Here is a 72089-nt window from a genome sequence, read left to right as displayed (position 1 = left end):
TGACCATGAGCTGTTTGCGGACCTATAAGGATATCAAAGAGAAAGGAATGATCCTTGAGCAAGGACTCATCAAAGATGGTGTAGTCAAGATTTACAAAGAGGCCAACCAAAATCAATCACATTCCAATGACAAGTCTAGGTATTGGAACAAAAACAAGCATGTTGCGACAGATGGGGTTACTGACACCAGACATGTGAATATTGTTGGTCGTTCTCAAAACCAGTCTAACCCACCATATTAAAAAAACAATCAACAAGCTATCAACTACCAACAATGGAATAACCAAAGCTATCAAAACCACAATACAAGACCCAACTTTCAAGGGTCTAACAATCAAGCTAATGCCATCAATGTAGCTGCAGGGCAAAAGCTCGGATTCCAACCTACACCTAGAAACTATACACCCCTTGGTGAGCCATAGGATGTTATTTTTGAGAAATTGGCTAAGGAAAACCTCATCAAATTTCCTCCTACCTAGCAAATTGATCCAAGCCAATCCAAAGTTGCATGGTACAAGGATAACGAGTATTGCAAGTTCCATAGGGTAAATGGTCACACCACCCTCAGATGCATGAAACTGAAAGATTATGTGCAGGACCTCATTGATCAGAAAGAAATCACTGTTGGTGCCCAAACCTCTCCCAATGTAGGCTTACAGATTTATCAAAATGCTTTTCCTCTACACAACAACCAAAATCTTGGAAAAGAACCTATCCAAAACAACACCAACAACCGCTAGCCAAACCAACAGCATGGGAAGAACAATGAGCACACTTCATCCTATATAGACTATGGTAGTCTTATAGGTTATATATCTGAGAAAGAGCCTTTTGTCAATGTTATCAATATTCAAGGACCAGACAATGAGTGTGCAGTCACCACTCGAAGAGCGCAATTTAACATCACAGACCCACCAATTTCACCAGCACCATCAGCTCCATCAAAAAGCTAGTACAATATCTTGGAACACCTTGGGAACATGCCAGCCCAAATCTTGGAAAAGCACCTATCCAAAACAACACCAACAACTGCCAGCCAAACTAATAGAATGGGAAGAACAATGACAACACTTCATCCTATATAGACTATGGTAGCCTTATAGGTTGTATATCAGAGAAAGAGCCTTCTGTCAATGTTATCAATATCTGAGGACCAGATAATGAGTGTGCAGTTTCCACTTGAAGAGCACAATTTAACATCGCAGGCCCACCAGTTTCATCAGCACCATTAGCTCCATCAAAAAGATGGTACAATATCTTGGAACACCTTGGGAACATGCTATCCCAAATCTCCATTTTAGACCTTCTCCACACTAGTCCTGTGTACAAAGACATCCTTGACAGTGCTCTCATAGAATCCTATGTCCCTTCTAATATCAACGCTACTGACTTTCGTAATCTCATCGGAGACCTATCCTCCTCATGTGCCCTATCATTCAAACCCACTGACATACTCGCGGTCGAGCTAGATCACACCCTTCCGCTTCGCATAGCCATCATGGTATCCAATATTGCCGTGAAAAGAGTAATGATAGATAATGGATCAGCCTTGAACATTTGCACCCTAAAATTCATAAAACACGCTAGGTATACTGAGGCAGATATGATCAGTGAGGTTATCACCATCAAAGCTTATGACAACTTGGAAAGGACCATAGAAGGGACTATTTTGCTACCAATCAAGGTTGGGCCGGTCATCCAACAGACAATTTTCCATGTTGTTGATCTAAACTTACCATTTAACATTTATCCTCGGTCGCCCATGGATTCATGCTATGAAGGCCGTTCCATCCACCTACCATCAGTGCATCAAATTTCTGCATCAGGACACTAAGGTAACCATCCATGCCGATCCAGAGCCCATTGCTTACTGCAATGCGGTTGAAGCCTCCTATACAAATCATTGCCCTAGAATAGACATCGGAACGGCCATTGCTAGCTCATCCCACACTTGTAATGAAGCAGAAACCATCCTCGCCTCCACCCTATCTACTGTAAAGATCAACAACAAAGGCTGTGGAGAATATAGTCTATCAGATGCATTTGCTGTCAGAGCAATCCAACTTGATCCACATACCCATGGATGACCAACATATCACAAAGCTAAGGAGATTCCACCTCCTTGATATAAATAGTTTGGCCCAACCACCTTTGTGTCCTCAAAAACCCCTCTTCATGAAGAGCTCACTCCAGATATCAACAATTGGTTACATAAGGATGCACCTCCAAGAAATCAAGCACACCTTGATCACTTCAGCCAGAAGTATCCCCAAGAACATAAGCTCATCACTGAAAAATGGAACTATCAAGGAGGTGAACTAGGACTAGAAGAAAGGGGCATGCAATGTCCCATCGAAGCACATAAGTGGGAAACAAAGTCAGGTCTTGGATTCTGCATACCCACAACTGGGGGCACCAACAAGAATGGTCACGCTTTTTTGAACATCCACCATGACCTTGTCAAAATCAAAGACATTCCTGAGGAATTTGAAAAGAGAGCCTACGACGATATCCCAGACGAAATCTTCCTAGGAGACTCTATTCTCCGAGAACTATCCATCCATCTCATTGACCTACCACTCGCTCATCCACAACTCATAGATTGGGACCAACAAAGTGTCATACATATTGATGAGTTCGCATTAGAGGAAGTGCTTCTAAGGTTCATGGGAGCCAAAAATCCTCATAAGAAAACAAAGCCAGATTCTGCCTACATCTACAAGCTAGATCCCAAGGGGTATTTTGGAGAAAATCCCCAACCTAGTTTTGATACACCCAAAACTAGAACTAAGGTAAATCTGGGACTAGCTAAGGCAGTGAAGAGAACCTCTCAGCAAGAAAATCCAAAGCCACAAGCAAAAAATGAGGATTTAGTATTGCCTCCTCAAGATAATCAACCAGAGGTGTCATCTATTCTAATAGATGATACTAGAGAAGTCAACATCGGTTCTTTAGATATCCCTAGACTTGTTCACATTGCTGCATCCCTATCACAAGACCAACATGACCTCCTCTTTGAGGTCTTAAGAGAGAATATTGGCTGATTTTCATTGTCATATCAGGACATGCCAGTATTGGATCCAACGCTTGTAGTTCACCATCTTGCAATCGACCCAAAGATCAAGCCCGTCAGACAAAAGCTTAGAAAAATGCACCCCAAGGTGGCATTATTGGTAAAAGCTAAATTAGAAAGAATGTTAGCTACTAAGGTTATCTGACCTATCGACTACTCAGAGTGGATCTCCAACATGGTCCCTGTCATTAAGCCTTCTAGTGACATCAAAATCTGCACTGATTTCAGAGATCTTAACAAAGCTTGTCCAAAGGATGATTTTCCCTTGCCCAACATAGATATGATTGTAGATCTTACAACTGGACATGAAATTTTGTCCATTATGGATTGATTTTTTGGGTATAATCAAATCAAGATTGCAGAAGAGGATCAACATAAGATAGCATTCACTACCCTCTGGGGAACGTTTTGCTACACCATGATGCCTTTTGGCCTAAATAATGTTGGGGCTACCTATCAAAGAGCTATGATAGCCATTTTCCATGATCTTATCCATAGCATTTTGGAAGATTATGTGGACGATATCCTAGTCAAATCTCACACCTTCATGGATCATCTCACTGACCTAGAGAAAGTCTTTGATAGGTTAGCCCAATATCATCTCATGCTAAATCCCAAGAAGTGTGTCTTTGGGGTCACATATGGCAAGCTTCTAGGCTTCATAGTTTCTAAATGAGGTATAGAGATCAACCCCAAAAAGATCAAGGCTATCTTAGGGATGCCTCCTCCCCAGACACTGCGACAACTTCGCTCTCTTCAGGGAAAGCTTCAATCTATCCGGCACTTCATCTCCCAGCTTGCAGATAAGTGTACACCATTTTCACATTTGCTAAAGAAGAATGAGAACTTCAAGTGGGATCCTTTATGTTAGCACAGCTTCAATCAACTCAAGCAGTATCTAGCCAATCCCCCTATCTTGGTTCCACCAGTTCCTGGTCGTCCCTTGATTTTGTACATATTAGCAAAACCTACTGCTCTAGGGGCACTTCTAGCATAGCTCGATGACTACAGCAGAGGAAGAGCCATCTACTATATCAATAGAACCCTAGTTGGTTATGAACTCAATTACACTCCTATGGAAAAAGCTTGTTTGGAAATTGTTTTCTCAACTCAAAAGCTTTGCCACTAAATGCTAAGTCATACCATACGACTAGTATCCAAAATTGACCCTCTCAAATATATGCTCTCTACAATAGCACTCACAGGTTGGCTAGCAAAATGGGTTATGCTACTAAGTGAATTTGACATCCAGTATGTGGATAGAAAGGCAATCAAAGGGCAAGCTATAGCAGATCACCTAGCTGATGCACCTCTAGTAGATGCATATCCTTTGCTCACCAAATTTCCAGACGAGCATATCTACCTAATTGAAGAATAGCCCCCATGGAAGCTTTATTTTGATGGCTCATACACCTCTCATGGATCAGGGGCAGGAATATTGTTGGTTACACCTCAAGGAGATTACATTCCAAAAGCCTTCAAACTACAATTCCCTAGCACCAACAATATAGCAGAATATGAAGCTCTTGCAGCAAGATTAAAGATAGCTGCAGAATGGAATATCACTAAGTTAGAAATCTTTGGCAATTCTCAGCTCATCATCAAGCAAGTCCTAAATGAATATCAAACCAAAGATGAAAATCTATTACCCTACAAAGAGCTAGTTGATCAACTAACTCATCATTTTACAAAGCTTTAGTTTACACAAGTGCCACGAATGCATAACAAGGTAGCAGACACCATGGCCACTATTGGCTCGCTCTTGGAAATTCCCCAAGAAGCTATGCAATATGATTTTTTAGTCGAGCAGCTCCTCACACCCACTTATGCAAATGAGGATTCAAACCGTGTTTGTATCTTGGTTGGTCCCCAATACCCTTGGTACTGTGAAATTCATGCTTACTTACAAGATGGTATCATATCCCCTCACCTCACACGTAACCAATGCCAAAACCTTATCCAAAAATCATCCCGCTATGTTATCATAGCGAATACCGTATATCTTCGGGGTTATCATGATACTCTCTCTCGATGTTTAGATAAAAATGAGGTCGCAATGGCGTTAAAAGAAGTACACTCTAGACTTTGCGGTGCCCAAATGAGTGGTATTGTCCTAGCACGAAAAATCCTTAGAGCAGGTTACTATTGGCCTACCATTGAAGAAGACTCCTATGACTTTGTTAGAAAGTGTCTCCCATGTCAGTAGCACACAAATCTTGTGCACGCTCCAGCACAGGATCTACAGCCTATTGCACCACCTTGGCCTTTTGCTTGTTGGGGCCTTGATCTAATTGGAACTATCACCCCTCTCTCATCTGATGGACATAAATGGATAATAAAAGCTATAGATTATTTCACTAAATGGGTGGAAGTAGTCCCCCTAGTCTCAACTATAGGAGTTCAGGTCTCAAAGTTCATCTTATACCACATTGTTTTCCACTTCGGCATCCCATCCACCATCTTCACTGACCACGGAGGTAACATTGAAAATCTCAACATGGAAGAATTATGCACTTCCCTCCACATCCATCACTACTTTTGTAGCCCATATTTCCCATAAGGTAATGGCCAGGCAGAGGCAACTAACAAAACCCTCCTCAAAATCCTAAAGAAAGTTGTCAATGATTCTGGCCGTGATTGGCACCTACAAATAAATCCAGCCCTATGGGCCTATTGAACTTCTTTTCGTACATCCATAGGAATAACTCCATACTCCCTAGTCTATGGTGCCGAAGCGGTATTACCAATAGAAGTTGAACTTCCCTCACTACGCATATCTTTGTGAGGGCAAATCTTACATGAAGAATATAGAGTAGCTCGACTCACCCAACTAGATCTCTTAGATGAGAAAAGAAAACAAGCTTATGACCATCTCACAGTCTACCAAACTCATCTCAAAAGGAATTTCAACAAGAAGGTGCTCCCACAACACTTTCAGCCAGGTGACATGGTCCTCAAAGAAAACATGAAAGTCCAAGTAGATCAAGAAAAGAAAGGCAAGTTTGAACCTACATGGCTCGGTCCTTGTGTTGTCACTACATCCTTTGGCTCCAAAGCCTATCAATTATCTACAACAGAAGGAGAACTCTTGAATGATCCTACTAACATCATTCATCTCAAGAAGTTCTATGCTTGAAGATCCTTGGTATACCCAGCTTTTGAAAAATACTAAAAAAAGTAGTAAAGAGAAATAAGCATCCAATGGTGAAAACTTGGCAATTCAAGCGCCTTGGATAGGTACCTTGGTGAAAACCTGGTAATTTAGGTGCCTTGTGTACTAAAGACTAATCCATTATCTATCACTATTCTAGCCCTCATCCATCCATTCACCATCCCATAACACACCTGCTTGTTCCCCTGGTGTTCCAACCAAATATCCAAAATCTGATGAAGCTTGTAAATACCTCCTATATAGCTTGTAAATCTTGTATCGTAGCTTCTATCCTATCACATGCATATGAAGAATCCCATTTTCCTTAAGCTATTCATAAACCATCTACCTATCCACCTATAAACTATTATAGACATCCCATCCTTCACAAACATTTCCATCTCACAAAAAACAAAACATGAACAAACTTGTACATTTGTAACATATCTTGGTCCGTCAGCTTGTACATCCTCTTTAGCTTAGTACCATTGTATCTATCTGGCTTTTGTGTTAGTTCATCCTTGGTCAAAATCTTGCACACATCGCACACCTTGGTTAGCTATTCTAATGCATCCTTTAGCTAGATTTCTTGTCACCAAAGTGTTATCCTTCTTAGTTCACCTTGCCAGATGCATCACTCATCCAAATCCACTAGCTTAGGTGCTCTCCGATAGGTCCTTGCAGGATATAGCTTTCCTCATGTTTGATATTGGTCCATTAGTACCTCGTTCTACCCATCTCGTTGGCAAACAATTCTCTTTTGGATTTTCGCTTTCTTTTGATTTGGGATCTTCCCTTTTGGGTCTTGAAATATCTTTTCCAAGAAATCTCCTTGTTCCCTCCTCAAGGTTGCCACGATCTTCCATATCATGGTATGCTTCGAATGGGGCAATCAGAGCGTAAGGTCTTGATTAGGTCTTTTTCTTGTTTTATTTTTCTGCTTGTGGGTTACCTAGTGTCATTTCCATGTTGCTTCCTCTAGGATTCATGTGTGATACTGGGGCAATCCTTGCGTGTTTGTTTTGAGTCAGTTCGTCAGTCCTCTGGATGGTTGGTGAAAAGGCCTTGATTTTCTTGGTAACCTTGGTAATTAACAACAGTCCTATAGAAAATCTAGTGCTCAACTATATGGTGGTACTTCTCTTTGAAGTATCCCCCCACTCAAAAAGCTTCAATGGATTCCCTTCATCTCCATTATCCCCCATCCATATCCAGCACCTATCCCAGCTTATGCATCAGTATCTCTTTGGATCACTCCTCATGCTTAGCTTTAGGGATCCACCAATCAAATCAATCCACCAAGCCTAATCTTTTGAGATCCACAATCCTAGTCCTAGGGATCTCCGAAACCCATCTTCTGCCAATCTGACTCTTTGAAAACTTGTTGCATTAGCTTTATCATTCCATCATCCATCTCCCTATCCTGGATTCCTTTTATAGCACTCCGCTCCTCCATCCTCCCCCCCAATCTTGGAAATTCTTAAGCTTGCTTTACTCTTGTGGATCTAATTATCCTTTATCATTCTTCCATAGTGAGAGTTTGAGCTAATTCAGCCCCTCCTCTTTGCCAATATGTGTCTTTGCTCATCTCGATTTCTTGTACTTTTCAAGAAGTTTTCAAGCCTCATTTCTCTCCCCGCCGCCTTCTTGAGGGGGCATCATCTAAATCTAGTCTCTCCTCTTCTTATTCGAGACTGGGGCAACCTTGTTGCTAAAACATCTTCCTCGTGTCATCTTCATTCAAACTTTTTTGAAATAGTGTTGTCTCAACACTATGTCAAAGAGGGGCAAAATGTAGACACCTAAATTTGATTACACCGCTTTGGTAATCCTATTTAGTTATCTCTAAAGGCATCATTAATTAAATTCTTATTTAATTAATCCTTTGCTATCCCTAGCTGATTAATTTAATTAATCATCTATAGTCCTAATTGATAAATCAAATAACCTATTATTTATCAATTAAATCCTATTCTTCTACCTAATTCCAAAAATCCCCATTTATTAAATAAATCTATTTGATAAATAAAATCCTCAAATCCAAAAACCCCTAACTTATCCCTAATCCTCCATTTTAGTCTAATCCACCCCATCCACCCATACTAACAAAGCTTAGCCACTAACTCACCCACCCTCATTAATACCATCCACTTGCACATCTCTAACATCCCTAATCTAATCCTAAACCCAAGCCTAATCCACCCCCTAATGTTGTCACATTCTCTAAACAAGTTTAAGACTTTCCTAAACCAAATCAAAGTCTCCCCTTAAAAATCCCAACCACCAAGTCATGAGTGCTCTTACAAACCATAAAAGACTCTTACAAGCCCACTCATGACTCTTAAATCCATCTTCCACACTCTTACCTCTTCCACACTCATTCCTCTTAAATCTCTCTTACATACTCAACCCCACTTATCATGCCTCTAACCAACCCTTTACCCTACCCTCTCACACTCATCCTCCTTGTGACAAGTGTCACCTTCCCATTGGTGCTAAACAAGCACAATCCATGTGCTCCCCTTTGAGTGCATCCTAGCCCTCCTTAACTATCTCCCCATCCTTGAATCTAAGCCCTCCATCCCTCTACCCCTTGGCCTATAAATTGAATCCCATCCCAAGCCATTTCATCAAAAATCTTGGAGATAAAGTTATAATTCCCTTTTGAGAGCCAAAAGCCATCAACCATACCCTTATGATGCCAAATTGAGAGCTCACAAATCTACCAATTTTCCATTTTTTTATCTCCATTGAAGCTAGTTTTTGGGAACCTTGAGCATACATCCCAATCCCTAGACCCATCTACCAAGCAAGGAGCTAAATCCTATTGGGAGAGTCCATTCATTTGGCTCACATTTCCAATTGAGGTTTCCTCTTTAGTCTCTCATTTATGTTATGGTTTATATGCTAGTTAATGCTTTTGTTTTTTAATAGATTAGTATTACTTGCTAACATATTTCTCATATACACTACCATCCAACTACAATACATCCCTAACAATGGGTTCATATTTCATTTCTAAAGCATCAATAATAGACTTAGGCATCACTAAAATACTAGCCTCTGAATCAATTATGCAATTGTGGACTAGCTTATCCACTATAATTAGAGAAACATAAAATGGACGAGGTCTAACCTTTTACTTGTTTCTACCTCCTTTGATGGTTGTACTAGGTTTGTGGCACTTTCCATGCTAGGTGGCTAATCCTTTGGTTCAATAATTTTCAACTTTTGCTACAACAACTTCTTTTGCATGGGTATAGTAGCAACAACATCCCACATGGAAATATTCACATTTATCTTCTTCATCTATTCTACCACACTAAATGATGCATTAGGTACTATGGTAGAAACCTTAGGAGTTGCATGTGTAGGAGGTTGAATTGGAATTATCTAGGAGTTGTTCAAATCTCCTCTACTATTATTTTTTCTTTGTTGTTGAGGGGCACTAGGTATATGAGGCACCACATTTGATGTCAAAGCTTGATTACAAGGAGAGGGGTAGCATCTTCAATAGCTCTTCTTTTTCTCCTAGTGTTGTGAGCAATGGAATCCTAGTTTATATTAAAACATTCCTTCACCTAATGATTCATAAGAGAGAAATCACCCTGTTCTTGCATATATGAGGCATCCTTGGGTTGGCTCTCCTTGTATGATTGTCCTGTTGCAGGTTCTTGAATGGTCAAAGCCAAATAAGATTCAACCTTTTGACACATGAAATAGGTATAGGAGTAGTTATAGGAGGGACAAAAATCTTGATCTTGAGCCATATTATATTGAGGGACTATGGCCTTACTTTGATTTGTATTTGAAGTAGAAGCATGGCTATTCTACCTATTCTAATCAAAAGAACTATTCCCATAATTATGATTTGGAGGCCTACCATTTTTTAGAGTTTGATATTGCAATTGATGAGCCTTACTACCTTGAGCTTGTTGGCTCTCCAAAGTCACCACCTTTTTCCTCACCTTTTACATCACAGAGAAGCTATCTTCCAACTTCTTCTCTTGGCATTCCAATATTTTATCTATGTTCAACATCATATATTGCATCATCTCCTTGATTTCATCTATTTCATTTGAAGATGTGGGAGTTTGAGGGACTAGAGAAAGAGATTTTGATTTTGAATCTATGGAAATAAGGTCCATTGCTGGTTGGTGATTTGGGACATTAGGGAAGAAGGGCATATGAGGCCTTGAAGCTAACTTTCCTCCTTGTATTAATATATTTTTTTCCTTGATTCCTATTTCATAAGTATTAGGTAAGCTATCTTCTCCCATAGTTTGAATTGTAGTGGCAATGTCAGTCTTAAAAGCTCTGAGGTAGTACAAGAAGGCATCACGAGGGGTAGGCTTCACTAAAGTAGGTATTCTATCCCATGTCTTTTGAAATCTATAATTGAAATAAATCATACATTCATGGGGGGCTCTTTTTATGGTAGTTAGCTATTCTAAAAGTGACAAATAGTCACTTTTTTCCTCAAAGAGTTTACATAGTCCTGCTCCTAATCCATCCCAATCTGTTATAGAACCATGTGATAGACTCATATACTATTGTAGGGTTTTCCTTTTAAAGATGAAGCTAGGAGTCTAATGGCACCATCATCTTCTATGATACCATGGATATCGCAGACATTTGCAACCTCTTGAATATGTTCCAAGGGAGAGATAGAAGTTTCACCAATAAATTCAAGTATACTTTTAAGTGCAATTATTGGTATGTCATTTCTTTGGGTCAATAAAAGAGGACTCCCACCATTAAAGGTGGTAAAAGCAGGAGCTCTAGGTTATTCCATATAAACAAGTGATCTATTGATATGAGTTGGTATTCTAGATTGATATCTAACAATAGGAGGAGTGGAAATAGATCTTGTAGGGGTATGTATTTCTTTTGTACTCCTAACTGGTGATAAAGACAATCTAGTCTTCCTTCTTCTAGGATTTGAAAATGAAAGGTCTTGATACTAAAATTTACCTCTAGAAGATGCCCTTGTTTTAGCTTTGGGCATGAATCACAACTAATTTAGTCTAGAACCAGATGCGTTTGAAGCTTAGAGTTGCCAAGTACTCAAAGAATGAACCTCTGGAATGCTTGAATACTAAAGCTAGTACTATCTCTTTAGCATAATCACAAAATTTTCTCTTCTTGGCACTAGTAGGCTTGAAATCTTCTTGGATATTGTCCCACCGGGTGTGCCAAAAACTGTTGTCACAAAATTTTTCACCCTTGTCCAAAGTTTTTACCTAATGACAACCTTGTGAAACATGGAAACAACCTCCAAGCTATGGGACATGAGCTGTGAGATTGAGTCTTTGGAGAAGGCCAACTTCCTTTACTATCAAGATGCACCTAACTACTCTTGGAGAGAAAAAGGGAGAGGGAATGCATGAAAAAAAATCTACTTATTCTAACCTAAGGGGTGATGCACCAAAATAGTGTTCAAACCAATCTCTACCCATACGTGCACACTTGAAACATCATGAAACCAAAAGATATACACATCTAGACTTCTTTTAATCTATCAATCACATGTAGATAAGAAAACCCAAATAAATGACACAAGGAAGAAGAGATTTCACTTATATATCATTCATAGCTCAAAGAGATATAGTCACACAAAATTGCAGATATTCACAATAAACCAATGAGAGGAAAATAGGTCTTGCACAATACATCAATGGCTAGAGGAGATAAGGTAGAATTTCATATAGGTTCAGAGGCAAAGGGAATTTATAGTGAATTTGTAGAGCAATATTAGAGAATTCAAAGAAGAGTCAACCCTAACAAAATTTACAAGAACTGCCTTTATAGCTTAATCATAACTGAGATATTTTCTACCCTAAACCAAACTCAACCACTACCATTTAAGATTGTAGAGGAAAATCATCCAGATCTAGAGAAAATATAATCTTGGCATATATTCAAATACAAAAAAATCCAATCTTTTACCAAAACAGAGCCTTGAGAAGATGAAACAACACCATTTAAGTCACTTTGACCAAATAGATGGATAAAATAGAGATGGTGGAGTGTTTTCCTTCGCTCACTATGCATGGAATTCATTAGAAAGTGGTTGGAAATAATCACAAAGATTGGATCATGCAAGTATTTCTTTCCCCTATTTTTGGCTCATGAATCAACAACGTTAGTAGGTCAATCAAGTTCTACAACTAGAAAGCACCATGTGGACCAATATTCTTTTATTTTTCCATCACCTCATGAAGTTTGCATGAATTTGACCACAAAACCTACTAATCATGCCAAGTCGCAGCTTTACCACAATGTCACATAATGGTTAGCTTTAGTTGTAACTGCCTTTCTTAATATCTTGGGCCCATAGACTACTCAGCATCACTTGGCATCCAACTAGCACTACTAGAAATAGTTGACCCCACATGTCCATGCACCAAGCATTCATATTACCACTTTGCTTAACTTTTAGACACTTTTGTAACTTTTAAAATATAATTTGACTTGTCATAGAAGACAAAAGTCACAAAGCCTTTTCTTTTAATTGCAAAATAGAAAAATGACTTTATGTGTGCACTTTAAGTGGGTTAGAAGAATGGGGTCTTTTATTTAATTAAAGGGGGACATGTTCTTTTAATCAAATAATGAACTTAGGATAGCATAGTCAAACTATAGGTTATAATCAAATTGATTGATTATTAGCAATTTGGTCTAGGTAAATGATTTAATTAATTTAGCCAAAATGTTGAGAAGGGAGCTAACAGTCTAGTTGACCATTTTTAGGTGATTACATTTTCCCCTCTTTGGCTAATGCGTGATCAATCTGAGAACACATTATGTCAAAGAAAATAGAAGCCAAGTAGGCAAAAATAGATATAGATATCTGATTCCAAAGAATGAAATATAGAAAGTGATAGTGAGTCCTGAATGTAAAGCATGATAGTGATAGTACTAAACACTAGGAAAAGATAATGTCAAAATTCAAGAAGAATGCTAACACTTAGCAAAGTAGATAGATCGAGAACAAGTGAGAAGATCAAACAAATGCTCCTAAGAAATAGATAGCTTTAGAGATCAGTGATAGAGTATTTCTACCCCCTTGGGATCGAAATTGAAATGAGGTAAGGGGATGCAAAAAATGGCTAGACATGAGAAAATCATAATATAGCAATGTCCAAGATGATAAATAGATGATTAGAACCCAAGAATGACTATAAGAAACTGATAAAATGCCCTAGTTTGACTAGAGTTGACATTGAAGGATATAGCATAAAAATTAGGCCAAAATGAGTAGAAAGGTGATTTTAGACATGAAACAATGAATTGAAGTAGATATAAAGTATGGAAATGATGAAGACATGAAGAAATGAAGATGCCCTAGTGATGATTCGGAGATTAGACCTCAAAAGGTTAGCTAACTGCTCAAAAGAAAGTAGAATTTTAAAAGACAATTTTGACCATCAATATTAACTTAAATTTGGATTTCAATCCTGAAAATGAATCTAGGACCTCGAAATTATTTAAGAGGTCAAAAATTTATATAATGTGATGATAAGATAGAAAAGAGATGAAGTGATAGATTAAGAAGGTGAAAAGACATGAACAAGAAGAAAGCAAAGAAATATATGAAATGGGTTAGCTGATGTGTTTGCGAAAAGATGAAGAGAGAGCTCTCCCCATATGCAAGAATGAAAGACTAAGCTAGAAAATGAACCTAAAATGCAAGCTAATATGCAAAGTGGTTTACCAACAAGAAGTGTATAACATTTAGACTCTTAATTTCATCATTGAGCATTTATTAGGGACATCATGAGGTCATACAACCATCACTAGTATAACTATGAGGATATGAATATGATCACTAGTATAACTATCAGATAGATATGTGGAAATCTTATCCAAGCATCAGAGACATGTAAGTCAAGATAACTATGTAATTAGATTTCCTAAGTTTAATTTAGCAAGATTACACCTGTACCAAGGCATAAGCACAGGATAACCCATGAGTGCAGTATTGCAAAATAGTCAAGGATGATACATTTGTAAGTCAAAATGTTGAATAGGTCAAGCATAAATTCTTACAACACTATAGACAAACAAAGTATACCCACAAGAAAAAATCAAGAAAACATGCCCCATGCCCCCAGTATTCTAGTCAATGACATCCTCGAGAGACTATTAGGGATGGAAGATATAGTAAAGAAATCATCATAGACAACACACAAAGTAGATAAAGATCAGCATAGCTCAGTTGTTTAAGTGTTAAAGTGTGTGTTTGTGTGTGTGTGTGTGTGTGTGTGTGTGTGTGTGTGTGTGTGTGTGTAAGTCACTTAGCCATTTCCTCAAGACTTGATTCTGATAGTGAGAAATATCGTGACATCAGAGACCGTAGGTAAACTATCTAAAAAGTTTTTAAAAACACTTGATGTCAAGGTGGGGGAAGTGTTGAGAACCACTGTTTTGTGAGCTGTCAAAGAAACCCTAATGCACAAGAATACCTCAATAGGCTAAGTAGTTGTGCTCCCAAGATGAGGACAAGAAACAATTCCAAGCTAGGAAATGTGTAGCGAAGTAGGTGATTGAGACTGATAGACATACCTGCAAGGATTTCAAGTAGTGCCTATTTCTAGGTTTTCACCACTTGACAGATTTTTTTAGGACCTTTTTCAATTTTTTTGTATTTTTAATTTTTTTTTTGGTGATACATCAAAGCACCTATTGCTAGGTTTTCACTAAGATGATCATTTTTTCAGGACATTTTCTGATTTTTAGGATTTTTTCAGCATCATATATGATTTTTTTTTGGATTTTTTAGAAGGTTTTTAGAGATTAGTAGTTCTCGAGCAAGATCATGTCATTTTCTCCTAATGTCTTGCAAGGTATAGGACATGATGGAGAAACAGGCTAGTGGATAAGTAGACATGGATAAGAAAGGAGTATGAAGCAAGTAAAAGTGATCCTCAAGGACTAACTCCTCAAGAGTACCCAAGCTAGGGAAAGAGGTGAAATAGTCATATGAAGCATGTTTTGGATAAGAAATGGAAGTAATGAGAAAGAGAGCATGTAGGATAAGCAGTGAAGCCAACAAGTGATATAGCATGAAGTGTGTAGTTCAAAAGAGGAGCCATGTCAAGAGACCTATGAGAACCATCTTTCATTTATTGTGATCAAGACCAAGGGGTCAACTAGATAGGATAGGGATGGGATAGAGCAATGAGAATAAAGCTCAAGCTGGAGGCTATGAATGAATAATAAATCACAAATAGAGAATCTTATGGATAAGATTGCCAATATGCAAAGATAGCTCAACATTGTCAAGATCAAAGATAGAAGATGGGATAGATGGATGATGGAAGAATTATGCATGATGTCTGTTTACCAGGTTTTCATCATGCTACTTATCCAAGGTGCCACAAGAAGTAGTTTTCAACATAGGATAAATTTATTTCTTTTTTACTTTTGCTACCAAGGTGCCACAAGAAGTAGTTTTCACCAAGGCAATTTTTTTATAAAAAAAAAATTTGCCCTTTTTCTTTTCTTTTTGAATTTTTAGAAAGAGCTCAAGCTGTTTGAATGTAGATAGTGCTCCTATAGAAAAGATAAGTCATGATAAGCCAAGACCATAGAGAGGTATACTCAAAGATGTTGATAGGGTGATGAAAGAGAAATGGTAGCAGGAAAAATATATTGAGGATAAGAGTTCATGTATAGAAAGTAAGTGTAAGCTTTAGAGGATTTCATGAGGGTAGCTGAAATATTGGAAAAGATCAACATTGACACACACCTTGAAGGGTATTGGAACAATAGAGGAATCATGGATGAAATAGCTTGAGATTTAGATGTATGAGGTGGTAGAAGAGATTTGGAAAAAAGTGGAGTGGAAGGCTTTGGAATATTTTTAGGAAGATTTTTGGAAGAAGATGGAATGGAAGCCTTTGGAAGCTTGAATGTCAACTTTGAAGTATTTTCAATATTCAAGTCTTCTAAAAGAGACTTGGGAATCCATATAGCTTTAGATTTTCCTTTGGATACTTCAAAACACATTTCTTCAATAATGGGTTTAGGAACCCATATTTTCTTTGATTTAGCTTTATTTAATAGTGGACCTTTGCAGTCTCTTTTGTGCATTCTCCTTCTTAGCATTCATATGTTGATTAGATGGGACATAGTGATCTTTCTTTTTCAATGGATTCTTATGTTTATTCTCACTTCCAAAGGACTTGGGATTTGTGGATGAATAAGGATGATATGAGTGGTTTAGATGTATATATGGGTGAAAATTCATCAAGGATGAGTGTCTTGGTTGATCTTGAGGTATTATAAGAGAGCTAGGGAATGAGCTAGGAGTGAATGTAGGAGATGGAGGAACATAAGGCCCCAATATGGATGGAAGATTTGAATGCTTTAGCTTAGATGGATAAGGACCAAGGATAGATTTAGAATATGCAAAGGGATAGTGGGAAGGGATATCAACATCTTTAGAGTGAGAAACATGGTCAAAGCCATTAATAGACTCATGAGTACCTTTGATAGGAACAACATTTTTAATAGAAGCACTTGAAGCTTGAGCATAATTTTGAAGTGGATGTGGAGAAGTAGAACATGAGGGGATTCTTTGATCTTGACAAGTAGCTTTGGATAGCATATGAAGAGAACTTTTCTCATAATTTTTAGTAAACTCAAGGGAGATAATGGAAGTGGTATCTTCATCATACTTGGGGGATGGAAAAGACATAGGATATGGAGGGGTGAAATTTTGAAGATGAAAGGGTGCTTGATCTTGATCTTTCTTGAAATATATAGCTTTTTCTTTTTGAGGGTCCTCTTGACATGGATCTCATTCTAAGGACAAGGGAGAATGAAGAGTGAATGAAGTAGTGCTTGGATCTTTAGGCTTAGTAGCATGGAAAAAATTTTCAGCCCAGTGAAGGTTAGCTTGAGTTTCGTTTAGAGTTAGCCCTTGAGGATAGGCATAGTGTATGTGAAAAGCATTAGGTTCTTTATTTGACAAAGGCATGTTGGAAAGCTTTGAAGTTTTGGGAGATGCATGAGTGTTGGAAGAAGTAGAGGTATCAAGGAAACCATCACTTTCATAGGTTCATTAATATGATCTTTCTCAAGAAAAGTATCCTCATTACATGAGTCATTAGAGGTATCAATAATTCCATTATCAATAAGATCTTGGATTTTATGTTTCAGCTCAATGCAATATGAAGTACTATACTCATTATGTTGATGATAAGCACAATAGATATCCAGGAATGGGTTTCCATATGAGCTTGGTGCTAAGAAGTGTTTGCAAAGTGTCTTCATAAGAATCTTCCAAGGGAGAAAAAGTTCTATCAAAATTATGTCTAGAGTCCTTTTTTTGTTTCTCAAGTGAATGGTATGCATCCATGTCTTCATAATTGTCTTGGTCAAAGATAGGTCCATCATGATATCTTGGAATAGGCTCAAAGTAGGTATCACTTTCTTTCTCTCTAAGGAGGTCTTTAGATATAGAAGATGAAGACATTTGATGTCTTAGAGTAGAATATGTAGACCTTGAAGAAGATGAACCATGTGTATGTAAAGGTCTTAAGGGAGTATTATTTAAGAATGCAATCTACTCCTCTAACCTTTTCTCAAGTTTAGACTTCATTTCTATCATGCACTTAGAGAAATGAAGGTAAGAAAGATCATTTGTCTCTTCCAGTTCTTTGTATTGTGCATATAGATCTTGAAACTTTTTAGTGGCATGGAGGATATCATGATCATCTAGATTTGATTGAGGTTTGGTAGCACAAGGTTTGAATGCCATATTGGTAGATAGATAATCAATCATGACTGAGACTAGAGGAAGCTAAAAAGGTGACACAAGATAACTTGATGTCCAAACTAGAGAGGTAGATTATTCACTTGCCAATATAGTAAAGATAGAGTAAAGTGACTTGTCAAGAAAGTGTCCAAGTTACTTATGACACTAGTGACTCAATTCAAGAGCTAGGCAAGAAGCCAAATAGCCAAGTAGATAGAGCAAGTGAGGTGACAAGTGAATAAATTTCCCAACCTAAGAGTGGAGTCAAGAAATCAAGGTAACCATTTTGACAAAAGGATAACTAGCAAGTAGACATAGACCATGAAGACAAAAAGACAAAAAGCACTAAGACCAAAGAGCCACTTTAATCATGTTCAAGAACTAGAGAAATAGAAAATAAAAATGAAATGATGAGACTCCCCTTAGCAAGCAACACAAGAAAAATGTTAAGACTTGATGCTTTGACTTGGTTGACAAAGTTTGACAATAGTTGATAGCATAGCAAGTTTGATGTTCAAAAGCAATTTCTTTCCAAGCAAGATAGTGACACATGGAGTAGTCTTCAAACAATCAAGCAGGGACAAAGCAACCTTGCATGATACAAGCATATGTGAGGTCATAAAAGAAAGCCTTAGAACTCTTGTCATGTGTATGTTTCAAAAAAATTTCACAAGTCTAGCACATTCGAGAACACATCAAACAATATTTACCTAGAAGTCATGGTTCATTACTCAACAACTTGGCCCACACTTGATGCTCCTTTGCCTCACACAAGGTGGTTACCCACAAGAGATATTGGCTTTGTCATAGAAGTGCCATAAGCACAACTAAGGGAACACATATGGTGAGTGTAAATCTTAGGATGATCCAGGTAGTCCACTAGGATCAATCCTTGCACCCAGAAGTTGAGCGGGAAAATAAGGTGGATACTAACTTAGGGTGTCTAGATAGGGCTTCCATTCATAGTGCTCCTCTTGCTCCAAATTATGGGACAGCTCACCTTGCAATGAGTAACCGATCTCGCGACCACAAGAGTACCTTAAAAATTCTTTCCTAGTGATCTCCCTATGGTCAAAATCCCATAAGCGATCACACTAGGTGAAGACAAACACTATGTCTACCAAGGTTTTGTGTCCTTGATAGCCTTGAGTTTATAGTGGGTTGGAAGAGCTGGGTAATCTGCTTGTCCCCACTTGGGTCGTTCCTCTCAGGTTGTCTGAGAGTAGGCCCTCTAAAGGATTCTAAACTATGCAAAGAGTGGATCAACTTTTGGAAGTTAAAATTTTTGATTCACCACAAGGGTTAAGAGCATACTCTCCTATTCAAATAATTTTCTCCCAAACACACCAAGAAGATTTAGGTTCCTATTACTCTTGAAACCAAATGGTAAGTCAAGATTTCTGATTCACCACAAGGGTGAAGAGCATACTCTCCTATCACCAAAAGATCCCAATCCTAAGTTTTAATGTGCCTAAAAAAAAAAACTAGTATATGCCACACATGTAAAAGTAAAGAAAAATAAAAATTGGGATTTTATGCATTGGGCAGCCCTGCAAACAATCGTTAGTAGCCCTTGTTCATTTGAAGCTTTGAGATGCGTTCTTTTTATGCAATGTTTCAATTTATTCACAAGGATGGCAACTTGCAATCACAACTTGTTAGCAACATAAGTTAGTGTGAAATTACATTAAAAAATACAATAAAAAGTGGTTAGTTTCCTCAAATATTCAAGTTATCTTCCAACCAAGTGTATGCAAAGAAAGTGCAAACTAATCACAAATGCTCTCATTTTTACTCTTTGCTTTTAACCTAGTCAACATGATTAGATTTTTTTTTCCATGATTTTGGACCCAAAATAAGAAATGGAAAGAAGATACCCCTACTAAAAATCAGAGAGCTTTCCAAAAATGCAAGAAATTCTAAAAAATATCTGCATTTTTGCCCTAGGGACCCATTTTGTCAAAATAGACCAGATTTATCAAATTGATTTTTTGATCCCTAATACGACCTCAAAAGTCAAAACACAAAGAAAGTACCCTCCTTAGAATTTTTTTTTAAAAAATTAAAAATGTAAATTTTTTTTGAAAAATATGCTTATTTGCAATCAGAAATGACTTTTTACTAAAAATAAAGAAAAAAAATAACTTTTGCAAATCACATCAAAATGCTCTAAAAATTGGATTGTGACATGTTGGACACATACACAACCCAAAAAAAATATTTCAGAACCAAACTCTAAGAGGTTTGAAAGATATGATCAAATCTTTAAACCAACTAGATTTTTGGCCTTCAAACCAATCTACTTATGGGTTGGCCTTAAAACTAAAGTGATAATTCTACAAAAGCACTTGATTAGATCCAATATGCTACTATAAAAAGTCAGAGATGAAAAATAAAAGAAAATGGAGCTAGAAACTTGATTCAAGCCCCACGGTTGGCGCCAAAAATGTACACTCAAAAGTGTCCCACTCTAGACCCTTCTATCCAAATGATTCCATGAGTTTGGAATGCTTGGATGCTGGCTTAGAGCTCCCTATCCATGGAGTACAAGAGAGTTTATTTCAAGTTTAAGGGCTCTTAGCTGAACCTTAGGAATATTCTTCTTGCTAGTAAACCATGCAATGGGAGGTTCCATAGACAAGATGCAAGAATGCAATGCAAGTATGGAAACTAAGCTAAGATGAGAATGCAAAATGTAGCTATGCTAAAACACATATGAGAGTGTTACAATCCAAATATTAAGCTATGTGAGATAGATTATTGCAAAATAAAAGTTAAACTAACATGCAACATGAATCTAAGCTAAAATGCTATGGTATGAGAGAATGTAGACATGAAATAGAAGTTCTCCACAAAGCTCCAAAGAAACATGTTAAAAAATCTATAACATAACAATACTCAAAATATGGATTCTTTGAGAGGGAAAGCTCTCTCCCTTCTAAAGTCGTACGGATGATAGAGATCAAGATGAAGATGGTGGATGATCGGCAGTGGAATTTGGAAAGAGGAGTGATCCATGTGCACACACAAGTCAACCAATAGAATATAAGTTGACTTGTCATATAAGACAAAAGTCACAAAGCCTTTTCTTTTAATTGCAAAATAGAAAAAGGACTTTATGTGTGCACTTTAAGTGGGTTAGAAGAATGGGGTCTTTTATTTAATTAAAAGGGGACATGTTCTTTTAATCAAATAATGAACTTAGGATAACATAGTCAAACTATAGGTTATAATCAAATTGATTGATTATTAGCAATTTGGTCTAGGTAAATGATTTAATTAATTTAGCCAAAATGTTGAGAAGAGAGCTAACAGTCTAGATGACTATTTTTAGGTGATTACACAATTCACCCTTCAGAAAGCTTTGAAAGTTGTCCAAGTAACAACCCTTCTACATGTTGAGCCAATTCTTCATTCCAAACTTTTTCTTTGTGATTACTACAAACACATGTTTGAGATGAAAAATAGAGCCTTGGTTGTGAACCTTTTGTAATGAATTGCTTCATTATGCACTATTATTTCTCTATTTTGCTTCATTGTCTTAATTTTTTATTTATTTATATGATTTTGATGTAACTTGTTTAAAATGGAATTGATGATTTGTACTTAAGCTATAATTTTGTATGTTACAAATTATATATATGTTTATATTCAAGGTATTTTTTAGTAGCTAATATTCTCTAATTGGCTAATTTTAGAAATTTTTGGCTAGCAATTTGGCTAATAATTTAAGATTTGATGCAATCTAAATCGTCACATTTTTATAAAATTTAGTTATAAAATATTTAAAATTGCTCAGTAATTTATTTTATTTGAAAATGTAAACTCAAAGATTTGCCACAATATTTGATACATGATTAGATTCGATTCACCTAGATATTATATTTTCTTGGATAAATTAAAATTAATTCACCAATAATTATCATAATTATTAGTTATTTTAGGGATATATCACCAATATTTAGTTTTCCCTATTAATTTAAAATATAATGTAATCACAATTTTGATTTGTAATATTCCATGGTGATTAATGAACTTCCTACTATTATTGAGATTTGCCAATATTTTCTATAAAAAAAATTATGATTCTAAAATAATCACCAAGATGAATAATATTTAAAATTAAAAGATTTAGTGGTTCGCCAATAGAAATAATTTTGTTTTTCAAAATAATGAAAGATTTGCCAATATTTTATATCTTTTTATGGAGGGGGGTTTCTTAAAGTTTACCTTGTTTATATTTAGAGTAATGTATTTCTTATATTCTAAAATTGAGACATTTGATGAGAAAACATTTCTTTGAGGTATTATTTAAACATTTATTTGCTAGTATCCTAACATGCCTTATCAAAAATCAACCAATGATATATCGAAAAAAACTTAACCTTTGTTTCATGTAATTTAAAGATGGGGCAATTAAATGTCAATTTATTGAGATAGGCTAATAAAACCATGGCAATTATTTAATGGAGTGTCATAGTTTAATATAGTTTGAACTTGGTAGTAACATGAATTTAATACTAGTGTGGTTCTTATAAATGTTGTACTACTTAGACAATTAAAAAATCATCAAAAATCCATCTATGAGAGATAAAGTAGTATGAAAACATTTGTAAGAAATCTTATAAAAGATGAGTAGGCCCGTACTCTAATTTGATATTGATTGTATACTTTTATAAAGGAAATAGGTTGAATTTAGATTTGTGATTTCTTTTTAATTTTATTTTTATCAACATTTAAAATCATGTTTTATCATCTATAAGTAAAACAAGTTAAGTACCATGTAATTTGTTCAAATGTTTGTATGGTGAGCTAGCAACCTTTAGTGCAAGATTGGAACATGCAAAAAGTTAGCACTCTCTATCCATGTAAGTCTCAAATCACCACCAATGTTTCTACTCATTGACTTAATTTGTCTTTCCCTCATCTTGTAGCTCATATATGCAAGACCTTAAACTTTTAGTTTTTCTTATTTTAAAAGGTGTTAGCTCATTGGAAAAGTGTCTGTATTACAAGAAGCGAGATGGTGGTTTGAGTCCATTGTGCTCTAACATGAATTAGTTAATTATATTGTAGTTTATATTGGATAATATGTTTATTTATTTATTATTTTATACTATCTCTCTAATCATCTTAAGAAAGACAATAAGTGAGACTAAAGGTATATTATTATCTATAAAAGATAATAATATTGTCGTTCCTTATTGTCTTTATAAGATAATAATTTAAGACGATAGTTTAAGACATACACTTAAAGACAATATTTAAGACAACATGCAACTTTATTTTTCCTCAAGTCTAGACAATTCACTTGAAAATTATCTCAAATATTGTCTTAAAATCCCCCTTTATGTTGTAATGATGTTTTCATTGCATGGGAGGGCCATTTTTTCATAACATATTTAAGCATATTTAAATCTTTAGTAGGACTCGAAGTGGATTTAAATAGTCTTGTTACAATATTTTTTTCAAGAAAAATTGGTCTACTTTCTAACCATCCACCATTCCATACTATCAACAATATTTTTTCTCTCATTGGCCCACCCACATCTTATCTACATATGGTTGATATTTATTTTACCAACATATGAATGTCATGCATCAGTCAAATATTTTTTTAGTGGCACCAACAAGTCATGTCCTAATTGCATTGCTCATGAAATCCTATAAATTACCTTTCATTTCTCGATCTAACTTAATCAGCCACTCAAAAATATTTCCCATCTCTTGATATTCCTATTCTTTCCTTTTGTTGAATTTGTATTTCATGACAAGTTTCTTTATATTGCAATGGTAGAGGAAAATACATAAAATCATTAGGATCATGGGTTATTTGGCTTGTTTGGTAAAACAAAAGATGACACACATCAATAGTATGGTGATGTCATGCTGCGCCACATGGTGAGTGTAGCTCCTCATGAGCAGGGACATGTAGGAAAGACTCACTGTAACCATGTGTTTCATGACCAAATTGGCATAAGCAAAACTCACCATGTGTATGGCCATATTATCAAGGCTCATCCTATATCCATGTCTCATGGCCATGTAGGTGAGATTCTCCTTGTGCATGTTTACAACCACACTGACAAGATTCACGCCACACTTGTTCTCATGTCTCATGGACACGTAGAAGAGAAGTCCATTGAGAAGGTGAGGAGAAGAAACATGAAGAGGGTGTCATGGTAAAGTTACATCGTAACAACACCTATTCCACCACCTAACTGAATGTTACAGTTCATCTCTTGTTTCCATAAGTTGGTGTAGGGCAAGATGGATTTCAATCTTCTAGTTACCAATAGTCTTTCCCATATTGTAGACTTCCATCTTCAAGATCTTTCCTCAAAGTTGTAAAGTTTTCCTTTCTAGAGAACAAGGCTTGGATACCAATTGTTGGAAATAACAATGGAAAAGTAAACTCTGAGAGGGTGGGGTGGGGGGTAGGTTGAATTAGTACTTCAAAAATTTGACCATAAGACATTCAGCACACATCCATCTCATAATTTAGCATGTAAACTAAAATAACTAACTATACATGTTCATCCATAGCATGAAACAAATAACACATAACACAATACGTTTGTTACCTAGAAACCCTCCAATGAGAAGGTAAAATTGGAGTGAGGATGACACCCAAAATTTTCAATATTGCAGTTGTAAAGTGTATCCAATTAAGGTTATAATTGTTTGATCATAAAATATGATCTACTCTATGAAAGGTTTGCCTTGTTAAAGGCTTACAAAGACTGTTAAATCTTACCCTGTTAAAGGATTTCAACACCCTACTAAAAGTGTGCCTTGTTAAAGGACTTTAACTCACAATGAAGTAAGCACCCTATTTAACGATTTGCAAAAGCCTGCTAAGACTACTCGGTTAAGAGATTTTTTGTGTATCACCTGTTAAAATGATTCAACACCATGATCCTTTGGTTAGCACTCTACTGATAGTTATTAGATCTTCTCTTTGCAAGTATATCCTTGATCCTCTTGATTAGATATGTCTCCTCTATCCTTTAACTTCTTTTCTTTATTCTCTCTAACTAATTTTGCAATTCATATCCCTACCATAAGCTCCATCGTCACCACAAATTCTCTCTCTCTGCACTTAGCATTCATTCTTCTCCTCTCATACACACATGCAAACTCTTTAGGGTTTTCCCTCCTTGAGAAGACTTCGGTGAGCTAGGGTTAGGTAGGAATCAATGATTTTGATTCATCCATTTTTCCACTTAATACATCCCTTTTCTGATTGGTTACATGTATTGCATAGGGATTCTCAATATACCTTTGTATATATATCTTCTAGAATTGTAAAACAATTCGTAAGTCGACCCAAAAATGGTTTACATAGGAGTTTGTGCCATTACAAACAACTATGCCAAAAAATTTTTACTTGGCACTTGAAAACTCTGATGCTCAACATTCACTATATTCTTAACCTTGTAACTCAGCTCCTGAATTACTTGACATCCACTATTTTACTCGATATTTGAATCACTTGGCATATATAACTTGCTTGACACTTGAGTGACTTGACACATACCATCTACTCAACACTAACTATGTATATTCTTTGGGATACACTACTTACTCAACACATATTGAGTTTTGTTAAGTAATACAATAAGTTTTTTTTATCACTACCTTGTCAAAACCAAAATGAGATCAACAAAGTGCACCAAGATGATGTACAAAAAGGGGGGTATAAGTGGACACCTTTTTTTTGAAATCAGGTAAACTTGAACTTGGATTAGAATTTTGAGGGTCATCCACTCAAAATGACAAAATATGTAAAACATATAAATTGTAACTTAGTATAAATCTATTTTCTAAACTACTAGAATTTTCACAAAATGGATAAGATTAGGTGGGTCAAACCCCATGCACATGAAAAATAGTTCCTAATTTTTTTAGAAAACACAGCATAGTTTTTCCCATGCGCAACACAAAAGACATAATTATATTCAATATTTTGCAAATCCCTTTGGTAGGATGATAGTTAAGGGTGATATTTAGAGATTGTACTTTTTTAAAATTATGAATTATTGAACTGACTACATCCTAAAATTTTGGTACACGTTCATATGTTGAGCATAACTTGCATCAAAATAATCGAAAATGAAAGCATTTTTTAAAAAAATGTATGAAATCAAGTGTAGAACAATAATCTATAATTTATTTTGAATTTGATAATTATATCAAAAGTTATTTAAAAAAGGTAGCCATATGTTTGTGAGGACTATCAAGACATTGCTAAAAATAATTAAAGTTTGCAATGATAATGTTGTCCAAAAATAGAAAAAATTATATTGTTAGAAAGCTAAGAGGACATGTAAGATTATGGTGGCAATTTTAGAAATACTCACTTTACCATTAGTAAATTGATGAAGGGAAAGATTCAAGAACTCATCTCAGAAGATGAAAAAATGTCTAAAGGAAAAAAAATGGAGGGAAAATAGTTTGCCAAGCTTGTGGGTCATTTCCCTATGCTTTTACTAAGCCATAACCAAATTGAGTTTCTAGGATTCAAATAACCTGATCGATTTATGCAAATCAAAAAGTACATTCAAAACCTGGTTAGTTTTTAAAACTCAATCAAGTTTTGAAAAAGTAAAAATTTACTTCTTCAAATCTCGATTTGATTTTGAAGAAGTAAAAATGGGTTCTACTCCAGAGACCATAACTTTCACATACAGAGTTTGATTTAATCCATTCAAAATGCATTAGAAAGCTATTGAAGAAATCTACAAAATGATATGGACAAACTAATCCTATGAAATAAATTTTTAAATTTTCCATCAATTGAATTAAGTATGGTCTAAAATAGGTAGTCATTGTTTCCTAAATATAGAACCAATAGGTAAACACAAATGGTAACATATTTTTAATTCTCTCTCTCTCAAACACACAAACACACACAAATACTCACTAGCTCACTAAACAAATGATAAGATATCTCTCTTACAGATTCCTAACCTCTAGTATTCTCTCACTAACTCCTAACCTCTCTCTCTAACGTATTACCCTTAAGCAATCTCTCTCTCTCTCTCTCTCTCTCTCTCTCTCTCTCTCTCTCTCTCTCTCTCTCTCTCTCTCTCTCTCTCTGTGTGTGTGTGTGTGTGTGTGTGTGTGTGTGTGTGTGTATGTGTGTGTGTGTGTGTGTCATGGGCACCTTGGAAATGCCCAAGAACTAAACTAACTGCTGAAATAATAATAGTTCTCAAAATGAAAAAATCAATACATAGCAATGTATTCCAAAGGCCAAACCCCAAGGGAATGATGTCTAAAATGTTACAAGAGAGGATGAATGTCCTCTAATGCCAAGAAAGATATGTGACTCACACATCCAAGCTGTTATCAAATGCAATTGACAATCATCCGATGCTAAACAATGAGACTCTTACCCCTATTTATCATTTTCCTTCACCCTTCTAGAAAGAACTAAAATATTGATTAATTGCATTTACTAGATGTTTTCCCCTTCCAATAATTAATGCATTCTCTAGAAAATCCTCCCTTGCAATACAATAATTAATTGTGCTTCTAGAAAATTAAATTACTAGAGGCTTCCCCCTTTCCAATAATTAATACACACTATAGAATCTTCTCCCTTGTAATACAATAATTAATTAAATTAATTAAATATAAAGTCACCATTTAATTTTTAATTTATTTAATGAATTTATAAGAAATTAATTTAACTGCTAAAGTGGGGACATTACAGTCTACCCTCCTTGAAATTGCTTGTCCTCAAGCAATCCAACAATGCAATGAACTCCAACCTCCACTTGGATCCCAATTGAAGTAGTATGTGACATCCTTGTGGACATTAAACCAACTATAAACCAGTATCATCAGGACCAACCATATGTCATGTAACCTAGCACCCAAAATTTGTGTTGATGATGTAGAAGTCAGAATGTCACTAGAAGGCAACTCCATAGAAGATCTAAGAATTCTCCTCTTCCTTGTATCCACTCACATAATATATATTAGACTGGAATCCTTATCATCACCAATGTGTGTTGAAAAATATGTAGCTATAGGCAAACCATATGCACTCATGCTAACTATATCAACAATACATGTAGTCGCATTGCAATATATGGACATAGGAACAACACTAACTATCGCAATAGAAAATTGAACTGAATTTTTAGTTGATGAAAATTCATAATCATCAATATGTGCACCATCATTAGAACATACATCAACCACTGCATACATACTGCTAAACTCCTGATTGGATGGTTCAACTGACACAAAAGTGGCTACTGATATGATAGTATCCTCACATTCTCCTAATCCCACTATTGTTGCATCACCATCTCCTCAAAAAGCTTCATATGTAGACTCCTGACTTTTACCAAAATCATAGCTGGGTAGCTCTATATGTGTCTTGATCCCACCTCAGGAATCAACTACCTCCTGTACTAGAGCAACATACAAATCGTCAATGTCGATGCCCATCTGTCTATCCATTAGCTACAACATCATATCCATTTGCCTATTCTACTTGTCTAATGTATCTAGTAACCTGAACATTACATTTTCCTGATCTGAACTGATATTCCTATCATCTCGGTCACCCATACTACTGTCTTGTTCAAAGAATATCTCCTCTGTATTTGTATGACTGGATTGTATGTCCCTCTACATGGATGGATTTTATCATTTTGAGAAATATTATTATTTTAGCAATTGGTTTAGTTCTTGGGCATTTCCAAGGTTCCCATTACAGTGGTATTAGAGCTATAAGTCCTGCCATCTTATGGAGGTCTTATACAGTATTTGGAATAGGCGGATAGAGGGAAAAGTATTTGAAAAAATGCATATAGGTCTAGATCAAGATGTAATGCTCAGACAGTTACTGGATACATTAGAGGAGCAAACTAGGTGAATGGATATGATGTTGCAACTTATGGCTAGACATATGGACATCAATATTGACAATTTGTATGGTGCTCCAGTGCAGGAGGTAGTTGATTCCTCAGGTGGGATCAAGATACGTATCGAACCACCCAGCTGTGATGTTGGTGATTTGGGCATTTATGTGGAGTCAATAAATGTAGGTTTATGTAATTTTGATTCGCAACTTGATGTTGAGTCATATCTATAGAGTTAGGAGTTTGTAGTTGAGGCTTTGTTAGGAAATGTCGATGTAGATAGTATAGACACATCTGATGATCCATTTGATGATGTTATGAGATGTGTTGGGTATGATACCCCTTCTTAGATATTGGGTGATGACTTTGAGGAGGCTTTGGATGGGTCCCAATATCGATGCTTACAAGATCTTACTATTGAGGTGGAAGCTGAGACATGCAAGGAGGTTGATATGAAAAGGGCTTCCATTTCTTCTGATAAGGAGTTGGTTCAATTTTTTGTTGTGGCAGTTCATGATGTTCCTATGTCCATATATTTTGATGTGGTTACACTTATTATTGATACAGTTGGTATAAGTGCATATGGTTCACCTATAGGTACATATTTTTCAATGCATGTTGGTGATGATGGTGATTCTAGTCCAATATATATTATGTGGGTTGATACAAAGAAGAAAAGGTTACAAAGATCTTCTACATAAATACCTTATGGTAACATTCTGACTTCTACATTATCAACACAAGTTTTGGGTGCTAGGTTGTAGGACATGTAGTTGGTCTTAATGATGTTAGTTTACAATTGGTTTAATGTCCACAGGGATGTCACATACTACTTCAATTGGGATCTAGGTGGAGGTTGGAGTTCATTATGTTGTTGGATTGCTTGAGAACAAGCAATTTCAAGGAGGGCGAACTGTAATGTCCCCACTTTAGCAGTTAAATTAATTTATTATAAAGTTATTAAATAAATTAAATATTAAAAGGTGACTTTATATTTAATTAATTTAATTAATTTAATTAATTATTTTATTGCAAGGGAGAAGCTTCTAGAGTGTGTATTAATTATTGGAAAGGGGGAAGCCTCTAGTAATTTAATTTTCTAGAAGCACAATTAATTATTGTATTGCAAGGGAGGACTTTCTAGAGAATGCATTAATTATTGGAAGGGGGAAGCTTCTAGTACTTTCAATTAATTAATATTTAATTTCCTTCTAGAAGGGTGTAGGAAAAGTATAAATAGAGGTGGGAGAGTCATTGTTGAGGATCGGATAATTGTGAATTGCATTTGATAAGAGCTTGGATGTGTGAGTCAAATATCTTTCTTGGCATTAGAGGACATTCATCCTCTCTTGTAACATGCTAGGCATCATTCCCTTGGGGTTTGGCCTTTGGAATACATTGCTATGTATTGATTTTATCATTTTGAGAACTATTATTATTTTAGCACTTGGTTTGGTTCAACTGACATAGAAGTGGATGTTGATATGACAATGTCTTCGCATTCTCCTAATCCCATTTTTGTTGCAGTTCCATCCCTAGAAAAAGCCTCATATGTAGACTTCTAACTTTGCATACATGTCTCAAGACCAGATTGTAAACCAACATCTACTGACTTTGTTGAAACACCCACATCACTAACATCATAGCTAGGTGGCTCTATACGTGTCTCAATCCCACCTGAGGAATCAACTACATCCTTCATTGGAGCAACATACCAATCATTAATATTGATGCCCATTTTTCTAGCCATAAGTTGCAACATCATATCCATTCGCCTATTATGCTCCTAAAATTTATCCAGTAACCTCAACATTACATTTTCTTGGTCTGGACCGGTATTCCTATCATCTTGGTTACCCATACTACTGTCTTGTTCAAAGAATATATCCTCTATATTTGTATGACTAGATTGTATGTCCCTTTGCACGAATAAACTACCCTATTTTTTTTGCAAGTTAGAACTCCTACTTTGTCTTGCTCTGGTATTGCAGAAATTATAAAGCCCTTGTCACATGCTCAAACATAGATGCTAAAGATCTCCACAGGATGGCAAGACTTATAGCTCTAATACCACTATATGGGCACCCTGGAAATGCCCAAGAACTAAAACAACTGCTGAAATAATAATAGTTCTCAAAATGATAAAATCAATACATAGCAATGTATTCCAAAGGCCAAACCCCAAGGGAATGATGTCTAGAATGTTACAAGAGAGGATGAATGTCCTCCAATGCTAAGAAAGATATGTGACTCACACATCCAAGCTCTTATAATATGCAATTCATAATCATCCGATCCTAAATAATGAGACTCTTACCCCTATTTATCCTTTTCCTTCACCCTTCTAGAAGGAACTAAAACATTAATCAATTGCATGTACCGGAGGCTTCTCCCTTCCAGTAATTAATGCATTCTCTAGAAACTCCTCCCTAGCAATAGAATAATTAATTGTGCTTCTAGAAAATTAAATTACTAGAGGCTTTACCCTTTCCAATAATTAATACACACTCTAGAAGCTTCTCCCTTGTAATACAATAATTAATTGAATTAATTAAATTAATTAAATATAAAGTCACCTTTTAATATTTAATTTATTTAATAACTTTATAATAAATTAATTTAACTGCTAAAGTGGGGACATTACAGTTCGCCCTCCTTGAAATTGCTTGTTCTCAAGCAATCCAACAACATAATGAACTCCAACCTCCACCTAGATCCCAATTGAAGTAGTATGTGACATCCCAATAATTAAGGTCTTTTGCATGGACTATCGACTTTCCTTGTAACGCCTACATTTTGTGTTTTTTTGGTGAATGAAAATAGACATATATTACTAGTTCAAGTCTTCAATTTGATGGCTGTATTGATCCTTTTTGGTGATGGAAATAGGTATATATTACTAGTCATATATTAGTTTTTATATATTATATACAAAATAAGTCAAGAGATATATTTCAAGGTGTCTTGGATAAGGATATTTGTCGATTGCATATATATATAAGTTAGTAGCAATTGTGTTTTTTATAGTTAAATATATACTTAATCTATAATAAATTATATTATTAAATATTAAATATTTTTACCATATTTTATGATGTTCATTTCAAAATATGTTTAGAAAAATAGATTTCTTTTAAAAATAATGATTTTTGTCCTTATGTTTTTTTTTTCAAGTAATTAAAATTAAATTTACGATTGACATTAGAGTTTTGGTTTACATTAGCTTATAGAGTTTTGAGTTAACATTAATATCATGATTAGCTTTAGGGGCATAAATAGGACTAGGGTTAAGAGGTTAGTGTTAGGGTCGAGAGATATTGTTTAGGTTAGGGTTACAATTAAAGTTTGAGCTAGGATTAATAAGATGTTTTGGGTTATGACCAAGAATAAGGTGCGGGTTGGGATTAGGGTAAGGATAAATTGTTAGGGTTAGGGTGCAAGGTTTACAAATAGGAGAAGTATGATGGTTAGGATAAACCACAGGATAAGGATTAGGATTAAGGTTTGTATCATGGTAAGGGTTGGTGTTTAGAGAAGACATTAGTATGACAGTCAAGTTTACATGTTAAGTAAGGAATAGGGTTAGGGTTAGGGGTAGGGTAAGGATTAGGGTTATGGTTAGTATTAAGGTTAGGGATACATTTTAAAGGTATGATTACTATCATTTAGGGAGTAAAGGCATGCTTAAGATTATGATTACATTTATGATTTATGATTAAGGTTAGTTTTAGAATGGTAATTATAGTTAATGTTATGGTTAGGTTTTGAGAAAAGGGCAGGAGTAAATCTATTATTAAGATAACTTTAAGGTATAGGTTAAAAATTATTGTTTGGGATGATGCTTAGATTATATATTTTTGAACTAAGGAATAGAGTTTAGATTATGATTACAATTAAACTTAGGAGTCAAACTAGAGTTTTGGTTTGCATTAGGGTTAGATTATAATTAGAAATAGGGAAAGGTTGTAGTTTTGATTATGATATATGAAATATTTGGCCAAAAGGTCTACTTTGCACTTAGGATAATGATAAAGCATATAGTTTGCATTATGAAAGGATTAAAAAATATGAAATTAGAGTTTTACATTTTTTATTAGATTTCCCATCTAGGACTATATTTTATGGTAGGACTAAGATTAGGGTTTAGTATATAGGATTTAGGGTTACAAAGATTTAGAGCTCAGGTGAAGGCTAAAACATGCATTTTATAAAAACAATCTTGACCATGAACCTAACTTCAATTGAATTGTAACTTTAACCCTAAACTTTAATGTACTATATTAATCCTAATAACTATATAAAATCCCAACCCTAATTTTAAGCATAATAAAAACATAATCATAACCAAAATTTATCTAATATTTTCATTACAATAATTATTAGGGTGTTTGAGCCTGGGATTAAGGTTTAGGGTTTTCAATTCAAATTATGATTATGATTAGGATTTGGATTAGGTAAAGTTGTATTATTATTAGGGTTAGGCTTTATGATAATGATCAAGGCCTAGATATTATAATTAAGATTATGGTTGGGTTTATTACATTTCAAACATTTTAAATTTTAATTGACAACCTTAACCACCTCATGTATACATTTATGTAATGTCTCTTCTTACTATTTTCTACAATGGCATATGCATAAGTTAAAATTTGTGCATAGTGTTTTCCTTTCTTTTTTTTTAATGTATTTTCCTAAAGTTCAAGGTGCTTAGAATTAAATTCCACTTTATTTCAATCAAACACATATCTATAAATTTCCTCCATTTGAAGTTTATTATTTTATCTATCTCGCAAAATTGTTTTTTTTTTTTTTCTATTTTTAACATTTTTGGTAGTAATTATTAAAATCAATTATATATATTTTTAACTATCATATAATATTTCTATTTATTTTTGAATTCTATCTAAATCATACTTTAGATGTTCTAAATAGTTATTTTAAATAATTAAAAAAAGCACAACCACTCTTTGTAATTAAATGTTTTGAATTGCTAAACTTGTTTTGTTAAAATTTTCATTTATTTCTTTTTTAATTATGAAGATAATTTTTTTCTTTATTATACCTTCTATTTACTTATTTTTAATTATGAAGGTAAGTTTCTTATGTTTGGGTTCATCACTTAGTATGTTGGTTAATTGTGGATCTTGAAGATCAAACTAAATCTAATTCTATAAAAAAAAAATGATGTTTCAAGTCTTTTTTCAGGATGTTGTAGGGTCGGTTGATATCTTAGTTGTCACTCAGACCCATGAGAGTCTGGGTTTTGATGGTTATCAGTGGTTGTCAGTCTTCAGGGATGAGGTTCACTCCTCAGGTGGTGTCTGGGGGTCTGGAGGTGTTGCCCTATGAACTGTTTGTTTGATGCCAACTATAAATCCTTTCACCGTCACTTGACTTTAACCTTTGATACCTTCCCTTCAACTATTGTCAATTTTTGACATTCCTACCATTGGTTTCTTCATGTGAAGAAATATGCTTACATTGCTTCACAGTGTAGTTCCTTGCATGATATGCTTAGCCAGGACCCAAAGCTCTTTTGGCACACCTTGTTCCCATGGCATCCACCTTGCCTTGCTCCATCGACGGGTGCTTCATCATCTCCCACACCACCACCCTTTACGACATCCTAGATCAACTACCTCTTCACCTCATCTCACACCCTCACTGTGATATCTTTACTGCTTCCATCATCTATGAGATCGTCAAAACAATGAAATGTAGTAGAGTTGTCAACGAGTATGGTTTCTAGGTGAAACTACTCAAGCTCAATAGCTCAGTGATTGGCTCCTATCTCACAACACTCTTTAATAGAGTGGTTTGTACTAGCTTTTTGAAGGCTTGATCGAGGCACGTGATCCATCTGTTTCATAAGACATGGCCAATTTTTGACCCCAACAATTACAAGACCATCGTGATCGGGCATACCTTTGCCAAACTTTATTCCACAACATTGAATACCATTCTTTCAGGAGAACTAATAGGCCAAAAATGGGAAAAATAATAGTAAACAATTAATAATTTTATGATGAAGTTTGGCTGGTCTATACGTGTCAATTTGAGAGAGTAAGCTCTCGAAAGGTGTCCAAGCAGTATGCCAACAAGGGATGATAGTTGTGAAATGAGAAATTATAAATGAAACTACAACACACAAAATTAAATCTATGAAAAATTAAAGAAATCCTAGTGACAGGAACCATCACTTCTTAGTGACAGGAACATTAGAAACAAAAACAACAAAATTAATATACAATAAAAGATAATTGTAACTCACAATAGATCAAATTCATATGAAATATTATTATGCAATAAAACATAGGTATTGAATGTATAAACTAATATAACATGATTAAAACACATACCATGTAATTCTAAACTGGTCAAAATACAAATAAAAACAAGCTTAAACACACATAAAAGAAAGAATCACAAAGTGACTTTAGAGTGGGCCCTCCTCCTCAGCTTCCTGGTGACGAAGAGACAAATTTCTTTTACAGCTTCTTAACCATGCACATGAATATAGAACTTATGATTTAAAATAACAATATTTCTGTACACTATTGTGTGCTTTACAGAACTATATGTGTCTCCCTACTTCTATCTCCTATTGTTTATATAGATCTAGCTCTAAAAATTTAATAACTACTTTGTTATGCACTCTATAAAAAGAGTAGCTATTACATAATAGAGTTATAACAAAAAATAATGGTTTGCAAAGAATAACCAATTTTCTGTCATTGCTCAAATAGAATGTATTTCCTTCATTCACATTTGTTGAACCACGGTGATGGTTTTATTATAAGCAATTATAGTGGTTTGTTATGGACCAAGCTTACTTCCATATGCTGCCATGTGATTTTTTGCAGGTATAGGTAGAATATGTGGCTTAGAACAAAAAATATCCCATGCCAAGAATAGGCAATGCTTTGCAGCAGCAATGTTGTCTTCAGCTAAAATTATTTGCAACAATATGGATTTGAAACAGTTTGTTATGGATGAGTGATTTTGATTTCCACATGAGACTATACTATCTCTTCTCCTTAGCAGCAATAACCTTTTATGATTGGTTGGATTCTTTGCTATCCATGTAAGAATTTAGCTAAGCTGGAGGAGTTCTATGTTGAGCTAGTAATATGGTCATAATAGCGACAAAAGATGGAACAAACTTTGAAAATTGAAATCTGAACCTGTAATAGTAAACTAGAAAAATCACGTTTTGAAAACAACCTCTAACTTTTCAATCATTCACTTTCTAAAGATTCTACTACGGGTTGTAATTGGGCATGTTCTGGACAATACCCATGTCTCGAATTTTTGAGATTCATCTATATCTGTTCATGAAAGGAAATGAAAAACTGTCTGTCCTTATTTTTAGTTGCTAATTATTCCAGTCAAGTTCTTTCTCAACATACTCCTTGGTCAATATTCCTTGAATAATGCTTTAAATTGTTGAGGAAATAAGGAATGTTAATAAGATTCTTACATAGAAGGTGATAGGAAGAATCATAACATATTATCAACTTGTTAGATAAATACAATTTCATCTACTTATTTACATATTCTATCTAATAAGTATATTAAATATTACTCATAAATATTAGATCATATGGAACATAGAAGGAGAAAATAGAATAGAAAATGGAAATTGAAATGAATATGAAGGTTTATACGAAGGTTAAAATATGGCATAATCTGGGACATAAAGTGCTCTGATCAGGAACTAGATAGGCTGAATTGTAGGGCTAGAGGTCAAGTTGGTTTTAGAGTAGATTATCAGACTATGGATCATATCTTGACCTCACAAAAAGTCATTAAGGAAGTTCATTATCACTTTGCAAAAGTCTAGTATTGTTTTGTGGACTTTCATATAGTGTTTGATTCTGTACCTAAAGTAGCCCTTTTTTCAGAGGTTTAGAGACATTGGAGTATCAAATATTCTTTTGATGGCCATTATGAGACCCTATGAGTGAGTCAAGGGTAGACTCAGGACTCTAGCAAGGCTCTTTGATCCTATTTGTAGCACTATTAGGGTGAAGTAAGGGTGTCCCCTCTCCCCCACTCTTTATGGCATCTACATCAATGAGCTTGAGGGATTTATCAAAGAATCATCCCTTCCATGTGATGGTTGTTACTTACATTAGATTTTAGTCTCCATCCTTCTTTATGTAGATAATGTGATTCTTCTTGCCTCCTCACTCAGGAGCCTCCAGAGAAATCTTGACAACTTAGCCTCCTTTTGTGACTCGAGATAGCCTATGGTTAACTTGGGGAAGACTTGGGTCATTGTCTTCAATTGCTTTAAGATCTCACACTTACATTTATATTTCTAAGCTAGGAGATTGAGATTGCCTCCTCGTACACTTACATTAGGGTCAAGTTCTTTGGTCTTTGTTTTAGTTTGAGACCCGCTATTCATCCTAGGATCAGTAAAGCGATGGGTTCCCTTGCCATGATTGAGACATAGTGCTTCAGACACCATTTCTAGGACACCCCATCCAAGCTGTCCCTCTTGGACTCTTTGGTCAGACCTACTATTCTATATGGTTCAATTGTTTGAGGACCATCATTGCTTGATTCATATTGGGCCTCCATTGAGTGTATTCAAACTCTCTTCCTTTTGCAGATTATCAAATGGCATCGCTCCATCACCCACAATATCATTTTGGTTGAGTTCAGAGCTCATCCCTTTAGGTTGGGGGCTATTTTTGACCTTATATGGTTTCTCTACCATCTTGGTTGCTTTGCAGACTCCACTAATGGCTGGGACAGATATTCTTACCTTGCATACTGCTCCTTAGTTGCACTTGCCAAATCTGACACCTCTTTGAGAGCTTGCTGCTGGTATGCCCAGGCCACATCACTTTTGAGCTCCATTAGGATAGCCATTGATCGCTTGCCCCCATTTCAATTCTCATTAAATATTCCTTCTCATCTTCTCCCTTCTAGATAGGAGTTGAACGAGTAGGTCAGACTTGACATCTATAGACAGTACCTTATTATGACTTCAACTAACCCACTTGGGGGGTTAAGTCTGAGGATGGTTTTCTATGTTAAGCACTTTCTAGACACACAAGATGTGATTATTTCTTGACATAGATATTTATCTCAAAGTTGGTGTAATGCCCTTAAGTTTGCATTATGATATTTTAGGATTGGTTCCCACCGTCTATGGGCCCAAACAAACCACTGCATTGATAGACATGACCAGATTTGTAAGCTATACACATTGGCTAAGCTTGAGACTGAGTTACACTTAATTTTCCATTCTCCTATTTATTACGAGATCAGAGGAATTTTTTTTTATTCAGAGAGTGCAGTTCATTGACCTCCTTCTATAGTTACACAGATCAAAGATGTTTGGCACTTTATCTCCAGGAGGCGATGCAACTTTGTAACCACACCCTACAGCTTCTATTCCCCCTAAAGAAGGCCGCAAGGTAGCTCATTACAAACTTCTTCTTGCCCTCGACCTTTGGGCAGGGTGTGAACTGGCCCTTGGATAGTTCCACCATTGTTCACTCTAGATCTGTGTGACCCTGCATGGCTTATCTTCATCTTCCTCAGTGTCAGCCCACTAACAGTTCTCAGAGATAATTACATGCTCTCCCTCACCTGGGTCAGTATCCTTTAGGAAGAACCCTTAGTCTATGTCTTGTATCTGGTTTTCTTCTCTTTTTTCTGCTTTTCGGACCACTTTTTGGGGGTTTACTAGTTCTTTGCTTCTTGTTCTATAAGTTTTCAATCCCATAGACACTTGTTGGTCTCCCACTGGACATTAATAAATTTATGTTATCCTATATAACTTATCTATTTTGATTGTATTTTTCTATAATTTTTATTTACAAAATTTTTTTAATTAAAAAATTAAAAAATGAACTTAAAAATGTAACCTTACTTATTATTTTCTCATTATTTCATCCTAAATTTTTTGACAGGAACATCAGAAAAAGAAACAACAAAATTAATCTGCAATAAAAGATAATTGTAACTCACAATAGATCAAATTCATATGAAATATTATTCTGCAATAAAACATAGGTATTCAATGTATAAACTAATATAACATGATTAAAACACATACCATGTAATTCCAAACTAATCAAAGTACAAATAAAAAAAAGCTTAAACACACTCCATAAAAGAAAGAATCACCAAGTGACTTTAGAGTGGGCCCTCTTCCTCAGCTTCCTGGTGATGAAGAGATAAATTGCTTTTACAGCTTCTTAACCATGCACATGAATATAGAACTTATGATTTAAAATAACAATATTTCTGTACATTGTTGTGTGCTTTTCAAAGCTATATGTGTCTCCCTACTTCTATCTCCTGTTCTTTATATAGATCTAGCTCTAAAAATTTAATAACTACTTTGTTATGCACTCTATAAAAAGAGTGGCTATTACATAATAGAGTTATAACAAAAATTTATGGCTTGCCAAGAATAACCAATTTGCTGTCATTGCTCAAATAGAATGTATTTCCTTCATTCACATTTGCTAAACCACGGTGATGGTTTTATTATAAGCAATGATAGTGGTTTGTTACGGGCCAAGCTTACTTCCATAAGCTGCCATGTGATTTGTTGTAGGTATAGGTAGAATTTGTGGCTTAGAACAAAAATATATCCCATGCCAAGAATAGGCAATGCTTTGCAACAACAATGTTGTCTTCAGCGAAAATTATTTGCAACAATATGGATTTAAAATAGTTTGTTATGGATGAGTGATTTTGATTTCCACATGAGACTATACTATCTCTTCTCCTTAGCAGCAATAACCTTTTATGCTTGGTTGGATTCTTTGCTATCCACGTAAGAATTTAGCTAAGCTGGAGGAGTTCTATGTTGAGCTAGTAATATGGTCATAACAACAACAAAAGATAGAACAAACTTTGAAAATTGAAATCTGAAACCGTAATAGTAAACTAGAAAAATCACATTTTGAAAACAGCCTCTAACTTTTCCATCATTAAATTTTTGAAGATTCTGACTCATGGGATTGTAATTGGGCATGTTCTGGACAATACCCATGTCTTGAATTTTTTAGATTCATCTATATCTGTTTGTAAAAGGAAATGCAAAACTGTTTATCCTTATTTTTAGTTGCTAATTATTCTAGTCAAGTTCCTCTCAACATACTCCTTGGTCAATATTCTTGGAATAATGCTTTAAATTGTTGAGGAAATAAGGAATGTTAATAAGATTCTTACATAGAAGGTGATAGGAAGAATCATAACATATTATGAACTTGTTAGATAAATACAATTTCATCTATTTATTCACATATTCTATCTAATAAGTATATTAAATATTACTCATAAATATTAGATCATATGCAACATAGAAGGAGAAAATAGAATAGAAAATGGAAATTGAAATGAATATGAAGGTTTATACGAAGGTTAAAATATGGCATAATCTGGGACATAAATTTCTCTCATCAGAACGAAATAGGATGAACTGTAGGGCTAGAGGTCAAGTTGGTTTTAGAGTAGATTATCAGACTATGGATCATATCTTGACCTCACGAGAAGTCATTAAGGAGGCTCATTGTCACTTTGCAAAAGTCTACTATTATTTTTTGGACTTTCATAAGGTGTTTGATTTTGTACCTAGAGTAGCCATTTTTTCAGAGGTTTAGAGACATTGGAATATCAAATATTCTTTTGATGGCCATTATGAGACTCTATGAGTGAGTCAAGGGTAGACATATGACTCTAGCGAGGCTCTTTGATCCTATTTGGAGCACTATTGGGGTGAAGTAAGGGTGCCCCCTCTCCCCCACTCTTTATGACATCTACATCGATGAGCTCCAGGGATTTATCAGAGAATCATCCCTTCCACATGATGGTTCTTACTTACATTAGGTTTTAGTGTCCATCCTTATTTTTGTAGATAATGTGATTCTTCTTGCCTACTCACTCAAGAGCCTCCAAAAAAATCTTGACAACTTAGCCTCCTTTTGTGACTCGAGATAGCTTGTGGTTAACTTGGGGAAGACTTGGGTCATGGTCTTCAATTGCTTGAAGATCTCACATTTACATTGCTACTTCTGAGCCAGGAGATTGAGATCGCCTCCTTGTACACTTACCTTAGGGTCAAGTTCTTTGATCCTTATTTTAGTTTGAGACCCACTATTCATCCCAGGATCAGTAAAGGGATGGGTTCCCTTGCCATGATTGAGACATAGTGCTTCAAACACCATTTCTAGGACACCCTATCCAGGTTGTCCCTCCTGGACTCTTTGGTCAGACCTACTGTTCTATATGGTTTAATTATTTTGGGACCATTGTTTCTTGATTTGTATTGGGCCTCCATTGAGTGTATTCAAACTCTCTTCCTTTGGTGGATTATTAGATGTCATTGCTCCATCACCCACAGTATCATTTTGGTTGAGTTCAGAGCTCATCCCTTTAGGTTGGGGGCTATTTTTGAGCTTATATGGTTTCTCCATCATCTCGGTTGCTTTGCAGACTCCACTAATGGCTAGGATAGATATTCTTACCTTGCATACTACTCCTTAGTTACACTTGCCAAATCTAACACCTCTTTGAGAGCTTGCTGTTGGTATGCCTAGGCCACATCACTTTTGAGCTCCATCATGAAAGACATTGATCGCTTGCCCCCATTTCAATTCTCATTAAACGTTCCTTCTCATCTTCTCCCTTCTACATAGGAGTTGAAGGAGCAGGTCAAACTTGACATCTATAGACAGTACCTTGTTACGACTTCAACCAACCCATCTGGGGAGTTAAGTCTGAGGATGGTTTTCTATGTTAAGCACTTTCTAGACACACAAGATGTGATTATTGTTTGACCCAAATATTTATCTCAAAGTTGCTGTCATGCCCTTCAATTTGCATTAGGATATTTTAGGATTGGTTCCCACCATCTATGGGCCTAGACAGATCACTACATTGATAGAGAGGACCAGATTTGCAGGCTATGCACATTGACCAAGATTGAGACTGAGTTACACTTAATTTTCCATTGTCCTATTTATTATGAGATCAGAGGGAGATTTTATTTTTTAGTCAGAGAGTGTAGTGCATTGACCTCCTTCTTTAGTTACACAAATCAGAGATGTTTGGCACTTTATCTCTGAGGAGGTAATGCAACTTCGTGACCACAACCTACAGCTTCTATTCCCCCTAAAGAAGGCCGCAAGGTAGCTCATTACAAACTTCTTTTTTCCCTTTCCCTTTGAGCAGGGTGTGAAGTGGCCCTTGGATAGCTCCACCACTATTCACTCCAGATCTATGCAACCCTGCATGGCTTATCTTCATCTTCATCAATGTTAGCCCACTAACAGTTGTCAAAGACAATTACATGCTCTCCCTTACCTGGGTCTATATCCTTTAGGAAGAACCCTTAGTCTATGTCTTGTATCTGGTTTTCTTTTCTCTATTTTTGGCTTTCCGGACCACTGTCTGTGGTTCTGCTAGTTCTTTGCTTCTTGTTCTATAAGTTTTCAATCCCATAGACTCTTGTTGGTCTCCCACTGGACATTAACAAATTTATCTTATCTTATATAACTTATCTATTTTGATTGTATTTTTCTATAATTTTCATTTACAAAAGTTTTTTAATTAAAAAATTAAAAAATGAACTTCAAAATGTAACCTTACTTATTATTTTCTCATTATTTCATCCTAAATTTTTTATTTAACATTTATACTTTCCAGTTTTAAAATAAATTCTATTATTCTTTAAAATCAAAAATATAATATTTCAGTTGTAACTGAACATAGATTTCTTTTATGCTTTACTACTAAGGCTTGTCTTATTTTTTATTATCTTGTGGTATTTACATTGTGAATTTTTTATAAAAAAAATTAATAAATAATTTTTTTTTTAAATCCACTTCTATTATTGTTTAAATAGTAGGAAGAAAAAGAAAAAAAGAAAAAGGAAACAACAAATCTATATAACCAATAATATATGACTAATCGATCTTCATAAATGTATATCTATTTAAAATATTCTTCGAAATAGATGAATATAAAATTGAATATTCAACTTCCATTACTAAATTACATTTTTTTTAAAATGACATTATTGATATGGAAATTTCAAATCAAAATATAATCTTAAAAATAATGAAATTTATTTTCTCATTAAATTTTAATGGAAACTTAGAAACAAGGGCATGGTGATCTTTTATGATGAAATAAGTTTCAATAAAGTAAATCAAAAAAATGAAGAGGATTGAAGATTTACCTTGGGGTCCCATGGAGGGGGCTTGGGCTCTATATTTAAGAAGCTGGAGGTCCCATGATAATATTTTGGAGGGGCTAAAGCTTAATTTGGAATCTTTTCCTATTAACTAGGAGCCCCTACTTTTTAGTTGAGTGGATGGAAAGGGTAGCGGGGGGGTTGGAAATAGCCACTATTATTTAGGGAAGAATTCTGCCAGTTGACAAGAACCTACCCTTCATTTTCCCTCCAAATTGAAATCACCATACCAAAACTTCTAAAAACAACAATTTATATTTTTAATATTTTCTTCAATTTAGGAGTTTTTCTTTTAAAGTAGAATGCCCATGGGACTGCTTCCCTTTAAATGTTCCTAAAAAAGCTCAACAACACCTACTCTATTTTTAAGCATTCGGGTGCCCATGGGACCCCAGCCTTAGTCCCTCTTATCCCAATTTCTTTGCAAAGTAGATAAAGGTTGGTAATAGAAGATGGTTGAAAAGCTGACCAAATTTCATAAGGAGTCCGGATCATTGGTATGTGTTCCATGTTCTATGGAATGAGCTCCACGTGTTATCAAAGAATCTGACACGTATGTGTTTCAAATAGTTGAAGAAAGCTATTAGAAGTATGGCATTATAGATAACCCCACTTTACTAATTTAAAAATGGAAGTCTGTCAAATGAAAATTTAAATTATGACACATTGAATTTAGCAAATTTGAAATATAAGGCATTGAATTTTTTTTAATTTTAATTTTTTTGAGATTTTATACTGTATCCAATTAATACTACTAGCAATTGGAGCCTATAAGTTCAAGAGTAACACAGATTTCTAATGTCACAAGTCTGATTTATTTTTTTTCACTTGTAATCTAAAATGTCATGGAACTCATGCAGTTAGATTTTTCTCTTCTATTCACTTTTAGTCTACAACTTCTTAGAACTCAACTTATTTGCTTTTTGTTTTGGATATTTTTAAAACTTCTTTTAATTTTAATTTGTTTCAGATCTATCTTCTACTTTCCACCTTGGTTTGCTACAAGTGTCGGTTCTTCAACCAAGCTGTCATTAGAGGAGTCTAGATGTTGTCAGCGGATAGAGATTAACCTTACTTCCATTAATAACAAAATAATATAATTAGTAATTAGTAAATAACTTAGTTAGAGGATAGAAAAAGATTTTTCCAATGAAGAAAAACAAGATTTCCATCAAGTTTTCTCATGAGAAAGTGTTTTCCTTCTAATATTCAAGTTTCTAAATTCTTATTGATGAATATGTTTATTTTTAGAAAAATTTTGTAAGTGTACTGACACTATTTTTAATTTCCATTATTTCCAAATTACATTCTAAATGCATATGTATATGACATTTAAAAGAAAAATCTCCATTTTGCTTAATGCTCTCACATCCTCTCTCCTTGTGACACTTGTCACAATGCTATGGATTTGAGAAAGAATAATCCATGTGCTTCTCTCTCCTTGCATCCTAGCCCTCCCTCACCTTCTCTCAACTATGCATCTTGGCCCTCCAATCCACTACCCTTTTTCCTATAAAATGAACCCCTGTCCCTTCACATTTATAGCCACACTTGAAGCTAAAGTTATAATCATCTTTTGAAGAACAAAGTCATCAAATACACCCTTACCATGCTCAAATTCACACTCATTTCATAGTCAATCTCCCGTCCATTGAGGGCTTGAGGCACACTTGAGCACACACCTCAATCACTTGGACAAATCCTCTTCATCGTTGGAGTTACTCAAAGGAGTGAGGCTTGCAATTCCTTTAAATAATTATTTTTGGTTTCATGTTGCAAATTAAGGATTATGAGATGTGTCTTCATTACTCATTAAATTTTCCTTGTGTGAGAAATTTTGTGTAGAATATGGGATTTAAAGAGAAGTATATTTTTGTTTAATTTGTGTTCTTGTAAAGTATATGTCCAATTTATAAGAATGAAATTTGCATAGTTCTAATTAATAGATGTTATTGTCTACACTCATAGTAGTGTCTTTTTTCATTGGAGAACATAACAGGAAATAATGCTCACAAAATTTAGCTTTGTAAAACTTCTCTATAGTGTGATCATCACTTAGGTCTATTGTGACATGATTACATTGATTTGAACTATGAGTCACAATGAGAGTGAATGAGCTACCTCATGAAGTTATGATATTGGAATGAGTTTTTCTTATCTTGTGATATGCTTCTATTGAGTCAAAAATGTTATTCTTGTGTAATTGATTAAAATGTGTTATCTTTCATTGGCTTTAATAGGTTGTGTTACTTTCTTGCTAAACTATGAATGAAAATTTCTTATTATATTATTCAAAATGTGTACACAATTCCATTATTCTCCTCTTAGTTTTTCTTGTTTAGTCTTCCTCGACATCGGGTTGGGGGTCTTTCATGTTACGAAAGATTCCAGGGAAACTTAATAGCTTTGTGGTAGGGTGGTAAAGTAGTCCTACAATATTCTTGCTCTTATGTTCTTAGACAGGTTCTAGAGCTTTTGTCAAAAAAGCTGACATAATCAATACATCTTGGTATTCTGGTAACTAAATTATAATTTCTTTTAGATTCGAGCATATATGTATTTCTATCATTTTTATTAAATTTAATGATAATTAATCAACTAATGTTGATGGTCAATATTTAAATGACTTTAACTCTCCTTGACTTCCGCATATTATGGGGATTGCTAATGTGGAATTGGTTTTACAGGGGCAGTTCTTATCAAGGAGTTGTAGAAATGAGAATGAAAATGATAGATGTATAATACTCTTGAAAATTAGGTATGTACACCAAATATATTTTATGCATAAAAAACACATCCAAATAAGTGAACTTTGAAATTAAAACATATAAGGGAAGAAGTTATGGGCATGCAAAATGTACAGAGATTGAAGAAGAGCTAATGTTGCGATGCAACTTTCCCTTGAGTCCCCTTTCCTCTTTCTTCTCCTCACCTTTGCCATGGGATTTCCCCTCCTCCACATGGCCATGAGACACTGGTGCAGGGTGAATCTTTCCTACATGGCCATGAGATAAGGGAGTAGGATGAGCCTCGATGATGTGGCAATACATAGGGTGAGGCTTGCCTCCATCGACGTGGCCATGAGATAGAGGGGTAGCATGATCCTTGCCTATGTGGCCTTGCTCATGCGGAGCTATGGCTACCATGTGTTCCTCCATAGGACCACCATGTTGTAGATGTGTCTCCTCTTCTTTCTTCTTCCCAAACAAGCTGAAAAGTCCACAATCCTGATGCTCTGGTGCATTTGAATCTGCCATTACAAGAGAAAAGAGAGAGACTATGTGAATAAATACAAATACCACCAAAATGAAGAAATAAGAATCTTGAGAGATGTGATATAGTTTTTAAGTGAGAGAGACTTGAATATGTAAATAGTGGGGAGTGATAGGACAATTTATAGGATTTCACAAATGATGTGGTTACAACACATCGTGATGAAGCTGCCACAGTAATATTCAACAAACACATGGCATTTATGAGCCAATGAAAAGAATTTCAAACATCTTGTGGATAAGATGTGGGAAGGCCCACCAGAATAAAGTAATTAAAACAATTCACGACAGTTGAAAAAAGTATTGGTTGTATAGTTGAATTTATTAATAGTTTAGAAACTATAAAGCAGTTATATTATAATTTTAATTTAATACTAACTAATATTAAAATGTCCATTATGTCTATTGGATAGACATTTCTATTGAAAAATGTGGCAAGATTTCATAACAAAAAAATCACATAATGGGAGGGTTTACGTAGACGCACTTCAAGCTCTATGGAACACACTCCAAGATTTATGGAAAGTATTTTAGTTACTCAGTTATTTAGAAGTTGCCCACTGCCAACAATAAAGAAAAATTGGGGGTCTTTACTGGACCTTAGGCTGAAATTTGACCGTTACCCCTAGTACCAACTTTCATTTGATATTTTAAAAAAAGAATAGCTTTATTAAAAGAAATATATTCTACTTTTTAATAATTCTGTATACTTTATCAATTATAGTATACATGTTAAAATTATGTATACTTATATCAATTATAGTATACATATTGAATGTGGAAACAAATATGTTTTCATTTCTATTAAAGCAATGTGAATAATATAGTTATTAATTTTTAAAATATACATGAAATTAAATTTTAAAATGATAAGAATTTTATAATAAATAAAAAATTAAAAAAACATAGTAACAAATTATTATATAAGGATGAAAATTTTATTATTATCAGTTCTCTCATAATTTTGTTTCGATTTACATTTCATTATAGGAATTAACACTTAAGATTGCTTGTAAATGTTAAAGCATCCTTAGTTTTCTTAGTTAATGGAACATTAAACATTTTTGAGAGTGTAATTTAAGAAGTCTAATCATTAATTGTTATCAAAGTGAGTATCCCAAGCTAAATTTTCATGAATATACTTTTTATAGTACACAAAATGGTGTTGAGACTGGGGTTGGAGCCTCAATCTTACAAAATTTGATATTCGTTTACTAAATTGAAGTGTTTTTGTTGTAGATTTAACAAGTTTGTAGGTACATGAGCATATTTATAGAGTCTCCCAATGCTTACATTAGGTTTTATAACACCTATAGGAAGTATTATGATGCCTATTCTATTTCTTACAACATCTGCCAAACTTCCTACAACACCTATGGAGAATACTCTCTTTTCTGTCTAAAATCTACTACTAAATTCTTGTAACACCTATAAATAGTCTTATAACACATATATACACAACCTTATAGCACCTAAAATAGATAGAATTGAACTTTGAAAACTTTGCAAGTATGATGTAAATCATGTTTTATTGTGTAGACGCTTGAGCAGAAAAAGTTGAAAAAACCTACTCTTAAGTTATCAGGTCACTACAAGGAGAGAAGAGAAGAGGATAGCAAGGTAGGAACAAAAAATTCAAGATGCCACCTTAATTGAAAGTTAAAATAAAGAAGAAAAGTCTTATGCACACTATGTTAAAGTCACAAATGCTTATAAATCAAAATATGGACATCTTTGAATTTGATCTCACTCCCTAAAATTTTAATTTACACTCTAAAAAGAAGCTTCAATTTGAATTAGATTTGTATGCCATTTCTCTGAGTACTTGGTAAATATCATGAGATGATACCATTATGATGGACATCTTCAAGTCAAGATATCTCTGAACGATGCCATACAATATGATAGTTCATATCTCATGTGTCTCTAAGGTTACTGAGATATGACATGGTGTATGCTATGTGATTTCAATGTGTATACCAAGAAAATATTTCAGTATGGTGAATATCATATGGTTGGTATTCTTGGGCATACCATATGCTTGATATTACCATAAGCTAATAAATCTACTCTGTGTTGTTTTATTTGCATAGAAATCATCCTCCCTAGCTAAGAGGGAGTGTAAATGATTGTGGGTTTGATTGGATTATTCCCAATTAATGAAATCAAATATTTGAATGTCCTATCGACCTTAAACATTTGATATCCATCCTATACTATCATTATCATGGAACATTTGTATAATTATTAACAATGTGTGTGTGTGTGTGTGTGTGTGTGTGTAGAAAGATGCCTTATCATTCTATTGCACACAATTAAAATAAATATTATATGATAATGTAAATGTAATCTGCAATTTAAAACCAATTTTGAAAATGTACTATGTTTTTCTAAAAATAGAATTGTTTATTCAACTTTCAAACCCTAGAAAAATCAATTGCTACACTATTTTCATGATAAGGAAATGAGAAAAATGTTGATTTTTAATGTAGAAGACCCAAATCATAAAATATCAATACTTTTATAACTGAAATCCTTTAATAATAAAAAATTATGTTTGACGAGTCATCCTTGCCTATTCTAGAAATCATAAATAAACTAGCAAGTTTGCCCCGGGAAAAGGTGCAAGGGGTATGTCGATAGGTCATAGAAGTGAAAGTAGCATTTACCAAAATATAATATTTTGTAAGTGTTGCTTGTTCCATTTCAATTAATTCCAACACATTAGCAATAGTGTATATATAAGCCCATATATAAGAGGCACAAAAGGAAGAAAGTAGGAAGCAAAAGTTACTTTTTGACCAACAACGAATGGAAATTAACTTGAATCTTTCATAAAGAAAGAATAGTATTTTCCCATTTCATTTTTTTTGAATAGTTACAAACTAAAGGCATTTTAGTTTTACACATTCCACCATTAGTATCCACGAAGAGTAGAAGTGGGATATAGAACATAAAAGAGATGAAATGAATCAAATTGTGGGAGCAAGGAACATGCATCTTACATAGCCCAAGTTAACATTCTAAAACAACAAACAACACAAAAATACTTGGGTCTATAAATCAACAAAGATGAAAAACCTTAATATTCCTCTTTCAAATGACATATTGCATATATCCAACTCAATCCTTGAAGCAATGGAAATATAGCCGCAAAAAAAGCATATTCTAGTTTTTGAAATGTGAATTGCATTTGTAGTCTAAAAAATTTCTCCTAATTGAAAACAAAACCTAACTATGTTGAATTTAATGTACATGTTAATTTGAAGGTTTCTAAAATTGAATGAAGTTATTAAAGTGTCATTATACACTAAACTTTTACTACAAAAAGTAGTATTTTAGAGAGCATTATCTAATCATGATGAATTTAAATTATAGTGGTGTAATAAAATGTTAAGCTAGTAGATTTATCAAGAAAAATGTAGTAATGAAATGTTTGAAACACAATAATTCATCTGATTTCTTCATCTTGACCACTGGATTGAACCTATAGAAAATGTAAAATTAAAAAGTGTTAGAAGTTGAAATATGCTAAAGGTAAATGAAGTAATGATATGAACCATAAAACTATCAAAGTGGTTGTGTGGTAGACATAAAATACATGAGTACCATGTGAGAGCAACTATTGGAGAGGCTCTTCTTTCATTCTAATAATGTCATACAATTTATTTTTTCATTTTGACATAGTGTTCGAGAGAGAAGGCATGGTTAATGTGAAGGCATTACAGGGACTTGACTATGGAGACCATTATAAAGGTAAGGCCCCACCTTTAAATTTTACCTATATCAATAATGACTCTATCTAGGGTAATTTGTTACAATTTATGATAGTGATAGTCTTGGCTATAGTTAGTTGAAATTGTGTCTGCTTGTCTCAGGTTATGGGTTCTATTGGAATAATTTGTTAATGTTTTTCATCCTAGGGAGGGCCACAATAGTTGTTGAGTTTCATAAGTTAACAATAGTCTTTATCGTCCCTCTATGCCTTGAGAATTTTCTAAGCTTGATTTCTTTTGGCCTTCTATCAATAACTCATCACCACCACATTCCAATCATCTTTCCACTTTTATCAAGCTTTTGAGGTCCAAAAAATCCATGAATTTAGTGTATCTAAGCTTGATCTTATCAGTGTTGTTCCTTTTGTTCTTCCATCAGATTGAGATAGGGGCCTTATGTCAATTGACCCTAACCTACCTCAAGTATCTTCCCAAACTAAACATAACCAATGTTCTTTTTTTCATCATAGAAAATGTCAAGCTAAAGCCAAAGCTCAAACTCATGTTTCCCAAAATACTTCATCATCTTATATACCTCTTACTTCGCATCTCTTTGATCATCCTATGACTAAAATCATGGATAATAATGGTGCCATAATGCACATTAAATAAGCTTAAATTTGAATTTGAATTTGATCATCCTATTTGTAAGTTATTTTATTCTAGACTTTTATGCAATCTTATTCAAAGTGTAAAAAATAAATTGTACTATATAAATTTGGTCATACTCAATAAAATTTCATTTTGTTAGATATTTCAACTTACAAGATTATAAATTTTATTTTTCATAAAGATTCTTAACAATTTTATACTATATATTCTAGAGTCCTTGAGAAATTGAAGTAAAAATACCATTTTGACATATAACATTTAAAGTTGCTAAAATCATATGATAAGAATTAAAAATAAAATAAAATTGATAAGTATGAGCTAGTTATACTTCTTTTAGATTCAAAGTATATGATGTTATACAAAATAAAATACACAATCTTATAAATTTAGTATCTAAATACACTCCAAAAAATTTGAAATATAAATGAATTGTATAAACCAAAATACATGATCTTATAAGTTTAGTATCTAAATACACTCCAGTCTCCTTAAAATTTTGATACATAAATGAAATAATTCGACAAAGTTAAATGTTAAAATTATCAAATATTCTTCCAACTTTTTAAAAAATGTTTTTGTTATAATGTACAATAATGGAGTGCATTTCATGAACAATAGAATAAATTGATTTATTTATAATTATCAATATAAATTATATTAAAAAGATGGTGCAATGTGGAAATTTATTTGGATTTTTTATTAAAAAAAGGAGACTCTAACTAACTACTATGCAAGGTGAATTTAATGTTAAAATATTTGAGAGTGCATTATAGTAGTGCACTTATTTCATAACAAGAGCTCTGTGTGAGCTTGAGTCCCTGCCTTGTGCAAGGGTACTTGTAAGATTTTAAAAAATGTAAAAGATAATAGTATTTTTTAGATATCATAAGTATAAAATTCTATATGAATTTGTAGCTATAATTCTATTTTTTGTTTGGTTGTTCTATTGTGAATCATGTCCCAAAATTTAGTTTGATAAGAATGGTGGTACTTGACGTTGTTGGATATAGATTGATATATAAGTAATTTAAATTTCTTAGGCTAGCCTAGTTGTCATCTACTCTTAGGCAACTTTATACTTCATTTGATTAAACTTAGTCTACTCATATGTTATATTTTTAAATTTAAAAAAAAAAATCAATTAAAAGTACCAAAATATAAAGTGGTTGCTCTCTCTAATCTATAGCTACTAGAGGTGAACATAAGTTTAAGATAATTTTTATAAAACCTTTAAAATATTTTAACATAATTTATGAGTCATTATCAATATGTCTACTTATATATAAAATTCCAAATAATGTATTTATAAAATTGATTTTAAGGTATTAAAATGGCTTGTTAAAGTTTACTTAAGAATTTTTTGAATAAGAAAATAAATCATATAATTAATAGAGTAATAGGAAAAATATACAAAAAAAACAAAACAAAAAAATCCCTTTCACACTAAGAATATTTATGCTAATATTTTTTTATTAATTTAATGTTTTTGTTTGGAATTTCGGGTTGTTTATTATTAGAGCTTCATCTTACATTTTATAAATCAATGTGTTATTTTTTGCACTTATTTGTTTACTTAAGTGAATAGAAAACTAATAAAGAAAATACAAATATAATTGTATTAGTATTTTATATTGCCCTCTATTTAATATTTTACGTACTTTTCTATGTTTGATTTTAAATTTTAATGAGTAACATTGTAATATTAGAATTTTTAAAATGTGATTTATAATACAATTTGAACAATGAATAATTAATAAAAATACATATTTAACACAATTGGAAAATAATATGGATATAAATATAAAATAATTACAAATTCTAAAAATTGTGTTACGAAATACAATATAATATAAATTAATAATATTTAAATATTATTATGTCAGTTAACAATTATTTGTGCGTGACATTTTCCACTGACCTGAGATTAACAACTATAGAACCTAGCCTTTTTTCTTTTTTATTTTGTTAAGAAACAATGTATAAATTTGACCCTAAGATAGTCTCGAACCCTGGACCTCTGTTTCTCCACGTAACTCACACGGGGAACTTTTGGGGGTTTCCATGGTAGGATTAACATTGTAATATTAGAATTTTTAAAATGTGACCTATAATACAATTTGAACAATGAATAATTAATAAAAATACATATTTAAGAAAATTGGAAAATAATATGGATATAAATATAAAATAATTACAAATTCTAAAAATTGTATTATGAAATACAATATAATATAAATTAATAATATTTAAATATTATTGTGTCAGTTAACAATTATTTGTGCGTGACATTTTCCACTGACCTCAGATTAACGACTATAGAACCCAGCCTATTTTTTTTTCTTTTTTTTAAGAAACAATGTACAAATTTGACCTTGAGATAGTCTCGAACCCTGGACCTATGTTTCTCCACGCAACTCACACAAGGAACTTTTGGGGGTTTCCATGGTAGGATTGTGAAGAAGCTCTTGGGGGTGGCATGGGCAGTGAGAATCCTAGGCAATGTAGTCAGGAAATATCTCATTTGATTTGTCCTTGAATAAAAGGGGGAAAATAATACTAAACAAGAGCTCTAGAAGAGCTAGAGTCCTTGCCTATTGAATAAATAGCTCATCTCTAGTTTAAGTTTAATGAGTACAGTCTCCAATTTATAACTTCTATTATAATTTAAGAAAATTCTAATGATCTGTTGATAGTGGAGAGTGGTCCCATACAGATTGATTGAGGACCCATTCAATAGTTGGTGTTTGGAAGGATGGGAAATGGGCACTGCTAGTGGGTGCAAATATCTGATGATTTAGCGAGTGCCATAGTGTTGACTTATTTTGAGAGGCATACTTTTTGGGATATAGTATTGAATGAATAGAAATCCATGTGGACATATATTAAATTCCCATTTGGTAAGATATGCATTTTTATTTAATGTATAAATGTTTCCTCAACTTTTTAATACTTCAATTCAGAATAGGATGAAAAATGGTTTCATTTTAAAAATATTTTTTCTAATTTATATTCATCTTCACCCACTGATATATGTTAATATCTCATTCCAAAGCTCTCATTCTATCGCAGCAAGGTTTTGACAAATGTTAAGAAATTGGCACTGTTTGTGCCATTACATTTGCTTAAAAATTTGGAGACCTTTCCATAAAATGACATGTCTATGCTTCGAAGCTTTCACATTGGATTCATTACTTTTGTAGAGGTTGCGACATCTAATTGAGGCATTCCATCAAACAGTTCATAGCATTATCATCTATGGTTCCACAGTTTTGTATTATTTGAAATTTGGATTAGCCGCAATGACCCCATTGTGAAATTTGGATTGACCGCTATCAATTTTATTTCTTAGGAGGTTGTAAACCATTTCAATAAAATTGTAACAGGGATATTTTGTATTCATGGTATCTCCCAATGCTACGTCTTTATAGGAATTATGTCAAACAATTGGGGTATGTTGTGTATTCCGAAGCCTTCCATTAAACAATTTGGACTTATTCTTTAGGATTTCACATGTGTAATCATATCAATCAATCCATTTTCTAAAGTCTTCTACAAATTTGGTTCATCAATCCATTTTCAGAAAATGTTGTTGTCAATGCATTTCATGAGATGAAATCCTTTTGATTTGTTCAGCCATATCTTTCGTAAGTTTCTAAAACACATGTAGTTGAAAGATTCTAAAGTCTTTTTAAGAATTGAATGTGCAAATCCAGCAATCATTACTCTATGGTGTCACATTTGTTAATGAGATTTTCTCAAACAATTCATATGCCAAGTCTACACCCCATCATTTGATTACAAATTGGCCAAGGTATTATCTAGATGATGTTAACTCTCCAGAATTGACTACCTGATCATTTCGGTGGTGTGGAAAAATCAATAAAGAATTCTACTAGAGTAATTAAGAAGGTAGGTGTCTATAGCATATGTGTGTGGAATATCACATTAGGCTTTATTAATTTTGTCTTTATATGATATATGTGCTCAAATTTCATTGTAATCGTGATTTTTTTTCAATTTTTATATATAGTTAATGTTATTTAACATATCCTCTATTGTGAAAAAAGAAAAAGATGAAAATCTCAATATATATTAAAAAAAGGAAATGAAAAATAAGATTTGGACAACTAAAATGAATAATTGCATTTTTGAAATGTTATAGCTATCTTTAAGAGCTAACTATTATTCTAAGTGAAAAAAATTCATTCTAAGAATGTTAAATTTTATTTCATTAATTCTATAATAATTAAAATAATGAGACATATAAGGAAATTAATATTCCTTCATTTAAAAAGATAACTTTTAGATAAATATTTTTTATAAATTATTATTATTTAGAAAGTTTGGAAGAAAAATTATTGAATACATAAATATAACCATTAATAATTGAATTTTGAACTAATTTAGAAAAAATATTCAATAAATAAATATAATCATTAATCATTGAATTTTGAACTAATTTTTTTTAATAGATATATCTATATAAAAAAGAAAATTTAATTTATATAAATACAAATCATTTTTCAAATTAATATTCTAAAATTATTTATATTTTTGAAAGAATGATTTTTGTTGTTTGTCATTTTTTAGCTCCAATAGTACCTAAAATTAATTTGTCAAGTGTGAGTGTATTGATAATTCACTGGTGGCCATACAATCCAATCTTTCACCTTGAGGCTCCTCTTTATAAAGAGCAAGGAAGTCATTTTGATTCCCAGAAATACAACATTTAGTTTAGAACTCCAAAGAATTGCACTCCTAAAACTTGTTGGGGAATCAACAAGTTATAACATACAACAACATTGTACAATCAAATTTGTCACACTTAATTTTGTTGCATACAATGCTCTTTCAAATATTATACATGTTTGTAAAATAAGAATTAAAAAAACTATTTATCATCTACTATTTTGCCGAGTAAACAAAGATTTATCAATTTAAAATTTCAATTAAATATATAGTTAGTCAATACTTTTTTCAGCGCGTTCTCACACTCCCAGAATGGAATATATCATCCTCTACAAAATCATTCCGCCTCAATTCCTGCCGCGTACATTTCTCCTCTTTATTGCGACCGAATTCTGTCAATCAACGGGAAAGCCCCACAAATGCAATCTTCAAATTCAGTGAAAACACAGCCAAGTTAAATTTGTTTGATCCAGACGAAATTATATTTGTTTTAGCATTTTATTTGATACTGCAGGAAAATTATTGTAGTACGAAGATGGGCTTGCCCACGATATTCGCGCCTGCTTGTTTGGACTGCTTACTGACTCTTGCAGTTAACTTTCTCGTATGTTACCAAACTATCTGCTTCAATTGACATAAATTTTCAAGATCACAACTTTTCATAAAACTGACATGCCCAATTTATCTCCATCCGATCAAGAATTCACTATTCTTGGATCGTCAAGCAAAAGTTGCAACTATAGGAAGAATGTTTATGGAGTATGCCAAGCCTATAGCTACGTAGCCATTTGCTGCTGCCTCTGTGTGATTCTGAACCTGATCATTCTTGCCTTTCTGAAATCCCCTACGCCTTTGTGAAGAAGGCTCGGATTGAAGGACCGCAAGGACGATCATGTGCCGACGATGATGAAATGATTATTGTCGTAATTAATACAACCTTACCTCTTTGAAAATTTTCTTCTCTTTTTAACAATTAAAAAATAAAATTATCCCTTGCAAAAATCCTCTCAACCAATAGAAAATTATAATTTAAATCAGAAAAAAGTTCTTAAAAATATTTCATATTTAAACTTTAGGATATGACAGTTATCTTGACTTAAATTAATTAATTAGGTGCCACTATTGAAAACATTATAAGGAAAAGTCACACTAAGTATCAAAAACAAGTACCCCCCCTCCCCGACGGAAAAATAAAAGTCAAATGATGGGGAGAGGGAAAAGTGAACGACAATATGAAAACCTGAAAAATACATTGTTTGCTAAATCTTGTTGACAAATATAGCAGCTAAATGAATAGTAATGCATAGAGTAAGAATGTCATATTATATGCAAATACGATATAAAGATATGATAGTCAGGCCTAAAGCCTTTATAAAGAGGCAACTTTTCTAGAGAGGATTTGAAAGCATTATTCTAACAATGCATACAGATAACAGAGATTGCAAGCATCCATGAAAGGAAATTTAAAAAGCATATGAAATTCTCTAGTTAAAGTGGTAAGAACCTCAAACCATTTTGAACCAGGGTCTGTAGATGGAGAATGCGAATGTCTTAACATTGATAACAAGTCCATAATAAATAGGAAATAACCAAAAACAAAATGGTTGACTACATTAGTTGCCAATTATGGGAAACAACCAAAAAATAGGAAATGTGTTCACACTAGAAATGCATTTAAATCATTTAAGTGATTTAATGGACAAAAAGTTCTGCAATAAACCATTTAGGAATGCAAGAAATTCATTATCTGAAACTTTTGGAGGAATTCTACCTTTCAGAAATCTAGTATAATTTTTTCTTATTTCTGAATTAAAAAAAACTTAAACTCCTAGCTTAAATTGGTATAGCCAATAGAAAAATAGGAATTAATGTAAAAAATATATTTTTGGGAGTGATTAATTAGAATGAAGTACAAACATTAGCTCCTTGCATGGACTAATAAGACAAACAAATATTGATTGTATAGTCAAACTAGCTAATATATACTCTATATGTAAAATAAGCCTAGGGTAGGTTATCTATGTGTAGTGTCGGGAAGTGGCTTACAATGAGGGATAGGAGACTTGAAGTGGCTCTGGGCATGACTCATTGTAAGTTGTTTGTTTTAATAAGTGAAAACATCTCACCTAAATACTGACTTAAATGAACCTAATAAGATAACTGTATGTTCTCTCCCATGCCTTGAGTGCTAGTATAGACTAGGATGGGGTAGAGAGAACGCTTGGTTACGACTTTGCATTCCGTAGTATACCTCGTCAGTACGAGAGGATACTAGTGGCCACAGAATCACAGAGGACCCGAGATTCCTAAGGGATTGCTCGGGTAACTTCCAACGTGACTTCTGCGATAAAACTTTCCCACTTGCATAGTAGGTTTCCTACGTGTCTTTGTGGTGCCTCTAGGTCTAGATGTCTATCTATGTTGGAACCTTTGAGTTAGTGTACTTTTACAATTTCTCAAACTTAGAGAGTACTTGTGTTTTGTGTTTTGATACCTTGTTTGGGACTTGAGACTATCTCCTCAGCGTGGTGGGAGTGGACTAGTTAGGTTCCACGTGGTCGGGTGGTAGTGCTTTTCACTATTACCATTGAGATCCGTCCGTAGTCGCCATGGCTGGAGCTTTCTTGGTTGGCATTTACCTTCACTATGTTCTTGGTTTATTATGATGGATGGTTAGATTTTATGATAGATGTTTTATCATTATGGATGTATGGATGTATCATGTATGGTGAATGGTTTCATTTATTTTACTATACTTTGTATCATGGATTTGAGGGTGATGTATCTTTATTTTTACATATGTATATTATTTTAAGCCTTTCATACCCTGTGACATGTACAGTGGATGATTGAGCATTCTGAATTAATTTGCCAAGAGGCATTCGGAACAAATGTATATTATGGACATTGGACTTTATTATTATTCTTTCATGTGGATGTGGTAGTTGTTAGACTTAGAATTAATTAAATTTAAATGTGACTCAACGTTTTGGGATCCTTAAGGAATGTAATCTGTTATGTATGGTTGTTGATGATTACATGTTATTACTTCTGCTATTATGTGTTTGATCTGTATGTTATACATTCTTACTTTTTTTTAAAAAATGTTTAGAAAACTTAGTAAAACTTTAGGTTAATTCTTTTGGATCCCTTGGCGGAGCGTTACATATGGTATCAGAGCTTGAGTTTCTACATTGGGAGCTCTGGGTATATTGGAACGCCACTAGTGTTAATTGATTGAACAAGAACTAAAACTTTAAACTATTATGTGCATCTCTTTCAAACTGAAACTTGAAACTAGTTGAACTGAAACATGATGTAAACTATTAGTTGCATATTTTTCATACTTCAACACTTAGATTTAAAACTGAAATTATACTTAAACTGAAATTATAGGCAAACTGAAAATTGAAACTATCTTGTTTGTAAAACATGTGTCTTTTATCTATGTTTTTTAGTAGTATGTTTTATGGTTATTATAGCATCTTGTGTCTTGGATATTATTGTAGGATGGTATTTGGGATGAGGTCTTCCATTAGAGGTCATGGTTGGGGCCGTGGATGAGGTAGAGCTATCAATGTCCATGAGTCTATCCATGAAGACCTTAATCAGGAAGAGAATAGGGAAGAGCATGTCAGTGAGCATCAGGAAGAGAACCATAGAGAGGAGCATGCTAACTTGGAGGAGGTTGACATGAGGCAAATGATGCGAACCATCATTGATCGCCTACCTCCTATTCATGATCAGGATAGCGCACATCGAGTAGGACATGAGCATAGACCTAGGTCTAGGAGCCCTCTGAGGGATCGACATAGATCCATTGTATCTTCACAGATGAAGGACCTTCAGAGGTCCAAGGTCAAGCCCTTTAATGGGCAAGGTTCTGAATATGTAGTTGAGCAGTGGCTTATTGCCCTTGACAGGATTTTTGCTATGCAGGACTATGACAGCAATGTCAAAGCGAGGTTTGCTATTACCAACCTAGAGTTCTTTGGTGCCACTTGGTGGAAAATCAAGGAAAAGAAGTTGGGCTTAACCATGAATAGTGTCACATGGGGGTTATTCTTAGAGAGCTTCCGTGAGCGATTCCTACCAGAGGAATGGAAGCAGCATAGAGAAGATGAGTTCCATAACCTGAGGCAGTACACTATGACTATTATAGAGTATGAGTGCAAGTTCTTTGAGCTCATGCCCTTTTCGTGATTCAGTGACAACCCAACACAGTTGGTGCAACATTTCATCAAAGGTTTTAACAACTGTTTAATTGGGGTTGTTAAGGTGTTTGAACCTAAAACCTTCAAGGATGCGGTACATCAAGTTGTCCTTGTAGAGCAGAGTGTGAACTTAGAACATGGGGGTTTTGTAGGAGCACCTTCAACATCAAGATCGAAGGGTGATTAGGGAGTAGGTGGCAATAGGAAACCTCCTTCTGGGGGTAATCAGTGGTAGGAAGGTACTTATCCTCTAGCACATAATGGTGGTGATGGTTCCAATGCTAAGAACTATCACAAGGCTCATCGCAACAAGCCCAACCAGTATAATCGGCCATCTCAGAGTGTTCAGTCATATACTAATGGGGGTAGTTTTCAGCAGTCTAGCACACCTAGAGTTCAGAGGAGCTTCGATGGAGAGTGTTTCACATGTGGACAACGTGGACTCAAATCATCTCATTGTGTTCAAAGGAAACCACAGTTCTCAGGCCAAGGACCTGCAGCTTCAGAACCTACAGTTGGTGACATGTGTAGAGCCCAGAGAGTGTACTCAGTGGAGTCTTATCCTCCTATGGGGGGGAAAGGGTCCAATGGGACCTACACAGTGAGTCCTTATCTTTTCTATTCTTGTAGGCCTCTAGGAGTAAGCCTAATTCTAGGGGGGGTGGATGCAGTACCTATCCCTAAGTCGCATTTCGGTTATCCTTGCCAAACTCTTTTAGGCCAATTTTATGTTTGATGATTAGTATTATTATTTTAGAGATTATCAGATGTTTTTTTACACTCAGTTTATTATATGATGAGACTACTTGGTACTCTATATTTCATGCATGTATGATAATTATTCAATGTTTTTAGTTATCGATGATGATTAGTTAGATGGTTTATTATCACATGCACTGTCTTATGGATACTTACCCCATACTGCATGTGTATGGTGTGCGTGTTTGTTTTCTTTATGTATGGTGTTTCTGATGTGGTTAAGGAAGGGAGTCGTAGTCACCTGCTAGTCGGGATCTACACGATGCACCACTTCCTGCCATTGTTTGTTTAGCTTAGAATATTTTTTTTGTACATGCATGGATTTTATGCAGGTTGCAGGTACTAGGTATCGACTTTCCTGAATTGCTAGGATGAGCGTACCCTATTGCATTATCTCAATGGTAAGAGAGGGGAGATAAACTCTTAAGTCCAATTCCTAAACCCTTTAGCCAATTGTCCTAATTGATAATTAGGACAAGCATCTAAGTTAAGTACCCTCTGAATGCATCAAATGATGTTATTTCATGATTATAACCCTTTTAAATTTTTTTGATTCAGTATGTATTTTTCTATGATGGGTTTTCGTATGTTGCTTTATGAGTCTTTGGTGTATTTTCTATTAATTAAGTCTAATTAAAAGATGAAATTAATGATTTAATTTAATGAAAAATTATTATGACATTTTAATATTTAATTATATTTAATTAATTAAGAAATTAATTAAATAAAACGAATTAAATTTGGAGATAAAAGTTATAAGTCTAAATTTAGAATGTGATAATATTTATTTAATTTAATAATAAAATATTTAGAGTTCATTTTTAAATAAATGCTAAATATTATTATTAATTGAATTAATAAATATATTATCAATTAAGTTTCTAAAATGAATTAAGAAGTGGAAAAGATATTAAATTATTAAAAAGATTCTACATTGCATGATGCATGCATAAGTTTAAAATAGAAGAAAATTAATTAAAAGATAACATAAGTGAATATAATAATGTTATTTTAATTTGATAAAGTGTGCATGAGATTAAAGTAATAAGTTAATTTAAAATAGAAGTTAAGTAAAAATTGAATAAAGTTATTTGATAATCCATTTAATGTGCATGAAAAGATTAAGCAAAGATTAATAAAAAGTTAATATGGAGTTAAGGGTTGTGAGCAAGGAGTTCTCCTGGGTGAACGCATAATCAGTGCCCCGATTTAAGGAAAGAACTCTTTATCATAACTTTGGGGGGGTTCATTATTGAGAGAGAAGGAATAGGAGATGAATTTTAGACATGAATTTTGGGAATGAATTTTAGAGATAGGAATTTGGAAGTGAATTTTGGGGAAGCAAATTTAGAAGAATGATAGGAAATATTATCAGAGAAAAGTTCTTGAAGAGGAGCGAATATTCTCACCAATTTTTGGGGATTGCATATTAGCATTTGGATCAAGTGGTGTCTTGTGTTTTGATCACTGATTAATTATGCAAAAATCCTTTCCTATCTTCTTTGTGTCTGTGAATTGTAAATCTGAATTCTTTGTGATAAAAATTTACTCGTTTCAATATTGTGAATTAGTAGATGCTTGTCAATTAACTTTTGTATACATAGGGATCATAAAAGAAATCAAAAAACCCTTGTTTTCTAAATTAAAGAACATAGGATTTAATCGGGAAGGGGTTGAATCTAAAGATGAAATTCTAAATTTGGATGGTTGATAATATTTTCTCCATCAGAGTATAGATGAAATCAATATATATATATATATATATTGCAATGTGGTTATTGTTTTATAAAAATTTGAATAAATTAAATTATAAAATGCATAATACATATGTTAGAAATTTTAATTAAAATTAATAATAATAGTAATTTATAAGGGAGGGGGCTTCAAAAGTTCAAATTGATATTAAATAAAATATGGGTGGGGTGGGGAATATCCCATGCACCCCCAACCCTCTATGCTTGTCATTATCGCAGAGTACTCTGCTGCTGGCATAGCAGGTACGACTGCTGTCGTAGTGTACTCTGCTGCAACAGTAGCAGAGAGCTGCGACGACCATAGTTAGTGGTAGGCCGACGGGCCTTTAAACATGTCTTTTTTTAATTTTTGATTTATTTATTTTATTTTATTTTTTTAAACGATTTAAAAATTGTTTTAATTAATATAATTATTATTTAATTTAAACTATATTAAATTTTAAATTATATTAAAATTATATTATTATTTATTAATAATTTTATAAAAAAATAAATTATTAATAAATGTAATATGGTTCTATTTATGTACTATTAATTTATTTTATTAAAGTTTGATTTAATTAAGATTAATTAAATCGGGCATTTGTTAAAAACAAGCTTAATATTATAATACTAATTTTAATGAAAGCGTATATTACTATAATTAAAGATCAACAAATATTATTAATAATTTAATTATTAACCTTACATTGTTTTAGGACATTGACTTGAAATCAATTAGGGATAATTATGCGTTTCATTTGGATATAGGAATGGGATAATTTGTAAAGGTGAACTATGGGTTCTATCTGTTTAAAACATACATTCAACTAGAAATGGAAACCTCGCATTAACTCAATAGTATATTATCTATCAAATTGAACTATAAGACTTTTTACTTGAAAACAAACAATGAAAACTGAAACCTTATTGTTTAACTCAAACTATGCATCTTCAATCAAATCCAAATTGTGAGATTATGATGTTTTCTTTGTACTGTCTATGATTTGGGGTTTTGGGCTTTGTCCTAGTGTTGACTAGTTTAGGATGTATACTAGAGGTTTGGGAGCTATATGTTTGTGATGTCATGTTAATGATGGTCTCAATCTTTTATACCTGACCTTGGTAATGTGATGCTATGCTTTATGAGATGTTTGTATTTAGTGTTTTTATTTCTTATTCAGTCTTCTTGTGTGAAGCTGAGGTGTATGTTTATGAGATACCTGACTTAACCATTTTTGAGTCTCGATCAGTTATATTTGATAACCATTTTTGAGTCATCGATCAGTTGTACTTGGGTTGCTTTCTAGTCACCTTGATGGGACTGAAGTGTTATTGCTATGCTCTTGATGATGTCATGTTGTGACATGTGTAACTTGACCATTTTGGAGTCTTCAATCAGTATTGTGATTTATTATTGGGATACTTTCTGGTTGCTTGTTGGAGAACCTTTGATATTGTGATTTATCATGGATGCCTTTAGTTGCTGATAGAGAACTGTTGTGATCATCATGATTATTATTTGATACTTATTAGTTGCTCATGGAGAACTGATGTAATTATTGTGGATTATATTTATGATGCTTTTAGTCACTTGTATAGGACTGAGGTGATTTTATTTGTGTTGTCATGAGCCTAGGGTAGGTTATCTATGTGTAGTGTCGGGAAGTGGCTTACAATGAGGGATGAGAGACCCGAAGTGGCTCTTGGCATGACTCATTGTAAGTTTTTTGTTTTAATAAGTGAAAACATATCACCTAAATACTGACTTAGATGAACCTAATAAGATAACTATATGTTCTCTCCCATGCCCTGAGTGCTAGTACAGACTAGGATGGGGTAGAGAGAATGCTTGGTTATGGCCTTGCATTCCGTAGTATGCCTCGTCAATATGAGAGGATACTAGTGGCCACAGAATCACAGGGGACCCAAGATTCTTAAGGGATTGCTCGGGTAACTTCCAACATGACTTCTGTGATGACACTTTCTCGCTTGCATAGTAGGTTTCCTACATGTCTTTGTGGTGCCTCTAGGTCTAGATGTCTATCTATGTTGGAACCTTTGAGTTAGTGTACTTTTAGGATTTCTCAGACTTAGAGAGTACTTGTGTTTTGTGTTTTGATACCTTGTTTGGGACTTGAGACTACCTCCTCAGTGTGGTGGGAGTGGACCATTTAGGTTCCACATGGTCGGGTGGTAGTGCTTTTCACTCTTACCATTGAGATTCGTCTGTAGTCGCCGTGGCTAGAGCTTTCTTGGTTGGCATTTACGTTCACTATGTTCTTGGTTTATTATGATGGATGGTTAGATTTTATGATAGATGTTTTATCATTATGGATGTATGGATGTATCATGTATGGTGAATGGTTTCATTTATTTTACTATACTTTGTATCATGGATTTGAGGGCGATGTATCTTTATTTTTACATATGTATATTCTTTTAAGCTTTTCATACCATGTGACATGTACAGTGGATGATTGATCATTCTAAATTAATTTGCCAAGAGGCATTCAGAACAAATGTGTATTATGGACATTGGATTTTATTATTATTCTTTCATGTGGATGTGGTAGTTGTTAGACTTAGAATTAATTAAATTTAAATGTGACTCAACATTTTGGGATCCTTAAGGAATGTAACCTATTATGTATGGTTGTTGATGATTACATGTTATTGCTTCTGCTATTATGTGTTTAATGTGTATGTTATACATTCTTACTTTTTTTAAAAAAATGTTTAGAAAACTTAGTAAAACTTTAGGTTAATTCTTTTGGATCCCTTGGCGGGGCGTTACACAAGGTGAAGAGGCAACAGCTAGAACAGAGTGTCCAAGGCACCCAATTGCCACCACCAAGTCCTCCACATACAACACCTATAGAAACTATAATAGTTAAAGATTTTCTTGACAACATAGGTTAGAACATCAATCCATTAACTATAGAGGATCTCAAAAAGATCCTTCACCAAACTACATTGCAATCACAACTATGCACAAATCCTATTTGGGTGAGTGTGGAAGAGTTACAAAAGGCTATAGTAGAAATCACTAGGGAGAAGGTGAACACACAAGAACCACCTTCACAACCTCCCATAGCTATAATAGATCAATCAAAAGGGCAAGAAACATATGATACAATTGCTAACATTGATCATATAGTCACAACAACAACAACTATTGAGGAGCCAACAAAGGAACAAATAGGACAAGATATTCCTATAGCACAAAACCAAGGTGCACTTCCTCAAATCATTATCATTGATCAAGGTAGTAGAGAAGAAGAGAAGGAAGATGAGAAAACCCCTAAAGAAAAGGAGCACGAGGCAATATAGACATTGGTGAACTTGCCTACCTCAAGGACTCCTACTAAAAAGCCAAGCATTGATGCAGTACCACTACAAATCTTACGACTAGGCTCGAGCTCCACCAAGGTTGCAAGAGTACTTCACTATGGAGATCTTGCACTTGATGATGAAATTGTCATACATAGTTATGACTCAAAGACAATGAACCTAGCACAAATAAATGAAGTGTAAGAGGCACTGGAGAGAAGGAAGAAGCAAGAGATACTCAGAACTGATTATAGACAAAAGCAAGCACTTGTAGAAATCAAAGATATATGCATTCAGCTTGCCTATACCTAATGAAACAAAGCTCATCATGGAGCAATTATCCAACATAATGGACTAGGTATAAAATAAATACCTTGATACTAATGTTAAGTTATTAGAATGGTCTAAAAGGAACTTTCAAATGAAATTTAATGAGAAAATATCTAGTGAGATAACACTTTCACAAGTTGAATTGGCTAAGAAGGTTGAAAAGGTGAAAAAAGTACTTGAGAATATATTCTCATTGTACTCCAAATTGTGTGACTCGTCATTCTTCACACAAGAAACTAGCCAAAGAATACTAAGCTTGGAACACAATCTTAAGATTTCTAGCACACAACTACCCAAAGATCCAGCTCAAAGTGAGAAGCATTTTGCAACTATGCTTCACACCCAAAAGGAGTTAGTTGTATTGATAGTGGAAGAGGCCAATATCAAGGCCAAATTGATATAGATTCAATCTACTATTACTCCAAATCTAGAAGTACTACATAAAGAAATGGCATATGTAGAAAATGTTCTAAAGAAAGATCCTAATCTTGCTACCCTAGAAGGCCTAGTACATCTTGTAGCAGAGACAACTATCCAGCACAAATCACTAGAAATTGCCTTAGACAATTGGGATGCTTCTCTGAAGATGATCATGGAGGTAAATAAAACATTTTTGGCTAAATATTCCATTCATTCTTAGGACCCTTCGACATAAGTGTCAAAAAGGGGGAGATGTAAAGAAAAAGTGGGAGAAATTACATTTTTGGAGATAATTTACATTCTTTGATGGAAGTAATAAAGAATATCCAAAGGGGGAGATGTTCACATTCTAAGGAAACAATAACGAGATACAGCCAAAAGGATGCAAAACCTGCAAGAAGATGTAAATGGGGGAGTTACAAATTTTTGAGGTATACAAAATTTTGAACAAGTTTTTGAAGTTCTGTATATATGCTGAACAAAATGTGTAGTGTACTCATAGAGATTAGATTCATAATGTCCAGTTAAGTTTTTTTGTGACTCATGTCAAAGGGGGAGATTGTTAGTCTCAAATTGGTTTTGGCAATTGATTGTCAACACACTTAACCAATTCTCAAGATGATGCTAAGTATAGAAGTTGAGCTATAGTGTGTGTTGAGCTAGAGAATTCAATAGGTTCCGAGTGAACTTTAGGTGTAGAGTGAAGTTCAAGTGCTCAGTGATAAGTGATGGGTGAAAGCACAAACCTGTGTCACCATTTGTGATATTTGGAGGCGTTACGGCCAAAATAGTCTTGGTAATAACAATTATGGCCGAACAAGTTTCGGCCATACATATGTGGCAAATTTTTTCGTCGACATGGCACACAGTTACGACTGAAACACTTTCGGCCGAAACAGTTCCGACCGTAACCCCCATGTTTCAAATGACTCAAAATACCATTAAAATAGCCAAAAAGTGATTGACGATAATTTTATACACTAGGGGGTTACGGCCGAAACCCTTTCGGCTGAAACTGTTACGGCCGAAACAGTTTCGACCAGAACTACCTATGTGGCATCCTAGGTGGCAGCCACACAAGCAAAAATAAGAACTCCAAACTTCTAACTTTGAAGGCCAATTTGACTTACTAAATTGAAGTTTTTTTTAAAACTAAAAATATAGTTTTGTAGGTCTCAAAGTCAAGATTATGATTATATAATTTTTTAAAAATTTTGATTAAGGATAATATGTTATAATTTGAAAATAGTACAAGTAGGTATTTTAAGATTCAGGAAGATGTCTATTCAAAAATTTAAAAAATAGTAAATCATGTTCAAAAATTATTATTTTTTGATGCTGCACTAGAGGAGAGAGTCTTCTTCAAGAATATGTAATTTGTTTTAAAAAATATGTAGATTTGATGGAAAAAGTTTGACAGGAGAAAAAAACTGTCAATTTTTGATAACTTTGAATTTGACCAGTTATAACTTAAAAAATATTAGCTGAATTTAAATTTTTCTTTTTTGGTGCACTAGGTATACATGTTGACTCTAACATATTCCAAAATCAGACCAAAATATGAATATTTTCATATATTTGTTTGACGGGAACAAAACTCTATATTTTCAGCATTTAAAAAAAGTTTAAAAATAGACTTTAAAAATTAAAAAATAGATAAAATTTTCACTCAATTTTTTTCGAACAAATTACAGATTTGAACTTCATATAATTTTACAAATTTCATTAGTTTACATCATCTCCAAATTCTAAGCACAAATGCCACTTTTATGTCATTAAAGTTGAAGACTTTAAATTCTGATATCACTTCTCCTTTATAAAAGGTGACACAGGTTTATGCTTTTACCTTGGTGCTGAGTCACTATAGGTGCCAAGCAGAGTATAGATGCCAAGAAAAATAGAATTACTATAAGATCCAAGTGAGACAAAATTCCTATGTGTGATGAGCATCAACAACTAGTAAGTGCCAAGTAACACATAATCAACATATGATTTTGTGCCTTCACAAACTCAGATGTAAACCATTTTTTAGCAAACTCGAGATGAATCTCGAAGGATCTTGAAGATAACATCAAATATTTTGCATTACCTATGTACTAGCATGTAGCCAATAAGAAAAATGGAGAAGGCATGCAACCAATAGGAAAAGTGCAAGAATTGAACAAGAAATGAAGAGTGAATATTGATCATAGATTCATACCTAAACCTAAGTCTTCAAAGCCTTCAAAAGGAGGACAAAACCCCATTGTATGTGTGGATGAGAGAAGTGTATGGGTGAATTCTAGCAAAGTACAAAGGTGTGCAAAGACTTAGAAGCAACAAAATAACATTGCAGAATTTAGTTGATCAAGAACAGAGTATCAGAATTTCAAGGAGAAGACATATTAGATCAAGCAAGGATCAGAAAAAATATGGCAAAACAAGGATCTGGAATCAACAATTAAGGATTGCAAGCCATTAGGTCAAGACTTTCTAATACTCTCTAGCAATTGTATTAGGATTCAAAATCCTGTGATGATAGGTTGGTTTAATAGCCATGTTGTAAGCCTTTAAACAAGGTGCTAAATCCTTTAATAGGGTAACATTCCAAGTGAATATTTGTAAATCCTTTAACCAGGTCACTTTTAACAAGGTGTAAAGTCTTTAATAGGATAGGCCTTTCATAGGGTAGACCATTGGAAATGGTCAAACTTCATAACCTTAAACAATTACATATTGTTATAGTGATACTTTGTGGGTGTCATCCCCACCCTAGTTTTACCTTCTCATTTGGAGGGTTTTTTGGTTACCAAATTCTTGTGTTATATATTTTTCATGCATGTCTTTACTTTCATGTTTATCAAATGAATTAGATGCATGTGAATGATTTTAGATTAAAAGGTTTTGAAAAGGTTAAAGTTAGTTACTTCTCTAATTCTCCTGTCCCAAGTAAGAAGTAAATCTTCCCGCTTGTCATACTTATTAGAGAAAGCTTATGTTCGGGGGTGAAGTTCCAATAAAAGATTGAAGACTTCAAATAGCAATTCAAGCTCAAGAAATATACAGAGGGTAAAAGCATTGATAGGGGCATTAATGCCAATAAAATCAAAATTTTGTCTGCATGGAAACAATTTGACAAAATTCTTTACATAGATGACATAACATGGAATGTGTTGTTCACAAGTTTCAATGTTTGTTGGAAACACTCAACCAAGCCCAGTTCATGCATATAGAACAAGATGTTCATTTCCTAAAGGAGATCTTGTAATCCAATGGTTTCCCCATTCCTTATGAATGATTTCAATATGAAAAATTGCATCTAATTGGATGAATCTCCTAAAGAAAACCCAAATAAAGTAGCACTAAAATTACAAGTGAACCATTTGATTAAATGTCTCCGCTTAACCATTGATAAATGTGAAATATGAACTGTTTGACTAAATGTCTTAGCTTAGCCAATGATAGATGTGAAATATGAACTGGTGACGCCTTATCCAATTAAAACAATTGGCTATCGAAGAATGCATTCCTTCTTACATAATAAACCTAATGATGGTCAGGAAACTCAAGTTGATCTGGCTACCATGAGGTTGACCTAGGCATGTTATAAGACAAAGGCTCAATCCAAAGGAAAGTATAGATTTGGGAAACATACAAGAACTCGTGGATGTTGTTGATAGGAATTCTCAGTCGGTGTTATTGTATATTGTCTAAGGATTGTATATATGTTGGGATGCTAGAAAACACTTTGGCATTGGTGGAATACAAGATACTTGAATAGTAATTGAATATGGTGAATCTAAGCAATCTCATAAATTGTTTGACAAAAGGCCTCAAGAAAATGCTGAAACTTACACAAAAAATAGAAGTCTTCATAGTATTTTGTGATTTTTCTAAGGGAATGGGATCTATAGTTTGAAAATACTAGGTCAAGAGAATATTAGATTCATACTTGGCCTCTCGTTAAGACGAGCTTTGTGAGAAATACTATGAGGTCCAAATTCCAAGGCAAGGAACCTCTTGCAATATTGACAAGCACACTTCCTAAGATATCAGATAGAAAAGTGGGACATATAGATATCATATATTTTTGGCATGTGATGGAAAAAGAAGGTAGATCTCCTTTGGCATAATGAACATTGGACAATAGGCTAGCTCATGCAAGCAGACATCCACTTGTAGTTTTACATTGAACTAGTTTGGTGAACAAATATAACTATTGGAATTACCATATATCAATTGGTCCTTACCAAAATTGAAAGATCTCATGGAGAGGACCTTCTTTATTATTCAATGAACAAAGAATTGGTTAAGAAGATAAACTAAAGAAGCTACAACCACCAAGTCAAAAGGGAAAAATAGTGTGAAGAAAAGTAATAGTTTGCAAGAAGGTATGTCCTATTTAGCCATTACATTTTCTCAGCCTACCACTTCCCATTCTTTGTGTGGTGCATAAGGTGCAGATGATGGTGAAGATCTAGATAGAGGAATTGATCTAGTTTCAACATGTGAGCTCAACAAAGTCACCTAGAAGAAAAGTTCAAAATCCAAAGAGAAATCTTTGAATCTAATCCAAAAAATGATAGATGAACCCTCCTATTGAGCTGTCATTTTAGATGATGCTAAACAACAGGAATTCTTGTAAATTCCTCTCTTGAAAAGTCAATCTTGTGGATCAACTCCAAGATTATGAGTTGTCTTATGACAGACTAAAATCCACTCAGTTGAAGATAAATGTGATTGTTCACGAGGAAGCCTTTTCTGGTTCATTTTGAATTCGGATGAAATGAAGAATTTGCACATTGTTTCAAAATAACACTAGAAAGAACTATGCTTTTGTATTTTATCTTTTTTTATGAATGCAATCTAACCATGCAACTAGTATGAAATCCTATTCTAACAAGGGGGTTAATAAAGAAAATAACGAGAATTGAAAGAAAATAACTTGAATTTGAAAGAAAATAACATGAAATTGAAACCATAATGGACATAAACCATAGAAAACAACACGCTACAAGTTAAGCTTTTGAAGAAATTGGTATGTAACCAATGAAAATAGTAGCAATGCTTCCTAGATTCCACTGATGCAATCATCGATGGGAACTTTCAATAACAAAATGATGTTTCACTTTTGATCAAATCGCAAGACCATGGAAAGTGTGCTCATGCGAGACAAAGAATTATGTAGGCACAATTTAGTGATTTCTCCTCGAGCTCGGTACATCAGCAGAATTCATAAATCTGTAGCAAACACCAGAACTAAAAGATTGCACAACTGGAAACAATGGAATAAACCTTTGGCTCAATCACAATCTCATGAACAAAATCCCCAAAACAATGACACATTCAGGCAAGAATAACTCCACTCCAAATGCAAGCACCAAATGTATAATCTTATTGCAAAATAACGGCGACCCTTGTTACATTTTACAATGAGGTATTTATAAGAAATTATCTCCTCGATTTTTGTTGAGAGTGAGAGATATATTGATGCAATAAAATTCTTTTAAAACATTAAAACAAACTAAATATATACAAAATGATAATCTAACTAGTGCTTAGTAGGACTCCATCCATTTTATATTCATTAATCAAATCCATGAGCCTTTACAAGTAAAAAAAAAACAAAGAAATAATAAGAGAAAAGCATGCAAAAGCTTTGAGTTGAAGTGGAACTATCTAGAGATGCCAAAATTTGAAGTTGATTCTTTGCGAGGCGTTAGTCAGAGTTAAACTGCCATCAGAATGTGTTTTCGATGCATGAAAAGCTCTATTTTTGGAACTAGCAGTTAACTGTCGATGCACTTCTGGAATTATAGAGCTGCAAAGCTATGGACCTGCATACCTGCAAAGATGTGGAACTGTGTA

Source organism: Cupressus sempervirens, chromosome 4, assembly GCF_028749045.1.
Source record: "Cupressus sempervirens isolate cs-2001-9-10 chromosome 4, ASM2874904v1, whole genome shotgun sequence".
In the NCBI taxonomy this organism is placed as follows: domain Eukaryota; kingdom Viridiplantae; phylum Streptophyta; class Pinopsida; order Cupressales; family Cupressaceae; genus Cupressus; species Cupressus sempervirens.
The sequence above is the reverse complement of the archived record's forward strand: the minus strand, read 5'-3'. Positions refer to the sequence as shown.